The sequence below is a fragment of the Kogia breviceps genome, chromosome X (genome assembly GCF_026419965.1).
Source record: "Kogia breviceps isolate mKogBre1 chromosome X, mKogBre1 haplotype 1, whole genome shotgun sequence".
Lineage (NCBI taxonomy): Eukaryota > Metazoa > Chordata > Mammalia > Artiodactyla > Physeteridae > Kogia > Kogia breviceps.
Window position 1 is genome coordinate 71,885,716 of NC_081330.1, and position 72,089 is coordinate 71,957,804.

The window sequence follows — 72,089 nt, forward strand, 5'->3', positions numbered from 1 at the left end:
CGCGCTCCACCTCCCGTCTAAGCCCCTCCACCTCTCCACCTCTTCCCTGCCTCCACCCTCCCCCCCCGCCCCCCAACTTTGCACCAGTCAAGCCTAGACCCCTCCCCCCTCTTGCACATCAGACCTCGACACCCCCACTCAGCCCCCCACACACACACTCCTCCAACCCCTTGCTCCCATCTCCTCTCCCCAGGAGGTCTTACACCAACAGGCCTAGACCCTTCCCCCACTCCCGCCTGGAGCCAGTTTTGCACCATCAGGCCTAGGCCCCTCTGCCATCTCAGGGCCCCCAGCCAGCCTTGCACCAATCAAGTCTCTACTCCTCCACTCCCCCCCTCCCCCCACTCTTGCCTTCTCTCCCCAGGAGGTCTTACACCAACAGGCCTAGACCCCTCCCCGCTCCTGGCAGCTTTGCACTGTCCTAGACCCATCCCCCCATCTCGCCTCCCCAGCCAGCCTTGCACCAATCGGGCCTTGACTCCTCTGCTCCCCCCTCCCACGCCTGTCTCTCGCCCCTAGCTGATCAGGCACCGACCCCCCACGCACACCCCTACCCACCCTCCACCTGAACGTTACTCAGCCTGCTGCCCTTCCACCATTCAGGTCTAGAGCACCCCCTACAACTGTAGGCCACCTCCCAGGCCTCTACTCCCTCATACACCAACTGGTATCTGCCCCCCATCCCCCATCTTTGCTTTAGCGGAGTTAATATCACTAACACACATAAAAAATTCCTTCTTCCAAAAGCTTTAAGTGGAAACGGGCAAAATATTTTGAAAATCTGTCTCAAGGCTCATGGACAGTGTCCAGGGCTTATGGTGGTCCTGACTTTAAGTCAGCTCAACTAGGAAGAGCGTGAAGATTGGTTCCGCTTCGGTACTCTCCCTTCACCTACCTGCTTCTGCTGCCTCTGGCCCAACCGAATCGCCACCGCTCTCCTCTGACTGGGAGTGTAAGGTGTGCAACGTCCCGAGCAACTGTGAAGCAGGCCAAGCGCGCACTTTTATAGAGCCCAGGCTCAGTGGGCGGTAGGAACTTACTTATTCCCGCCCTCCCTGTACCCACCTATCACAGTGCGGTAACCAGGCAATTTTGAGGCTATGAACTCAAATTTGGCGCCCAGTTATAGTGCTTCCGGAATCAAGCTTATCACTTCCACGAGGTATCGCTAATTTTACCGGAACGTACCATTTCACGCACAGGGTACAAGCCCATTTCTGTAGTTTGGCAATCCCTAAATTAATTTGTGGGGCGACAGGGAAAAACCAAGTCAAATCCTCCCGAACAAAGTTTCATCCTTGTGAGGACTTGGATAAGCGAGCCCCATTCCTTGCTTGAATTGCCCAACTAAGTCCGTTAGCCTCCCTCCAAACAACTCGGAGGCGCGGGGAGGGGGGAGGGGGGTGGGAGTGGGGGGAGGGGGGGAGGGGGGGTGGGAGTGGGGGGAGGGGGGGTGGGAGTGGGGGGAGGGGTCAGATCCCTTGATAAGAGGGAGGCAGCAACCCAAAAGTGCCAAGCAACACTGAACTATGATGTTTGCTTCCAGACCCCTCCGAACTCCGGAGATTAAGAGAAATTAGTTACTTGAAGCTTTCTGGGACTCACTCCCAACACACCAAGAAAAACAAACGGGCGGGGGGCTTCCCTGGTGGCACAGTGGTTGAGAATACGCCTGCCAATGCAGGGGACACGGGTTCGTGCCCCGGTCCGGGAAGATCCCACATGCCAAGGAGCGGCTGGGCCCGTGAGCCATGGCCACTGAGCCTGTGCGTCCGGAGCCTGTGCCCCGCAACGGGAGAAGCCACCAGTGAGAGACCCACGTACCACAAAAAAAAAATACCAAAACAAACAAACAAAAAACAAACGGGGGCAGCAAAGGCTTCCTAGATTGTACCCGTTTCTCTGGCAAAAACCCATACATCTCATAATTTAAGCATTTGGCCAACAGAATACATATAAAACATCCCTGAATTTAAAACCATTAATGACATTGAGCTTATTTCATGCTAGACTCTGTTCCAAGCGTTTTTATTTTTTATTATTTTTTGCAGTATGCGGGCCTCTCACTGTTGTGGCCTCTCCCATTGCGGAGCACAGGCTCTGGACACGCAGGTTCAGCGGCCATGGCTCACAGGCCCAGCCGCTCCACGGCATGTGGGATCCTCCCGGACCGGGGAACGAACCCGTGTCCCCTGCATCGGCAGGTGGACTCTCAACCACTGCGCCACCAGGGAAGCCCCCAAGTGTTTTTATGTGGATTTAATCCTTATGACACTTTTTTAAAAAGTAGGCAGTGTTAGCACTCTCATTTTACAGAGATCACATGGCTAAAAAGTGGCAGGGAGCTAGAATGCAAGTTCCAGCAGCACTAGTTAGTCTTAAGCACCAAACTGCCTACATATAAAAAGGTACTTTCTGAGTTGATAGGGAATGGGATAAGAAGGGCTTATCATTACAACCTTATCACTTACAACAAACTTGCAAGTTTACCTCTACAAGCCTATTCCATAATAATGGGGCTTACATAACTGTGTGCCTCAGAGGTTTGGGCAAAGAATCTGAACATTAGCTGTAGTTAATATTAAGAGGCATATGCTTCAAGTAAAGAGTGGGTTTAGGATTGGAATCAAATGGTAAGTTACATAAGTTTATTCAAGGTGCACAGCAACTCCTTTAGACTGAAGGCAGTCAGGAGCTGAAATAGACTGGAAATAACTGATGCAGATTCCTAATAAATAGAAGAGGGTGGTGGTAAGAACTTATTTATGGGGACTTCCCTGGTGGTCCAGTGGTTAAGAATCCACCTTCCAATGAAGAGGACACATGTTTGATCCCTGGTAGGGGAACTAACATCCCACATGCCATGGGGCAACTAAACCTGCATGCCGCAAGTACTGAGCCCACGCACTCTAGAGCCCGCACGCCACAACTAGAGAAGCCCATGCACCACAACAAAAAGACCCTGCGTGCCACAACGAAAAGACCCCACATGCCGCAACTAACACCCGATGCAGTCAAATAAACAAACAGATATAGAAAAAAAAGAACTTATGACTAATCTACTGGACATCTTTCTTGCCCCATCTTCCAAGAAACAAACACTAACCCACATTAGGGCTTTGAGGGTCTCAATCCACAGAACTTGGGAGGTAAATTACCTAACATTTTATTGAAAAAAAAAATTGGTTATATCTCTGAGAAAACAGGCAGCTAAACAGCCTGTTCTGGTCCCTGATGCATGGATATCCTCCTCCCTCATACTGGTGGTTGAGTTCAATCACCATACAGAGTGGGAAGGAATAGTTCACATAAAGAATGAGACTACAAGGGTAGATGAAGAAGCCAGAATGGTTACAAGCTGAACAGGAACAAACACAAATCCATGTGCTGGGAGTCTCAGGCTTTGTTAAGTCTTAATGTTCAAATACAGATTTCATCACTGGAGGACCCTATTATTCCATCCAATGCTCAATTTAACAGAACACAAAATACATCAGCCATATTAAGGGCAAATCATTCATTTATTGTTTAAAGATTGCAAGACAACATCTGAATTTCTGTAGCACAATTTAAATGTTTTACTTTTTTGATAAAGCAGAGTATAATAGAAAAAACAATTAGTTTCCAGTAATATCTATATCTCTATTCAGAATTAAGTCTTCCACAGACATGTTACCTGGAAACAAAAGCCTGTTACAATAAGCAAAGCTTCAACCAGAGCGGCTACTTTTCGGGCCAGGGAAAGGTTCATCCCTATAGGAGGATGATGTGCTATGTAAAATGGCTGCAAGGTCACAGCCTTGAGGGCATTGGAAGTCTACTATCCTATTCCACATTAAGTAGTTTGGTGAACTTCAAACGTCTGTTCATCTGCAACCAAGCTGGCAACCTTTAACTGATATTTCAAGCAGGTAAAAATAAATTAAAAGAAATCCCTACACTGATGTTCCTTGATTTACACTGTTAAATGGTTCATTAACATGTAATTCTGGCTAAGAATTACATTTGAGACTCCTTGCTCAGATTTTGGTTAACAGTACAAATCTTTCAGAAATTCAAGTTCTTATTAATCAATAATTTGTCAGCTAGGATACATTCAGGCATCAGCTGCAACTACAGAATAGGTGCACTGCCTCAGCGCTTTGGAAAGACATAATCTAACACTACTAGCAGACAAAATATCTGTTACTAGACAGCATATGTGCAGTAGTACAGCAAGACAAAAACATATATTCATATGTTGGCTTGTTTAAGCCTCAAGCCCTCGATCCTTTGTTGAAATACAATTTCATTCCTATGGTTTTCAATACCAAAAACTCAACCTCCAGGAGGGCTAAAGTCTAATTTGTACTCCAAACCAAGTAGCAGTGCAGTTCACTACTACTGAGGCTGAATCCATAAAGACTTCAAGACCACGTCCAGAAGACAAGTTATTATATATAATACCCTAGAAGGTCTGAAATATAATTATCATATACATAGCTGGTCCTTCAGAGCTTTTTACCTATAACATGTTTTTTGATGAAACTTATTTAATGTACTGGAGATAACTGTGACTTACTGATCAAATATTTGAATACTTATACTTACCTGGGATTTCATTTCTGCTGTAAGAAAAAGGAAGAACAGGACTCACTTAAAAAAAACAAACTTTAGAAATGAAAGTAAAAATCTTATCACACACTATCACTTTTGGAAGCAGCATAGAGGGGCAGTCAACGGTAAAACACTGGTGAAATAGGTCAAAACTCTAGGCCAAAAATCCATTATTATTATGATCAGTGACAGTACCACAACTGTGCCCTTCATAATTAATCATCACTCCTAAGAATCTTCATTTGGCACCAGATGATGTGTTTAAGAGAAACACTCTGGGAGGTTTTGAATCAGACTTGGTTTTTTGTTAGCCAAGTTACAGGAGAATTTTTAAAGTGGGGGGAAGGGAAGAAGGAAACGGACCAGAGAAAGAATGTAAGCCATCATCTATAAACCAACAAAGCACTGATAGTTCCAAACATTATGTCAGACACTAAAATGACTGATATAGGCTCAAGTGGTTTATAAAACCTATAAAAAGACTACACCAGCAAAGTCCCCATTTATCTGTAGAGTTCAGAAACTAAAACAAGGAATATTTTAGCTTAAAACCTTATCTCAAGAGAATCATATACACTTCACATGAATAAAAATACCTGAAACCAAACATTTTTAAAAGCTCCAATACCCAAAATATAAAGAAAAAAATTAATTCAGAAGACTCAATCAATCCATGATAATCACATAATGGCTGGGCAATCTCTATCTCCCTTCCACACTAACCATCCATCCCATGGAAGACCAAGGGAGATCAGACCTTCCAGACTTATGCAACACCTGGCTGCTGCAAAATTCTATGGAGACTCCTTGTGGAACAGCAGTTTCCCATCTCTTGTGTCTCTCCCTATCATGGTCATGCAGGAAGCAAGTCTGGCTGTGCTATTTCTTATCATTGTTTGTCACCCATCTGCAACATGATATTGTACAGATAAGTAAAAAGTAGTTCCCTTTCCCCCAGAAGGTTGAGGCTCAGGTACAGGGGTAATTCTCCTGTGCACACAGTCATTATTTAGGCCGACTCAGTGACTTCAACAGGCTTAATCATGTGATCAGGTTTGTTGCCAGCTGCATAATGCTCCCACATCTGTAGATAGAGCCGCTCTAGTTCCATTGTGTATTGTTTGGTGTTGAACAGAGGGCTAGATATTCTCTGCTTCCAGACTTTGCCACGAATTTTCTTCAGGCTGAATAAGAAAAAGAGATCCAAGATTACAAATCAGAGCAGAAATTCAGAACTAACCCCCATAAACACCTAGACACCTGTATGGTAAATTACATGACCAAACTTTCTCTTCTGATTGGCCCTCCCTTACCTCAATGCTAAAAAAGTGAAAGGTCACAGCTAACAAAATGTTAAACACTTAAAATGGAGTTCACCTCCACGTCCCCTGAAAAGACTGTTCTTTCCTAAATAAGCATATCCAAGAGACACCATGCATTCTCCACTTCACCTTATTTCTACCTTTAAAATAAAAATAAGACTTGGCAATGACATGTCTATTCCTACGTACTACTGGTTAGAACGTAAACTGTTTACCCTTTTAATATGCAACTTAGCAATGTGTCTATTAGAACTATAAATGTTCATAAACCTATGACCTATCAATAACACTTTTAAATGTATTCAACAGAAATAATCAGAGATGCAGACATACCTGACCATGCAAAGATGTTCACTGAAGCATCATTTACAATAGCTAAGGCACAAACATAAGATGGAAGTATTCATTTTATGAATGTTTTAATGAAATAGGAAAACACTCAAGGGGAAAAAATGCAGTACATCTACTGCTTTAATTTTCCCCTTGTACATGAACTGAGTTCTTTTATTTAGATATAAAAAAAAGTGTTCCTAATATCACCAAGATTATGGTTCTGTTCAGAAACAGGAAAAAAAAGCAATCAATTCTTCTGGGGAAAGAGGATAGAATTCTCTCTCTCCTCCTGTTGTGAATATATCATTTGTCATGAGACTATTATTATACAGAGAGAGTTATTACTTTAGAGCCAGAAGCTGGAATACTCTTGTACATTTTTAAAAAACAATAAAAGGGTTATTTTAATGTTTTTTTGTGCCAGAACTAGTAAAACAGCTATGCATATCTGTTGGCCTCAACCAAACCATGACCATATTAATGTTATCTTCCAAATAAAAATACCTTTGTGTTTTTTTTAAAGTTCTGTATGTCGGCTTCCCTGGTGGTGCAGTGGTTAAGAATCCGCCTGCCAATGCAGGGGACATGGGTTCAAGCCCTGGTCCAGGAAGATCCCACATGCTGTGGAGCAACTAAGCCTGTGTGCCACAACTACTGAGCCTGCGCTCCAGGGCCTACAAGCCACAACTACTAAGCCCGCATGCCACAACTACTGAAGCCCGTGCACCGACAGCCCGTGCTCCGCAACAAGAGAAGCCACCTTAATGAGGAGCCCACGCACCGCAATGAAGAGTAGCCCCCGCTCGCCGCAACTAAAGAAAGCCCGCACGCAGCAATGAAGACCCAAAGCGGCCAAAAATAAATAAATAAATAATTTAATTTAATTTAAAAGTAAATAAATAAAGTTCTGTACGTCAATAGAATGGTTAAACTGTGGTGCATCCACACACTGAAATACTACTCAGCAATAAAAGGGAATGAACTACTGATACGAGCCAACAACATGGATGAATCTCAAAACATTATCCTGAGTGAAAGAAGCCTTCAGAGTACATACTGTATGATTCCATTTGTATAAGGTTTTAGAAAGGCAAGACTACATAAATTATGGTGGAAAAAAAAATCAGAACAGTGGTTGTCTCTGAGGGTTGGTGAGGAGGACCAACTGAGAAGGGGTGTGAAGGAACTTTCTGGAGTGATGGTAATGTTCTACATGCTGTTGGACGCCTGGGTTATAAAGGTATTTCTCAAAACTCACTTAAGATTTGTGTATTCCAGTTTGGGATTAGCAGGTACAAACTACTGTAGATAAAGTAAACAACAAGGTCCTACTGCACATCAGAGAGAACTATATTCAATATCCTATAATAAACCATAATGGAAAATAATATGAAAAAGAATATACACATGTATATAATGTATATATAACTGAATCAACTTTGCTGTACACCAGAAACAACACTGTAAATCAACTATGCTTCAACTAAAAAAGTAAAATTAAATTAAATTTTTAAAAGATTTGTGTATACACTATATGCAAATTCTGCCTCAAAAGACATAAGAAACAAGTATTAAACTCTAGTTAATGATGGCCATTCTGAAGTATTTAGGGAGAATACTGATATCTGCAACTTACTTCAAATAAGACAGATTTCTAAATGGATATAGGAATAAACAGATGGAATAAATGTGATAAAAATACAGTAAAATTATCAGTGGCGGAAGCTAGGTGCTAGGTATATAAGTGTTTATTATAAAATTGAACTTTTTCATAACAAAATGTTGGGGAAAAAGTATTGTATGAAATCAACTAAGTTCCAAAAAATACACGAAATTATTTACTGTAGTTATCTCTGGGATGATGGACATGAATCTTAATTTTTTAATGCCTGGGCTCAAAGTTTTCACTAGTTTTTCTTAGCTGTATATGATGTTCAGGGGAGAAAATTTTGAAAATGATAAATAAATGCTTAACATACATCTGTTTGAATGCTTACTATGTACCAAGAACTGTTGTTAAGTGCTTCATGTGGAACACTTTTTTTCTTTTTATTGGAGTATAATTGCTTTACAATGTTGTGTTAGTTTCTGCTGTATAACAAAGTGAATCAGCTATATGTATACATATATCCCCATATCCCCTCCCTCTTGCGTTTCCCTTCCACCCTCCCTATCCCACCCCTCTAGGTGGTCACAAAGCATCGAGCTGATCTCCCCCTGTGCTATGGGGCTGCTTCCCACTAGCTATCTATCTTACATTTGGTAGTGTATCTATGTCAATGCTACTCTCTCACTTCATCCCAGCTTACCCTTCCTTCCCCTTCCCCGTGTCCTCAAGTCCACTCTACGTCTGCATCTTTATTCCTGTCCTGTCCCCTAGGTTCTTCAGAACTTTTTTTTTTAGATTCCATATGTGTGCTAGCATACGGTATTTATTTTTTCTCTTTCTGACTTCACTCCGTATGACAGTCTCTAGGTCTATCCACCTCACTACAAATAACTCAGTTTCATTTCTTTTTATGGCTGAGTAATATTCCATTGTATATATGTGCCACATCTTCTTTACCCATTCATCTGTCAATGGACACTTAGGTTGCTTCCATGTCCTGGCTATTGTACATAGAGCTGCAGTGAACATTGTGGTACATGACTCTTTTTGAATTATGGTTTTCTCAGGGTATATGCCCAGGAGTGGGATTGCTGGGTCGTATGGTAGCTCTATTGGTAGTTTTTTAAGGAACCACCATACTGTTCTCCATAGTGGCTGTATCAATTTACATTCCCACCAACAGTGCAAGAGGGTTCCCTTTTGTCCACACCCTCTCCAGCATTTACTGTTTGTAGATTTTTTGATGATGGCCATTCTGACCGGGAACACTTTTAATCCTCACATCTCTGCAAGGTAGGTACTATCATTCATCCCCATTCTGCAGATGGAAAAACCAAGGCACATAGAGACTAACTTGTCCAAAGACACAAAGCTTGTGAGAGAGCCTGGATTCAAACCAAGGAAGTCTGACTCAAAGAGGGTGCTTCTTTAAACTTCTACATAATATGCTACTTGTCAGAAAACACAAAGAAAAAAAAAAATCGCACGTAATACCCACAGAAAAATCTCATTTAAGAGAGAAACACTATTTTATTGTATGGATAAAGCATCATTTATCTAAGCATCATCTCTCGAATTCCCACCCATTTGGGGGCATTTAAGTCGTGTCCAAATATTATTACAAGGATATTCTTAGGTTCAAAGGTCTAGCTTTTTTTTTTCCTTAGGGCTGTGAAAAGACTACCAATTTACTCACCAATGTATGAAAAGGTCAGCACCTCAATGCTCCCTCATCATTGGTATCATATTAAAAATCTTTTATTTTATAGGTAAATAATGGGTATACCTCAATGTTATTTTAATTTATTTCAACTAGGGAATTCCCTGGTGGTCCAGTGGTTAGGACTGCACTCTTTCACTGCCGAGGGCATGGGTTCAATCCCTGATCAGGGAACTAAAATCCCACATGGCAGGTGGCAAGGCCAATAAATTTAAAAATAAATATTTATTTCTACTACAGAGGTTGAACTTTCTTGTTAACCATTTGTATTTCTACTTTAGTCAGTTGTCATTTCTTTGCTTACTTTCCTATTAAGGGATTTAAAATGTAAATATTCTTCAGTCTTTATATAGCCAGGCTATTAATATTTGACATTAAGGAACAGATTTTTTTCCCTCGTTTGCCTTTTAATTTTCTTTTTTTATTGAAGTATAGCTAGTTTACATCTTTTAAGTATCTTGACTTACTTTTATTCAGCCATTTACTCTTTACATAGTGAAACCTAATGATCACTTCATTTATGAAAATTTAAAAAGTTCTTCTCAGGACTCCCCTGGCGGTCCAGTGGTTAAGACTCCATGCTTCCACTGCAGGGAGCACAGGTTTGATCCCTGGCCAGGGAAGTAAGATCCCGCATGCCATGTGGCACGGCCATAAAAATAAATAATAAGTTAAATTAAATTTTAAAATAAAATAATAAAAAGTCCTTCTCCCATCCAGAGAGCATACAACTAATTCATTTATTTTATGTTACCCTTATTTTATGATTTCACTTCATAACACCTATATTCTCTCTAAATTTTTCGTGTTTCCTTCACCTCACCATATAATTTGTTCATGGAAAAGTTTACTTACTATTCTAGATCAGTTCCCAGTTTCACAGCTATGTCTTCATATTCTTGTCTATTTTTAGCAATAAGCTCAAGACAGCCTAAACAAGTGAGCTGGGAAGCTGCAACTCGGGAAGCAAGAGTCTCTCCTGCAATAAGAAAGATAACAACTGCACATCTGAGAATGCAAATAGCACACAGTTATTAATGTTATTTATGTTAAATATCCACACGATGCAGATGAGGAGTGTTCAACTTGAACAAGTCTCATTTTCTATCATCTTGCCCTAAATGCTGCTTCTAGTACATATGATTTCACCTGGAAGTGTCTCTCCCAAGGAGATTTTTAAAAGAACAAGGAAGCAACTCACCTGGCATAGTCACCATGGGTGTCCCTGCCCAAAGGACATCCATCCCTGTGGTGTGTCCATTACAGAGTGGAGTGTCCAAGCAGACATCAGCCAGCTGGCCTCTCCGAACATGTTCCTCTTTAGGAGCAACAGGTGAAAAAATGATACGGTTCTGGGGAAGGCCCATATTTTGTGCATATTGTTGAATATTAGGTTCTCCTACTGCTGGAAAACGCAACAGCCACAGTACACTATTGGGAACACGCTTCAGAATCTAAAATAGGGAAAACAAGAGCAAGTATTAATAGCAGCTCTGCCCTTCTCAAGAAAGGCTCCCATAAATGTCTAGTAATTCTACCATACTCTATTCTTTTCACCCAGATAGCAGCCTACCGTGAACTTAAGTCTTTCGTTCACATAGATGAATTAGATCAACTGAATTATAGGTTCCTGTTCTGCTTAGCGGTCCCCAAAGACAGTTCAAAGAAAGAGGAGATTGATGCAAGAAGACACAAAACAAGTTACTAATTGGCTAAATCTGAGGCAGCTATGTCCTGTGGGAACTGATACTAGGAGTGGTTTTTGTCCATGAGATAGGAATTTTCCATTTCAAATTTTAAATCAATCCCCCACCATGGTACAACAAATAAAGTTAGTTCACACTTGCCAAACTTTATGTGCCTAATCTAGATCAGGGGTCAGCAGACATTTTCTATAAAGGACCAGAGAGCAAATACTTTTGCCTTTGATGCCAACGTGGACTGTGTCATAACTATTCAATTCTGCCCTTGTCACTGGAAAGTAGCCATAGACAATATGTAAGTAAGTAGGCATGGCTGTGTGTCAATAAAATTTTATTTACAAAAACAAGCAGCTGGGACTTCCCTGGTGGTCCAGTGGTTAGAACTCCGTGCTTCCACTGCAGGGGGCTCAGGTTCAATCCCTGGTCAGGGAACTAAGAGATTCCGCATGCCACGCTGCCAAAATTTAAAAAAAAAAAAAAAACAAGCAGTGGACTGGATTTGGCTCATCAGCCATAGTTTGCCAACCCGATTTAGACCTACATCTACTCAACGTATCATACAAGTTCACCACCCTGTCTCTGAAAGCCATGAGAACAGATGGATTTCAGAATTTAGAATTATTTCAGATTTTTTAAAAGTAGTACAGTATATATAAATTACATAACACTCTCAGCAGCAACTCCCTGCAAACCAACATATTAGTATCTCTGCATCAAGATGTAGGAATATTCATACTAAATGGAATAAATAAAGAACCATAAATAGCCTAACATCAGTTCAGGCAGTGTGGCTGCCAACCAAATAAATTTACCACAAACTTATGAAGATGCTTTTGATTTTCAGGTTTTTTGAAATGAGGAAGTAAAGATTCAGGGATAGTAAACCAGTACTCATCTGTTTCCTCTTCTCCACCCTCCCTCCTCCTTTAAAAAGAGAAAACAGACCAAAAAACCCAGATATTAATCAGAAAAAAAGTCAACCAAGAATTATCTCCATTTTACCTCTATGGAAAAAGAGGCAGATATGGATCGTGAAGTTTAGAACCTGCAGAGGTCCTGCTTATGCAAACTGGTATGATGAAATGACTGAGAAGTAATGGCATGAGCCAATTCCTTCCTGGTTCTAACTCTACAATATTGCAAGAATGATGTAAAATGTGGATGAGTATACATAACAGCTTTGCTATCAGCTTAGACCATGGGTTGGCAAACTATAGCCTATGAGCCAAATCTGGCATATTGCCTGTTTTTGTAAATAAAAACTTATTGGAACATACCTATACTCATTCACTTATATAACGAGTATGGTGTTTTCTTGCTACAATGGCAGAATTGAGTAGGTGTGACAGAGAATATGGACTGCAAAACCAAAAATATTTACCACCTGGGCTTTTAAGAAAAAGTTTGCTGATCCCTGCATTTGAACACATACATTTTAAAAGTTCATAAAATGATATTTAGACACTTGAAGGACAAATCAAAAATTGCTGAAATCTACAGATCTTTTGAAGACTATCACAATAGTCTAGCAAAATAGCTCCTGAATGGGAGGATGGGAGGGCAGCCTCAGCAAGACGACCTATATACAGAATCTTTACTAGAATCTCTAGACATTAATAATGAATCTACACACACTCACATTTGCCCACATCTGCAAAGTAGATGGGTCAATTTTATATAACTGATTAAAATTACAGTACACAATGGCATCTTCCGGTAACCCGTACTGAGAACGTGTGGTTACAATAATGGTACGGGGAACCTCCTCTCCAGTGGCAGCCTTATTGTTGATCTAGAACAAGAAAAAATATATGATTATATTTAAAGTAAACATGGTCCGATATCTTTCTTTTCAATATTTAGTTATTTATTTATTTGGCTGCTTCAGGTCTTAGTTGCGGCACACAGGATCTTCGTTGCACCATTGCAGCATGCAGGGTCTTTATAGCTGTAGCATGCGGGGTCTTTAGTTGCAGCATGCGGGATCTAGTTCCCTGACCAGGGATCGAACCCAGGTCCCCTGCATTGGGAGCGCAAAGTCTTTTCTTTTTTTAATTTATTTTTGGCTGTGTTGGGTCTTTGCTGCTGCACGCGGGCTTTCTCTAGTTGCGGCGAGCAGGGGCTGCTCTTCGTTGCAGTGCGTGTGCTTCTCATTGCAGTGGCTTCTCTTGTTGCAGAGCACGGGCTCTAGGCGCAAGGGCTTCAGTAGTTGTGGCACACGGGCTTAGTTGCTCCGCGGCATGTGGGATCTTCCCAGACCAGGGCTTAAACCCGTGTCCCCTGCATTGGCAGGTGGATTCTTAACCATTGCACCACCAGGGAAGTCCAGGAGCATGGAGTCTTAACCACTGGACCACCAGGGAAGTCCCCAATCTGGTATTTTTCAATCAATAAATAATCCTTATGATGCAAAGTGGTATAACCATTAAAAGTCATATCGCTGAACTATAATGAGAATATATTCATGACACATTAAAGGAAAAAAAGTTAGAGCATTATCTTAATTTGGGGGGGACTGCACTATGAAACATCTCACTCTAGCCAAAAAGTTCTCTTCAAAACCCTATTAGTCCAACAGCCAAGCTTTTGCTCACTCTTTTCTCCATGTATGAAATATCCTTTTCTAAATCACACCCACCTTTCAAGACTAAACTTAAATTACTGAACAATCTCTACTAAGACTGCCTCTCCTCACATTGCTCAGCACTATTTCTGAGCATCTACATACACAATTACAGTCTTATCTTGCAATTCCCACACATCTGGGTACTGCCTTACCTTGTTATTGTAAGTATTCCAGGTGTGACAGACATCTCATACATTATGGGCATTGTGTTCTACACTCAAAATTCTTTGTACCTGTGCACTTCAAGAAGTATACTTGTTTTCCCTTAAGTCAAGCATGTCTGCCCTATTATTTCAAAGGACAGTTCAGGCCCAACACATATTACAGGTGATTAATTCCTTTACCTTAATTCATTTCAAGCATTCTTTGTATAAACTGCTATACCACTAAAACTGTTAATTCCTAAAGAGGTCAGAGATCCTTGCCTTATGATCTCTTGACAGAGCTACATATTCACTTATTCAGGTATGCAATATATAATATTGGGTTGGCCAAAAAGTTCATTCAATTTTTCATATGAGCTTACAAAAACCTGAACGAACTTTTTGGCCAACCCAATATTTACTCAGCACGTACTTCATTATCGTGGCTAAGACACGGACCCTAAAGTAATTCAATTCAGTGGAGAATACATACAAACCCAGGGAATTATAATGTGTTGTGCTGGATGTAAAGATATATCCCAAATACTACAAGAACAGAGAATACAGGTACCAATGCAGCAGGGAAGGAGAGGTCAGGGATATGGACAGAAAGAGATTCTTGGTGGAGTTGTCTGAACTCAAAGTCTTAAAGATGAGTAAGATTTAACTGGGGAAAGGATGAGTTACAGAAGCAAGACACTGTATGATGCCTATAGACAGTTCACTGTTGGTAAGAGTAAAGCCACAGGCAGGAAATAACAAGTTATTAACACAGAAGACTCTCATTAAGTAACCTGCTGGCTGAATCCAAGAGACTTTTAAAATCAAACAAACCTATACAAGATGCCAGTTTCCACTGAATTCATTTCCTCATCTATAAAACAGGAATAATGATGCTTACCTCCTAGAGTTATGAGATGTAAAGAAGATAAATGTATACTTGGTAGTAGATAGTATGTTCTATTATTCTCTTCTCACCTGGGTAGTTGCCAGTCCATTGCTAATACTGAATCCATTAATTGTTATCTGAATTTGTCCTCTGTTAATCATTTCAATAACTGCTTCTGCAATGGTATTCATAGGAATGACAGGCATATTAAGAGCTGTATTACTGCTGTCTGCATTGTCTCCTCCGTCAGGACATTTCATCTTAAAATAATTATACAAAATACATCATTAGGGAAAATATCCCAAATGCAGGTAACTTAATTTCAATGACAGTATTGACCAGGTTCTGACCTTGACAATTTTCACATCTGGCAGACTATCAAGAAATGCTTTGAGGTCGATGCCATTCAGTACAATCCGATTGTCATAAATGTGCCCATTGGACTTAAAATCGATGACTGCTTTCTTCTAATCGAAAGAAGTTTCAGACATATCTTTTAGGATGCACAGGGACAGCAGCAAGGAAATAAATGACTACAGTTATCTGCAATTCCCCTATAGCACTGTTTTTCTACCTACCTTCAGGTGAGGAAACATATTAGCATGATCACCAATAAAGAAAGTATGGGGCATATAAGCCAGTTTCTCAGAATACTGCTCAGCAACTTCAGCAGGTGAAGTTTCCTGATCAGTGATGATATAATCCATGAAAAGGGCGCCACTAGTCCCAGGGTACCCCAGCCACATTGCCTAAAAGAAAAATAAAATCAGATCAAAAACTGACTAAGAGGGGCTTCCCTGGTGGCGCAGTGGTTGAGGGTCCGCCTGCCAATGCAGGGGACGCGGGTTCATGCCCCGGTCCGGGAAGATCCCACTAAAAAAAAAAAAAAAAAAAAAAAAAAACTGACTAAGAACCTTCAGCAAAATGGTCTAAAATTAAATAAGTACCTAAACAACCAAGGAGGGTGGACTTCTTTAGCCAAGAACAATCAATATTTTAGACTAACCTTCTAGGTGCTAAACCGTTTTTCCAATTTACAAGACAGAACAACTGTTTACATTGAACTACGAATTGCACATCTCCATATACATGTTCCTGTGGGCACTGTGTTCTCACTCAAAATTCTTTGTCCCTGTTCATTTTCAAGAACTACACTTTTTTTTTTCGTAAGTCAAGCATGTCTGCCTACTGTTTCAAAGGACAGTTAACCAGAGGGAAAAAAACCTATCACTGTCTTCTTAGCCCAATAAACACTGAATAATTATCATTATTTCCTTTACCTGAATAGGAGCTGGCCTGAGAGCAAAGAGTTCATTTCGAGCACCCTTGGTATAACCATTCATATTTACAAGGATGTGTATACCATCTTGATGGATGCGATCAGCTGCTTTTCCATTGCATGGAATCTATGGAATAAAAAAATAAGAACATATACTATGTATAATCTAAGACTGATTCAATTAGTCTTAATGGCATTGAACAGAATTCAAATTCCCAGATGCAAAAGTGGTAACAACACAAATTACATTAACACGGGGTAAAAATATGGTTAAGTACCATTAAAATGGGCCCACAGCATTACACAAACAGGAGACAGAGGAAGGAGAGTTTACCTCTAGACCGAATGTATGAACAACTAGGCTTGGGACTTCCCTGGTGGCTCAGTGGTTAAGAAACCGCCTGCCAATGCAGGGGACACGGGTTCGAGCCCTGGTCCAGGAAGATCCCACACACTGCGGGGCAACTAAGCCCATGTGCCACAACTACTGGAGCCTACATGCCTACAGCCCGTGTTTTGCAACAAGAGAAGCCACCGCAATGATAAGCCCGCGCACCACAATGAAGAGTAGCCCCCGCTCGCCACAACTAGAGAAAGCCCACACACAGCAACAAAGACCCAACACAGCCATAAATAAATAAATGAATGAATGAATAAATAAACTTTTTAAAAAGATGGATAGGAGGAGTTTGAGGGAGCTGAACAGAATACAATCTCAACAGAGAACTGTATAAATAAAGAACCAGAGTAATGTAAGTGCATGGTAGGTTTAAAAAATGGGTAGATCACTTCTACTTGGTATAGGGTGTAACTGAGGGCTAACAATGGGTGAAAAGCACTGGCAAACAAGGTTGTTTGTTTATAAAGGTTGTGAAGGCCACACTGAAGAGCTTGGACTTCATATAGGCACACCAATGTTCACTGCAGCACTATTTACAACTGCCAAGAAATGGAAGTAACCTAAGTGTCCATCAATGGATGAATGGATAAAGAAGATGTGGTATATATGCACAATGGAATATTCCTCAGCCATTTAAAAGTTGCCAGAGGGAAGGGACGGAGGGGGGCAAAACAGGTGAATAGGATTAAGTAGTACAAACCTCCAGATATAAAAACAAGCAAGCCACAGGGATATAACATACAACATGAGGAATATGGTCTATAATACTGTAATAACTTTGTATGGGGACAGATGGTTACTAGACTTATCATGGTGATTTCATAATGTATGCAAATGTCAATTAACTATGTAGTACATCTGAAACTAACACAACATTGTATGTCAACTACATTTCAATTTATATATATGTATATATATATATATAAAATTAATAAATATATATTTTAAAGTGTTTAGACTTCAGTCAATAAGCAGTGATTCCTAAAAGGTCTCAGAGGTGGAGGGCCATATACCTCTTGGTCACAGAGAGTCCAACCCTACATCAAAAATGGTCAGGTATATTTCCAAAGCAACAGCTATAACGCAAAAGATGTTGGTAGAAATTATTTATGAAATGACAAGAGTCTCACAATCCTTCTGCTAGGACTTCAATGATTCAAATATATGAATTACTGGATATACCATACATACCTCTGTTAGTCACCAAAGTGGCCAATAGTGTCTATAAGAAAAAACTCTAGTCCATATCTTCAGCAAATTCATTCCCTCACAGGTTTAAATCTTAAACTATCATAAAACTTTTGCTCCTAGAGGAAACAGCAATGGAGCAAATATAGAAATAAAGAAAACCAAAGGCAAAGGCCCCTTAAATGACCTATTTGTTCTTCTTCCAAGCCACCATTTTGTTCAATTTATTCAGTAATATTAGGTATCTACTGTCACAAGTGCTAGCTCAATCCCCAGAGAAGTTCTATGTCCAAGCACAAATACACCATATTTCTATTTCATTTGCAAACTCAGCAAAAACCCATGCTGATTATAAATGCAATGTAATAAATGTAAACAATCAAGGAAATAAGATCAAAGCAATTACCCACAGGTATGTAGTAGCTGATGTTAAATATCTGTCATGAAAAATATTGAGGATATGGGCTTCCCTGGTGGTGCAGTGATTAAGAATCCGCCTGTCAATGCAGGGGACACAGGTTTGAGCCCTGGTCCAGGAAGATCCCACATGCCATGGAGCAACTAAGCCCGTGTGCCACAACTACTGAGCCTGCGCACTAGAGCTCACGAGCCACAACTACTGAGCCCACATGCCACAACTACTGAAGCCCATGCACCTAGAGCCCGTGCTCCACAACAAGAGAAGCCACCGTAATGAGAAGCCTGCTCGCCCGAACTACAGAAAGCCCACGGGCAGCAATGAAGACCCAAAGTGGGCAAAAATAAATTAATTAATTAAATTTAAAAAAGAAAATTGAGGGCTTCCCTGGTGGCTCAGTGGTTGAGAGTCCGCCTGCCGATGCAGGGGACGCGGGTTCGTGCCCCGGTCTGGGAAGATCCCACATGCCGCGGAGCGGCTGGGCCCGTGAGCCGTGGCCGCTGAGCCTGCGCGTCTGGAGCCTGTGCTCCGCAATGGGAGAGGCCGCAACGGTGGGAGGCCCGCGTATCACAAAAAAAAAAAAAAAAAAAAAAAAAAAAAAAAAAAAAAAAAAAAAAAGAAAATTGAGGATACAAGCTACACACCAACAGTTTTATTCACTATTTGCTCAAAATAAAGTTGGAAGTACAAGCCTCTTAGAAAGCCTCATCCACCAGAGGGCAGACAGCAGAAGAAAGAATCCTGCAGCCTGTGGAAAAACAACCACATTCACAGAAAGATAGACAAGATGAAAAGGCAGAGGGCTATGTACCAGATGAAGGAACAAGATAAAACCCCAGAAAAACAACTAAATGAAGTGGAAATAGACAACCTTCCAGAAAAAGAATTCAGAATAATGATACTGAACATGATCCAGGACCTCGGCAAAAGAATGGAGGCAAAGATCGAGAAGATGCAAGAAATGTTTAACCGAAGACCTAGAAGAATTAAAGAACAAACAAACAGAGATGAACAATACAATAACTGAAATGAAAACTACACTAGAAGGAATCAGCAGCAGAATAACTGAGGCAGAAGAACGGATAAGTGACCTGGAAAACAGAACGGTGGAATTCACTGCTGCGGAAGAGAATAAAGAAAAAAGAATGAAAACAAATGACAGCCTAAGAGACGTCTGGGACAACATTAAACGCAACAACATTCGCATGATAGGGGTCCCAGAAGGAGGAGAGAGAGAGAAAGGACCCGAGAAAATATTTGAAGAGATTATAGTCAAAAACTTCCCTAACATGGGAAAAGAAATAACCACCCAAGTCCAGGAAGTGGAGAGTCCCATACAGGATAAACCCAAGGAGAAACATGCTGAGACACATAGTAATCAAACTGGCAAAAATTAAAGACAAAGAAAAATCATACAAGGGAACTCCCAAAGGTTAACAGCTGCTTTCTCAGCAGAAACTCTATAAGCCAGAAGGGAGTGGCCTGACATATTTAAAGTGATGAAAGGGAAGAACCAAGATTACTCTACCTGGCAAGGATCTCATTCAGATGCGATGGAGAAATCAAAAGCTTTACAAGCAAAAGCTAAGAGAATTCAGCACCACCAAACCAGCTCTACAACAAATGCTAAAGGAACTTCTCTAAGTGGAAACACAAGAGGAAAAAAGGACCTACACAAACAAACTCAAGGGCCTCCCTGGTGGTGCAGTGGTTGAGAATATGCCTGCCGATGCAGGGGACACGGGTTTGTGCCCCTGTCTGGGAAGATCCCACATGCCGCGGAGCGGCTAGGCCCGTGGGCCATGGCCGCTGAGCCTGCACGTCTGAAGCCTGTGCTCCACAACGGGAGAGGCCACAACAGTGAGAGGCACGCGTATCACACACAAAAAAATAATAATAATTAAAAAGATGGTCACAGGAACATACATATCGATAATTACCTTAAACATGAATGGATTAAATGCTCCAACCAAAAGACACAGCTCGCTGAGTGGATACAAAAACAAGACCCATATATATGCTGTCTAGAAGAGACCCACTTCAGACCTAGGGACACATACAGACTGAAAGTGAGGGGATGGAAAAAGATATTCCATGCAAATGGAAATCAAAAGAAAGCTGGAGTACCAATACTCATATCAGATAAAATAGACTTTAAAATGAAGAATGTTACAAGAGATAAGGAAGGACACTACAAAATGATCAAGGGACCAATCCAAGAAAAAGATATAACAATTATAAATATATATGCATCCAACACAGGAGCACCTCAACACATAAGGCAACTGCTAACAGCTATAAAAGAGAAAATCGACAGTAACACAATAATGGTGGGGGATTTTAACACCTCACTTACACCAATGGACACATCATCCAAACAGAAAATTGATAAAGAAACACAAGCTTTAAATGACACAACAGACCAGATAGATTTAATTGATAGTTATAGGACATTCCATCCAAAAACAGCAGATTACACTTTCTTCTCAAGTACGCATGGAACATTCTCCAGGATAGATCATATCTTGGGTCACAAATCAAGCCTCAGTAAATTTAAGAAAATTGAAATCATATCAAGCATCTTTTCCGACCTCAACGCTATGAGATTAGAAAACAATCACAGGGAAAAAAATGTAAAAAACACAAACACATGGAGGCTAAACACTATGTTACTAAATAACCAAGAGATCACTGAAGAAATCAAAAAATACCTAGAGACAAATGATAATGAAAACACGATAATCCAAATCCTATGGTATGCAGCAAAAGCAGTTCTAAGAGGGAAGTTTATAGCTAAAACCCTACCTCAAGAAACAATAAAAACCTCAAATAAATAATCTAACCTTACACCTAAAGGAACTAGAGAAAGAAGAACAAACAAAACCCGAAGTTAGTAGAAGGAAAGAAATCATAAAGATCAGAGCAGAAAAAATGAAATAGAAACAAAGAAAACAATAGCAAAGATCAATAAAACTAAAAGCTGGTTCTTGAAGAAGATAAACAAAATTGATAAACCATTAGCCAGACTCATCAAGAAAAAGAGGGAGAGGACTCAAAAAAAAGTTTGGAAGTATAAGAGTTTCACCTACCTGAGAAAGATCAATGAAATGATTGGCTTCTGCCATCACCTTCACTCGGAAGTTTGTGCCATCATCTGGGCTCAGGGCATAACAGAATACCTGAAAGGCAGCACATAGTATATTTAATAACCTTGGCTCAAATCTTTCCAAAAGACACTGGGCTTAACACCTAAAGGTGACTTATAAAGCTACCACTGTGGGTTTGTTTGGATTTATAAATAGTGACTCCAGAGCAACACTAGTCTTACCTCAAATTTATCAGGATTGTGCATGCCTGGAATAGACTGCATAAGATGAGAAGTAGGATGATTCCCAAAGTCAGAACTCACATATCCTACACGCAGTCGACCATCACTGAGCTTCAAGTCTTTTGGATGTTCATACGGTGGTTTATGAAGAACATTTATCTACCAATGGAATTCAGTGCTTGTTAGTAAAGTTGAGTCTATATGTAAATTTTCATCTAGGAAAACTGACTAGAAAGCATACCTGTTAGGAATGGTATGCCCAGAATACTTCTTTAATCCATATAACCAGTCTAATACAACCTTAGCAATTTGTATAATATGCTTCATACTTTGACCTGTTCCTGAGGCCTATGAAGCAGCCCAAGCAAGTTAAAGTTGTAGGAAGGAAGCAGAGTGGAAAGAGCATGACAAACCCTGCATTTTAGAAAATTCTGTAGGGAAGCATTTTTTTAAAAACAGAATTACATTTTAAGACACTGATGAAAGAAATTAAAGATGATACAAATAGATGGACAGATATATCATGTTCTTGGATTGGAAGAATCAACATAGTGAAAATGACTCTACTACACAAAGCAATCAACAGATTCAGTGCAATCCTTATCAAACTACCACTGGCATTTTTCACAGAACTAGAACAAAAAATTTCACAATTTGTATGGAAACACAAAAGACCCCGAATAGTCAAAGCAATCTTGAGAACGAAAAATGGAGCTGGAGGAATCAGGCTCCCTGACTTCAGACTATACTACAAAGCTACAGTAATCAAGACAGTATGGTATTGGCACAAAAACAGAAATATAGCTCAATGGAACAGGATAGAAAGCCCAGAGATAAACCCATGCACATATGGTCACCTTATCTTTGATAAAGGAGGCAAGAATATACAATGGAGAAAAGACAGCCTCTTCAATAAGTGGTGCTGGGAAAACTGGACAGGTACATGTAAAAGTATGAGATTAGAACACTCCCTAACACCATACACAAAAAATAAGCTCAAAATGGATTAAAGACCTAAATGTACGGCCAGAAATTATCAAACTCTTAGAGGAAAACATAGGCAGAACACTCTATGACATAAATCACAGCAAGATCCTTTTTGATCCACCTCCTAGAGAAATGGAAATATAAACAAAAATAAACGAATGGGACCTAATGAAACTTAAAAGCTTTTGCACAGCAAAGGAAACCACAAACAAGACCAAAAGACAACCCTCAGAATGGGAGAAAATATTTGCAAATGAAGCAACTGACAAAGGATTAATCTCCAAAATTTACAAGCAGCTCATGCAGCTCAATAACAAAAAAACAAACAACCCAATCCAAAAATGGGCAGAAGACCTAAACAGACATTCCTCCAGAGAAGATATACAGATTGCCAAGAAACACATGAAAGAATGCTCAACATCATTAATCATTAGAGAAATGCAAATCAAAACTACAATGAGATATCCTCTCACACCAGTCAGAATGGCCATCATCAAAAAATCTAGAAACAATAAATGCTGGAGAGGGTGTGGAGAAAAGGAAACACTCCTGCACTGCTGGTGGGAATGTAAATTGATACAGCCACTATGGAGAACAGTATGGAGGTTCCTTAAAAAACTACAAATAGAACTACCATACGACCCAGCAATCCCACTCCTGGGCATATACCTTGAGAAAATCATAATTCAAAAAGAGTCATGTACCAAAATGTTTGTTGCAGCTTTATCTACAATAGCCAGGAGATGGAAGCAACCTAAGTGTCCATCATCGGATGAATGGATAAAGAAGATGTGGCATATATATACAATGGAATATTACCCAGCCATAAAAAGAAACAAAATTGAGTTATTTGTAGTGAGGTGGATGGACCTAGAGTCTGTCATACAGAGTGAAGCAAGTCAGAAAGAGAAAGACAAATACCATATGCTAACACATATATATGGAATCTAAGAAAAAAAAAGTCATGAAGAACCTAAGGGCAAGACGGGAATAAAGACACAGACCTACTAGAGAATGGACTTGAGGATATGGGGAGGGGGAAGGGTAAGCTGTGACAAAGTGAGAGAGTGGCATGGACATATATACACTACCAAACGTAAAATAGATAGCTAGTGGGAAGCAGCCACATAGCACAGGGAGATCAGCTCGGTGCTTTGTGACCACCTAGAGGGTGGGAGGGAGGGAGACGCAAGAGGGAAGAGATATGGGAACATATGTATAACTGATTCACTTTGTTATAAAGCAGAAACTAACACATCATTGTAAAGCAATTATACTCCAATAAAGATGTAAAGAAAAAAAAACAAAACAGAATTACACCTAGCACTCTGCTCTATTCTGCTGAGAAAATTCCCACCTTTGATCAAGTACTGCTCTAATTCTCAAAGGTGAGTAGAAAATACCAAACATTTTATTAAAAACTATGGTTTCAAAATTAAAGGAAAACACCATCAGCCTACTGTTAAGTATTTCAATTAAGGATTTCCCCTTATAGAATGGAAGGGGTTATGATCAAGACAGGACACAATGGGAGGGGGGCTTCTGGGCTGGCTCATGAAGCTTCATTTCTCAACTTGGGTGGTAAACACCTTATGATAACTCATTAAGCCATAAATTTGACTCATGTAGTTTTCTGTATCTGTGTTTTACTTCACAACAAAAAAATTAAAACGAAAGACTCGCACCTTATCCAAGCAGAGGTTCCCATGCCTCTCAGCAATAGCCTTCCTGAAGCCATGAGAAAGAGGATATAGCATACTATGATGAGGATGCACAGAAGGCAACCTATTTTTCTCTAACTGGTCAGCGACAATGCTGACCAACTTCTTCATTCGCTCATCATAGTCTGTCCAATCACAGACAATCTAGAGGAGGCAAAAAGAAGTTATTATCCAGAAAACCTTACTCCAAGACTTAACATCTTATGTGTCTTTGGCCTAAAGTGATGTCAAATAACCCATTAAAAAACACTGTCTCCAGCCAAGCTTGGATTAATATGGCACATACAATTAAAAAGTGATTACAACCCTGAAAGCCAATTACTGTCCTGTTATTCTTTACCTGCAGGCAATGAGCCAAATTACAATAAGCGTCAGGAAAATCAGGTTTAAGCTTCAGAGCAGTGCGATAAGAAGCAATTGCTTCTGGAATATTCCCTGAATCCTGGAAATAAATAAAGTGGGATGGTTAAATTTTTTCCTAAAATTAAGAACATTAGGTGCTAAGATGCATATATTGTAATAAAATATATATAAAAAATAGTACCTTGTGAATGGAAGCCAGATTGCTGTGGGCATCCGCAAATGCAGGGTTAATCTGAATGGCACGAGTATAACACTGCAAGGCTCCCTGAACATCCTGCATCTCCTTTAGAGTGTTTCCCATATTAGAGTAGGCATCAGCAAAGGTAGGACTGATTCTAAAGGAGAGGACAAAGATTTTATTTCTCTAGTACAAAAACCTTTAACCCCCTGTAATTTCAATTTAGTCTATTATTAAAAGTCCCACATACCAAATGTGCCAAATGCCAAATATTTAAAAACTTTGAAGAAAAAAATAAGGCTGTGAGTCTCTTACCGAATAGCCTCCTTATAATGCATCAGAGCTTCCTGCAGTTTTCCCTGCTGCTGCAATACACTTGCTAAATTTGAATGGGCAGCAGCAAACTCTGGGAAGACCTATAAAGATTCAAGATGATAACTGAGGTTTAAAAAAAATAACTGCTAAAACAGCAGTAATAACTTACCACAACAAGAACTTCGCTCAAGCACCTTTATATCCCTACACTTCTCTCCACCTTCTCCAAGTCTACTCATTCTTCAAAGCCAAGTAGTTCAAATTCTACCTCTTCCTTTATTTTATACCTCTCCGTGTTTCAAAACATAATGAGGTAGACCCTCTCCTCATCTTAGTTTATGCTGGTTAACTCTAGCATCTCTCTCTTCAAAACTCCTACCACACCTACCAACCAACATTACAGCCATCAGGTACTGAAATTATATATTTACTGGTAACTCTTCTTGAACTCTAGCTTACTGTTTAAATTTTTGTGACGATCTTATCTACCCATAAAATAACAAACTCAATGTTAAGGATTTTCTTGAATGTCACACAGGACCTCACTCATACCTTAGGTACTCAATTACTGGTTCAATGAATGATTCACCCACTATGTACTTTTACAAAAGAGGTGGATGACATGGCAAACTTAACTGCCTTCCCTCTACTATCACACAGACAAAATACCCAGCCACACCACCCTCAACATACTTCTAATGCTTTACGATACAAGCGAACTGCCTCTTCAATGTTTCCCTGTTCTCGTTTGATATTGGCTAGGTTATTCAGAGAGTCTGCATGGGTGGGACACAGCCGGAGAGCTGTATTATAACAATCTTCTGCTTCGGCAACCTAAAAAACAAAACAAACTATTCAAAAACCTATACAGAGGAATCACAGAGTCACCACTGATATTATTCTAACAATTGCTTAGTTAAGCCTAATGTCTGGTAATATTCCAGAAAACAGGTATTTTTGCTATTCTTCCTCTCATCTACAACTCCGAAATAAACAATTTACCACCTCAATATTTAATTACAACATGTACAAAAATGACTTTTTTTAATGCCATCAGGTAACAAAATAAGAGACAATAAAAATCCTTACACTGCCCTTCTCTTTGAGAGCGTTGGCTAGGTTGCAGTAAGCATCAGGGAAATGTGGTTGCAATTCAATAGCTCGCCTGTAGGTGTCTATTGCCAGATCTATCAGGCCTTGCTCATAGTATACACAAGCCAGGTTACCATGTACCACTGCATGATTTGGACTCAAGCTTAGGGCACGAAGGTAAGCTGCCACAGCTCTATAAACAGAAACACACACACACACACACACACACACAATGCAATTAACTTTTAATGGATGCTTTGTTACAATTATTTCATTCTATACTATATCAAAGTATATCAATTATAACTAGTTACAATTAATTCATGCCATACTACACTTAACCTCAAAAATCAAAATTGCACCTTTATAAAATGTATTTTTACACTGAAAAATTTTCTATACCCCCATAAGAAATAGACTTTCCTATGACAACAGCAACAAAAAGTTAAAAGTCAGGATTCACCTGGCTTTCTGAATCAGATAGAAGGAATAATTTAGTCTAAAAGATAACCATTGCAATAGTTTTACAATAAAGGAAATTTCAACTAAACTCCTAGTGAGAAGGATAATGGCTTTGTGAAAAGCCAACAATGAAGTCAGGCAGCAATAAACCTATAATAAAAGGTAATACAGCAGACCTGAGCAGGGGAAAGCAACATAGTAGAAAATAAAAGTGTATTTCAATGACCCACTGTGATAATTTCAGTCCAAACTCTCAAGTGTTGATACAACAAAAATTCCAAATAGAACATTCCCTCACCTGTCAAAAATCCGTGCCTCTTTCAAGACATTTCCTAAATTGATATAAGCATCCAGAAAATTGGGGTCAAGGGTGACAGCCTAAAAATTGCAAGACAGTTACTTAGAGCAAGTTAGGATTTCAGATTAACTTCCCAATTACAATTTTTTAGTCTGAGATAATTTTAGACCTCCAATTACATTTTCTAGTATAATTAAATCTTATTTCTTTCATTTTTAAAACCCAATTATTTTAGTACCCACTCATTATTCACAAATCTCAATGTTACCAAAATATCTTCCTATGTAATACAAGAGCAAAATGTGTCCTGAAGGGAAAAATTTTAAATTGGGTCTGCTCCAATTTTATTGAGCTGAACACTTCTCATGGTTGGCCCCATTTTATTCTCAATTAATCAGCCTAGCTCTTCTAAAAAATAATGGCAGGAAGAAGCAGCAAGCTCTAACTGAATAGGAAATACATACCTCAGTAACTACAACTGTATACTCAGCCCTTAGATGTGTAATTAGAGCTGTATACTCAGTAAGATACATTACTTCAAGGGGATACTAACCATTAAATGGTTCATTCAAATAGTTCTGAAGCTGTCTTAAAATATGACCAGATATATCTACAGCAGTAATTCTCAACCCTGGCAGTATATTAGAATTCACCTCCTAAATGGAGCCTGGGTTCCATCACAGGCCAGTTAAATCAGACCCTCTGAAAACGGGGCCAGGATATCCATCTTTTACAAGCTCCTCATGTGCAACCAAGGAGAACCACAGAGCAAGAGAGTAGGTACTCCTATAGTGTAATGAATGGAAACCTGAACTGAAATACTGAAAAGGTAAAGGTAATGAGTAACTGCGAATATATTTAACATTCATTAAGAACATTCCAAAAAAAAAAAAGAACATTCCTCTTCACTTAGATGGCAACTCTGCTGCACTTAACTTACTTAGATTGTCTATAGCAATAGATGTCCACCCCCAAAATTTAACTTTTTATTATGGAAAATTTCAAATATATACAAAAGCAGAGGAATAGAACAAACCCCCAAGTCTCCATTACCCAGCTTAAACAATTAAAAAATCATATTCAATTTTATTTAATCTATATTCCAACCTAATTCACCCTCTTCCCAGATCATTCTGAAGCTAATCCCAGACATATCAGTTCATTCGAAAATATTTCAAAATATATTTTAGGGACAATACAGGAATATTTTTTCCTCCTAACATAACCACAATACCAATATCATACATAAAAAAGTGACAGCAATTCCTTAATATCAAATATCCATTCAGTGGTCCAATTTCTGATTAACTTTGATTGAGGATCCAAATAAGACCCATACAATTAACATGTCTTTGTGAGTTTCTTTAAATCTTTTAAATTAAAAGTTTAATTTAAATCTCCGTTTTTATTCCTGTAATTGTTGAAGAAATCAGATCAGTGTCCTATACAGCTTCCCATAGTTTAAATTTGCTGACTGCACCCCATGGTGTCCTTTAACGTGCTTATTATGTTTTCCTGTCCCATGTATTTCCTGTAAATTGGTAGAACTACAAGCGTAATCAGATTTGGGTTCTTTTCTCTTTTTGCAAGGCTACTTCACTGGTGGAAGTATTTACTTCTATCACAAGGTACAAAATGTCTGTTTATGTCTCTTTTTTTGCCACTGATAAATGCCTAAATTTATTATTGGTGATACTCTGATTCTATCATTCCTACTTCATTTATTAGCTGGAACATTTGTATAAAGAGAAACTTCCCCCATCAACTACTGGGTTACCCTGATGTCCAGTTCATACAGGAGAGAAAGGACAATTGTTTAACCAGTTCTCAAAATGAGTTGCTCCTTATCTTCCAAAGATGATCCATGAATTTCTTCTTAGTATAATTATACTCATGAATTTAAATGTATTTGATAAGTTTCAATATATTTCAGCTATTATTCCCACTGATGCTCAACTCCCATCTTTAGCCAGTAGGAGCCTCTTCCAGTTGCCTCCTGAGTCCTTTTGACATAAATATATCAAAATGTCCTCGCTTTCTGGCACAACAAGGCACTCCAGATTATTTTTGTACATTTCCTGCCCCAGATCTGGAATCAGTCTTTTCACCAAGAAACCCTGCTTCTTTACAGTAAAGCTGCCCATTTAAAAAAAGAATTTTTAATTACTAAAGTACATTTTCAATGCTAAACTGGAAACTGCCATATAACATCCAGCAAATGCTGCAATACTGTCAGAAAAACAAAGATATTATGTGACTGATTAAGTAAAGGCCTATTATTTAGTTCTAGTAGAAACACCCTGCATACATAAGCACTTCAAAAATACCAATTATTAATTTAACGACTAACCTTTTCAAAGTGATGAATTGCAAGCCAAATCTCCCCTTGTGCATTGAAAACACAGCCAAGATTACTCCAAGCTACTGCAAAGTTCGGTTGCGTCTCAATTGCTTTCAAATAACATGCCTTAGGAGGGGTTAATGAAAGAAGATGGGAGGGGAAGGAGGTAAAGGGAAAGGGGAAAATTTATACAGGGGAAAAAAAAAGATTGGGGGAGGGGGGAAGAAGGTGATATCATTATTCCTTCTCTGACCAGCCAAAAGTGACCCTGCAGCATAGGCTCGCTTGCGCCAAAACTAATGCGCTGCCACAGCTGGCTGCTCCTGCGCCTGCGCCACCAGAACCCAGGTGCAAACCACCATGTTCAGTTCTGCCAACCAATGACCAACCCTTACACTGGCACTTAACCGGGAAGTCAGTTGCCTTAAGACTCTATGCTGGACTTCTCTTATCTGAACACCTAAGGGCTCTTGCTACGTTTTCAAGTGGTATCTGGAAGGCGCCACTTAAGGCTAAGTTCGTCCCCTGCCCCCCAACCCAAGTTTCCCAAAGTCTGTTCTACGATGTGTTAATAGTTATCACTGGGAAAAAGGATTTCACAATCAAATAAATTAGGAAAACAGAAAACAGGTTTCTTGACTACAGGACTTCCCTAAGCCTTTAATAGTATATACATGGCTCCCTGAACTTAGTTGACCACGGAACTCTTCTTTCATTGGACATTTTATCAGAATACCTATAAAACACATTTTGGGAAATGCTGCTCTAAATAAACAATAATGTTCCTCACTAACATCAAAACTATGCTCTAAATAAACAATAATGTTCCTCACTAACATCAAAACTATGCTACTGAGGAGGAAAATGTTTTTCTGACAAGCCAGATATCATAAGGCCAGGCTATAAGTCACATCCTCACAATGCCCGTCTCCCAAGGGGGACTGAAGCTGAAACCTCGTATGACAGGACTGCACCTAGGTTGAGGTCCCTGTAATGCGAGCGCAAACATCGCTTGCGCAACCTAACAGCATCGCACTGCGCAATCGCTGCGAACTGCTGCGCTACATAGAACACCCCTAGACGCAGCAAACGGCCAACCAGATCCATTAATCTACTAGACAGGCCCATAGAGAATATTTGTTTAATGAGATTAGTTGGACTCGAGGTATGCTAAAACCCAATTTTATCCAAAAAGGCTACAAAATAGGACTGAGGGAGCCAGTCAATCAGATTACTCATCTAGTCAACCGTTCACAGGGGCTCATTCGTACGCATTGCGCATTAACGCTGCGCAGCCTTTGCGCTACTGCAGGGTCACAGCGCATCATCAGAAGAGCAGAATGCTGCAATCCAAACAAAGAAGAAAAAAGGAAAAAATGAACAACAAGAAGAGTTAGAAGCTTTTACTAGTAAATTATCTCTAATAATTTTTAATATCAATTAACTTTTACTTATCTTTGACAGAATTGTGGCTATAGTATAAAACATTCTCTTACATAACTTGCTTGTAAACAAAATTATTTTAAGCTGTTTCTGAAGCCACAAGACAGAAGATTCAGGCATGGAGGCAAATTGTTTTGCTGTGGCAGTTACAAACCCGTTACCATATTTCTCATCATGTGACTTTTCGGTGCGTTCCTTGCTGGAAGAGGAGGAGGTGTGTGTCTGCCCTAGATCCAGGCCTCGAGCTCCCTTCAGCGAGGCACCTTACGCATGGAATAGGAGGTTTCACCCACCTGAAACCTTCTAAATACAATATCAATGGTGAAAAACCAAAAACAAGAGAGAAAATAAAAACAAGATCATTAGTAAAAGTTCAACAAAGCAATTGAAATTCTTTGGATGTCTATTACATATGGGAATGAGGACAGTCTCAAGTCTGTAATATGGGAAACATGCAGAAGGGAGAGGGTTAATCAGGGCTATTGCATACAGCAGGGATTTTTGCTGGAAGAAAGGCTCTTCATTTTCTACAAAGACAACTTAATTTTGCTTCCATCTACTAGGAATATGCTGGCTTGAATTTTCAAATGCACTGATTACAAAAGAAATACATTGCATTTCACTCGAGTATTTTCTTGTTCACTAAGTTCTCACAAAAACAGAATAACATTTTTCAAACTAGGTGTCTCCAGAGCTCTGAAATAAAGAAGTCAGCAACCTAAGGCAGGCGCAATGTCTCAGCCTAAACCGATCTCTAAAGCTGCAGTGAAGTGCAATTCATGTTAGCTGTCCGCTTGGTGGGGTGACAATTAATAGAAGCTTATCAAATATTTGTTCTATAAATTACCAATTAGATTTATCAGCTAAGATTGAAATCAATTACAATTCATTAGCTGGAAACCTACATAAGGTTAATCCAAAGTGTCAGCAGAATTTATGAGCTATGCACTTAAAACTAGTGCCTTTTAACATCAGATGGTGCTGAAAAGCCTTCTCCCTCCCTGGATGAAGCAGTCAAACAGACAGCTACGCTGCGCATACACTCCACGTATTAGCATGCGCGTGGGGCTCAGAGCAACATGTGGGAGTTTCAGAAGCATTCTGGTTTCTCCCCACTCCTCACCCCTGCAGCGCGATTGCGTAAGGTGGCTTGTAACAAGACAATTTCATTTATAAATTTAATTTAAAATTATACCAAAAGCTTTAATAACCCAACCTGGTGTTCAAATTCATTATTTGGAAACACAGAATGCTAAAAGCCACCTTTCCACTTGGGCAAGTTTTCTTTCGATCAGTCCATTTCCCAAACAAACCAGCTGTGTCCTTCTGACTTTTTTTTTTAAAGGAGGTGGGATGGGGAGGAATAAAAGAAGGAAGTAAGAAGAAAAGAAGGTAGACAACTAGGATTGGAAAAGAGGAAAAGGAACTTGGGGAAGGGAGTGAGGACAAGAAGGGGCAGGATGTTCCAATTATTAATTTGCAATCATTTAATAGCCTTTCTTCCACTGTAAAAAGGGTGAGGAAGATGAAGGGAGGAAGGTTAAATAAGAATTTTAAATGCCAGTATTACAGGGTAACATTTGGATGAAATTCTTCTCCACTTACAAGCCACAAAGGACTTAGAAGAGCAGCATTTTCAATGGCACCTGCATCATATAGGAGTCTTGAGCCAAATCACAGGCGCTCTGCTTGTCACCAGCAGGCAAGCCTCAGATTTGAAGGAATGTTATTTATTCCCACATAAGATCATGACGGAGCCCATTGTTATAAAGATGATCTAGCTCAGCAGAAAGGCTCCAAAATGTTCAGGTTCTTGCTTTACCCCCAGATTTAGAACAGATATGCCAAATCCTGGCCCTGCTCTAGTCTGAGGCGATTCATGCCGTCAGTTTTCCTCAGTTTCATAGGACTGTTTTGTGAAGATAGCTCAATGAAGAGTTGAAAACTTGGCAAAAAGTACAAGTATCCATAACACTGATGTTTAAATGTATTCTATCAAACACTTACCTTGGCTTCTTCCAAGCGACCCAGGGCTTTGAGCAGGTTCCCCAGGTCACTGCGAACACAGTACAAATCCTAGAAGCCCAGAGATACTCTGTCATTAATTATACTCTGCTTTGTCAACCAAAGATATCTTGAAATTACTTTTACGTATCTAGCTCCATCATTTTATTGGCAACTACAGAGACTGCTTGACAAATTTAAGAACAGGAACACAATCCCCTCATCCTCAATTCCAAATTCCAAAAAATTTAAAAAACTCATTTGATGATTAAATCTGACTTGAACTGGCATTAAGTTATTTACAGAATTTATTGATCCCACTTAACGTGAATATGCATACCTTTTGCTGCAGAAATATAAATGTGTTTTACTAGAAGGTGCTGCTCCAGACACACCTGGGAGTCATATATGGTATTATCATCTTTCTAAAATCCTAAAAACTCTGAATTTTAAGATGCGTTTGATCCCACCAGTTTCAGATAAAAGACTATGGGACTGGGCTTCCCTGGTGGCGCAGTGGTTGGGAATCCGCCTGCCGATGCAGGGGACACGGGTTCGTGCCCCGGTCTGGGAGGATCCCACATGCCGCGGAGCGGCTGGGCCCGTGAGCCATGGCCGCTGAGCCTGCGCGTCCGGAGCCTGTGCTCCGCAAGGGAGAGGCCACAACAGTGAGGCCCGCATACCACAAAAAAAAAAAAAAAAAAAAGACTATGGGACTTGCTATAGCTTCTCTTGTCCCCAAATGTTAGTCACGTTAAAAAAAAAAAAGCATCAAATGTTTGTTCAACTATTTTGTTCAAGGTTATGATGAACCACTACTATATCGAGGGTCAAAAATTTCCCATAGTGGTAAAAAGGATTTAGCTGTGATTAGTTACTGGCAAACCTACTCTTAGGCTGTCAGACGTATGTAGAAAATTTGACTTCATTTCACTATTAGACAAAAGGATTACCATCCAACCAAAGTTTTAATCCTGGCACCTGGCACTAGATTACTCATTAGTATTAACTGCCATTAGAGTTGAGTGGGCAAATAATGAAAAGCAGTCGACTCGGCTTTTTATTAGCAGCACAGTTGTGTTGCTAGTCATCTGACTCACCAGTCCGTTCATCAGTATGAAAGACACATCAGAACAGTGAGCTTAAACTTTTATTTGTCCTTGGTTTGCCTTGTCAGTCAACAAGCAAAGACAATGGCAATAAGGAGTAAGCCTATCATTCCAAACTGTTCCACGTGTAGAAGCACCTTACACTAAGTCCTAGAAAGTGAATTTTGTCAACTGTGCCAAAGTATCATCATATATACTATTCTATGTGCAACTGTATTATGGTTTCCATAATCAGGTGATTAATTTTACTGATAAACAGCTTTTGTGATTGTATATTATCATCCATTAAGTGAACAAAAAGTCAGCCAGCAAAGAATAGGCTGACACAGAACACCCTTATGGTTGGCCATACTGAGTCAGTTCCATGAGCTACCTGATCTGTCTGTCCATGGAGCAATGACTAGTGTTTTGGGAGAAAATGGTGGTCTCTCATGACCTCAAGCACAAAAGGCTAATACTAATCCTCATAGGTATCATGAATTTTATTACAGACTTAGCATCCTCTAATGAGTCTAAGTATTTTTCAACCCTATTTATACTCAGAAGTAATGAATTCTATAATCTTGCTATCTACTTTGTATGATTTTTTTTCCCTAAACTTTAAGGGCTACCGTTATGTTTTGGCAGACCATGACTGAACAATCCAATCTGTTCAAACAAACTCCTTCTACTATATCTCATTATCGTGGTTATACATCTTTGGATTTTTACCAATTCCTATGCCTTTTCTGAGCCATAATAATCAGAAGTCTTGCAATAATTCTCCAACAATGACCCTAATGGGCTATACATCTTAGCCAACTGTTGCATAATTTTACCCTGCAGTTTCTATAAACTCTTGGATGCATGCTATCCAAGTACTGACAGTGTATGTATCTATATTTAGTTATATCATCTAGACCCATTACAGCATACTAAATCAAGTTAACACAATGCCCACAGTTAAAAATAGATTATCTTCAAGATCACTATAAAATAATCAATAAGGCAGTTTTAGAAAAAGGTAAAACATATCATATTAAATATAATAGTGAAATCCAATTCTCCCATTGGAAATCCAAACCTTCATGCATGAATAACTAATTTCCAGAAAATTCAAGGATACCACTATTCTCCCCAAAGTTCAAAACCTAAGACATCGGGGCTTCCCTGGTGGTGCAGTGGTTGAGAGTCCGCCTGCTGATACAGGGGACATGGGTTCGTGCCCCGATCCGGGAAGATCCCGCGTGCCGCAGAGCGGCTGGGCCGGTGAGCCATGGCTGCCGAGCCTGCGCGTCCGGAGCCTGTGCTCCGCAACGGGAGAGGCCACAGCAGTGAGAGGCCAGTGTACAGCAAAAAAAAAAAAAAAAAACCTAAGACATCAGTTCCACTTCATTAGTCACATTGAAACAATATCTGCTAAGAGAATCACAATTCTCAAATCCGGCCCATTGTATCCATTCCTAGGTTAATATCTTCTATGCAAACCTTTATTCAATTCAACAATATGCCTGGAACTGTAGGGAAATAAATTAATATAATCCTTATCTTCAAAGGGCTTACAATCTATGTGGAAAGACAAAACACATACATATTAAACAGCCACACAGTGGTAAAGAAATGAACTCAAAGAAGAAATTTTAAGCTGGGCCTTAAAGGATGAGTACGGTTTTAACAGACGAAGGAGGACATTGCAGACAAGGGAAAACAGTATGAATAAAGGTAAGGAGATGGAAATGAGTAAGAATCTGCTGTATAACAACCCTTCCTGAGATAGCATTTATTTCCTGCCTTTCCTCCTAGAGCATCCCCACCCCCACCCACAACATCTATATACACACGAAATAAAATCAGGTTGATTAAAGCCTACAGTAGTTCTCAATTGCCTCTCAAATTAAATTCAAACTCCTCAGCCTCTATTCTTTCTCAATCTTCCAATTGACTCTCCTCTACTACACTCACTTCTCATTACTACTTGACTCACCACTTCAGCCAAGGAAGTCTACCCGCTATTTACCTTCCTACAGAATGCTTAGGTTATAAGCATCCACTTGAGAAAATCTTCTGATTAATACTCCCTAAGAATAATCATCTGAGGAGCTTACACCTTTTTTTCCTTTATGGGTCAGGTCCTGTCTCATATTATAATCCACAACTCCCCCCACAACCCATCTCCCGAATTCCTAACAAAGCACTGTACACACAAAAAGCACTCAAGTATTTAAATGTGACATTTGCACAGCAAACTTACAAAAAGCTGAGCAGAGAGGGACAGAAATACAGTTGACCCTCTGCATCTGCAGATACAGAAACTGTGGACTCTGAGGGCCAACTGTACTAAACCACTTGTTAAAAGGGGCTTGAGCACCCACAGATTTTGGTATCTGTGAGGGGTCCTAGAACCAATCCCCCATGGATACCTAGGGATGACTATATAAGGTTTTCTACAGTTTAGCTGTATGACTGAGACTCACAACAGTAACAAATAACATGACAGTAACACGTGATGGTCAGGATGCCAGTAGCTCTCAGTGCTATGCATCCACAATCAAAACAGAAGCAATGGTTCAAAAACCTATAGACTCAGAAACAGAGTTCCTTAGAGCAACTCAGTATTATAGCCATCTTACAAAGAACATTTTATACATAATTCATAAAAGGGATTGCCAAGCATGGGCAACTCTAGTGAGTTATCATGTGAAAGATTACCAGCTGCAACAGCACCTTCAAATACAATGGACTAGTATTTTAGTGAAATTATTAAATCACCCAACATTACAGAAGCCAATTCAGAATGTAAAAATATGAAACAGCTCTACTACTTTTTTTTTTTTTTTTTTTTTTTTTGTGGTACGCGGGCCTCTCACTGTTGTGGCCTCTCCTGTTGCGGAGCACAGGCTCTGGACATGCAGGCTCAGCAGCCATGGCTCACGGGACCAGCCGCTCCTCGGCATGTGGGATCTTCCCGGACCGGGGCACGAACCGGTGTGCCCTGCATGGGCAGGCGGATTCTCAACCACTGCGCCACCAGGGAAGCCCACAGTTCTACTTCTTAAAAGTAATTTCTATAATCAAGTCACAGAATAACTTCTAAACTGACATACCATTAACTTAAAAAGACAAACACTATTGAAAACAGGTTGCCAAGACTACCACCTTAACATTTTACTTTTTCACTACTGCAAAACCAAAATAATCTGAGTTTCTTTAACTATTTTTCATAGAATGCCAACTACATCTGTGATTCAGGCCAGCAATGCACTGCCAACAAGAGCACAATCTAGGAACAGACTCAAGATTCTCTGTCAGTACTGAGACACAGGCATTTGACAGTAAGTTTAAATCTAGTTAAGACTAGATACCCTGAAATGAATTAAAACATGATCACTACGGTATACTTAGGTGAAATCAAGGCAGTAGGCACAGTCCCTTTTCATTCTTACTGGTAAAGACAGAGAAATAAAGCAGCACCTTCCACTAGAAGAAACAGAACCAGATGGGAATGCACAGCCATTCAATGCCTTCAAGGGGTAGTCCCACGATTTATTTTAGTACTATCTTACTTCTTTGGTAGGGCACAATGATAAGCTTCCTGTTAACAGGTTAGATATTGAAAAGCATGGTTCTGTCTCCCACTTTAGCTTTCCCTTCTCATCATACTCCTACAGTTTGGTATACTGTCAGCAGCAATGACTGCTCTGCGATACATGTAGGCAACTGGAAACCTGAGCAAAGGGGATCAGAGTTCCAAGATGTTTGGGCCCACGGCTGTATAAGAGGGCACAAGTGAATGTATATGCAATCAACAAGTGAAGGATGGACCCAACCTTAATTAATAAAGGGAAAGAATTTACTGTGACAATTAGGTACACAAGTGAGCCCTGAGCCTTGGCAAGAACAAGGTCCAAGCCCCAGTGGCAGCACATACAGGGTTCCCTAAAACTTTCTGTAACTAGCTAGATGGTACTGCAATAAAAATTACAAAAAGTCACTCAAATTTACATATATATGCATTGAGTATCTCCAAAAGGATACATAAGAAATTAGTTTCATCAGCTACCTCCAAGGGCAGCTGGGAGACTTTTCACTGTATCCATACAAAAAGCAATTAAATTTTACAATCAAAATTAACGGAAAAAACAACTGTTAATAGATATGATAAAAAGTGATTTCAGGGCTTCCCTGGTGGCGCAGTGGTTGGGAGTCCACCTGCCGATGCAGGGGACATGGGTTCGTGCCCCGGCCCGGGAAGATCCCACATGCCGCGGAGCGGCTAGGCCCGTGAGCCATGGCTGCTGAGCCTGTGCGTCCGGAGCCTGTGCTCCGCAACAGGAGAGGCCACAGCAGTGAGAGGCCCGCGTACCGCAAAAAAAAAAAGGGGGGGGGGATTTCAGATCTTTGCATAAACTACTATATTAAGCTTCAGTTTCCCACCTGTAAAATAAGGATTAAGGGACAGCAGAATGGTTTTCAAACTGTGCTCAAGGGCTGCCTTGAGGGGTGGGTGCCCTCTGGGTACCCAGATAAAAAAGGCTTCCTTTATTTCTTCTTTCTACAATGTTTGCTTTCAAGATATTCAGACTCAGGTTTTAATATCCACTTCACCATTACTAGCTGTTTGATCCCAAGAAAGTTAACATAACCCCTGAGTCTGTTTTTAAGTGGTAAAACTGGAACAGATACATCTACTTTGAAGGATCATTGTGAGCATTAAGAAAGACCAACGTCTGATTGGCACAATGTCTGAGCACATAGTAGACTTTCAATAAATGGTAGCTATAATAGTTAATTATTAACCACTTCAAGGGTTGGTGCAAAGCTAAATGTTGACGATGTAGCTCAGAAACATATTCTTAAATTTCTTCTGGATTCCTATAATCTCCCTCTTTATCACTTTCCTGTTATGTCTATCTTATTTCCCTAACTACATCAAAAGTTCTAAGGGCAAGTCTTACTTTTTCTGTGTACCCTTCAGAAACCCTAACACATTATGAACTTAATGTCTGCCAACTGGGCCTCACTTGTTCCCCAGAAAACATCTGCAATTTAGACAAAAAAAAATTTTAGAACTAATCAAAAGCCTGGTGTGCATACTATCACCTCTATTCTACCACTTCTAATTATGTAGAAAGAAAAGAGAATAGGATATTGAGAAAAAAATTTGCAGCCTAGTTTTCATGTCACAGATCCATATATTGCCATCTTAACTATTCTATATTACAGATTAAGGCCCTTCTTCCACTATTCTTTGAAAATCAATTAACTTGCAAACATGTTATAGCAGAAGTTATCCAAATTTAATCAAAAGAGCCCAAATCAAAAGAAACAATGTCATGTGTTCTATACTTTTATGGGCATTATAAAGATAGATGTAGAGTTTCTTACAATAAGGATAATTTTTATGCTCTCCAAATTTAATCAAAAGAGCCCAAATCAAAAGAAACAATGTCATGTGTTCTATACTTTTATGGGCATTATAAAGATAGATGTAGAGTTTCTTGCAATAAGGATAATTTTTATGCTCTCAAATAACTTGCTAGATAAAATAAATTTTTTTAAAACATAACACAAACCTGAGTCAAAGCAATTTCACCATTTTAAGTAGACAAAACATTTCCAAACTCTTGACTTTTTTCCATGCAAAAACCTATTTTAGTGTCTAAAGTATCAAACTGTTTCTTTCTAGGCTTTTGTGAAGGGAAAATAATAACCATTAAAATTATACTCACAGGATTGTACTGAAGAGCAGAGACGTAAGCTTGTACTGCCCCTTCCATGTCACCTGCTGCTACCAAAGCGGCTGCCAGGTTAATATAACCATCGATGAAATCTGGTTTGAGACGCAATGCATGCCGGTAATGCTCAATTGCTTCCTGCAACTGCCCTCTTTCCTTGTACACATTCCCCAAATTCGAATAGGCTTCTGCCAGAAGAGGGTTCTGTTTAATTGCCAGAGTACTAAAGTGGGCAGATCTGGAAAAGGGGAAAAGTATTCATGCATGGGTATGCATGTTACAGAAAGAAGGTATGGCCCATATGCAACTCAAACAGTTTCTGAAGATCCTGTGTATTGCTCATTATATAATAATACATTATCTTTTAACTAGCACATAGTAGGAAAAGTTTTGGAAATCAAAGTTTTTCAGAAGTGGAGGCATTCCAGATTTCAAATTGGAACACACTTTTTTCTTATGAGATAAAATTCTTAACTAGAGTCTCATTACCAAACTGCCTCATTGTAAACCATGATCGTTATGATCAAGAATAAAAATGCTATGTGCATGAGTCTCATTTTCCATTTCTTGAAAAGATTCAACGATGCACACCTTTAAATGTCTAAATAAGCCAAAATGACAATTTATTAAAAGGATAAGAACACAGATTCTTCCCTTTTGATTAATTCAACTGATTAGCTAAAAGTAGCACATCATAATGACTTGATGGCATCTGCAACTTGAACCACATATGCACCTCCTACCACAGCATATACACCATCATCTCTGAGCATTTCTGTCCCTCAAGCTGACACATCTTACAGAGGTGAGAGTGGATGCTCAGATGTATACTAAGAATAATTACCTGAACAGAGTTTTAAAAAGCAGCAGACGTAGGTGGAAAGAACTAGAAAAGGTCCCTAGTCATACTGATAATATAACCACCACCACAAAAGGAGGGAGGAAAAACTGGCAGCTGGGCATGTCACAAGTGGGCAAGAGAGCAGATGTGCGTTGGTGGCTCCAGGTGAAACCCAGTACTGGAAAAATTTCAAGTTCAAACATTTAAGTATCATTTTTCAAGCTTAGCACCCAGAGGCAGCAATCACCAGCATCACCCCCACATCTCCTACCTGTCCAGCCTTCGACACTGGAAGTGTATAGATGAAAGTAATAAAAGTACACCAGTATTGTCTGGCTCTTGTCTCCAGAGCTGCATGCAGTGTCTCTCAGCTGCCTCAAAATCTCCTGCCTGATATTCTCGATGTGCCAACTCAGCTAACCCTTGGAAGGAAAGCATACGTTTCGTTGGTTCTGGAGAATCATCAAAACATTTGAGGGAAGGGGGGGGAAAACAAAAAGTTAGAAATGCAAACAAAAAAATGTAAAAATATGGTATATTAAACTTAAAGATGAAAATGCTTGAAACTATGTAAAGCACTAGAGTGTTCTGCACGTTACTGATACCCCCAAGTTAATATCAAGTGCAGAATTGGCATTTTTAGAGTTCGCCCATTAACTTTCTTTCCCAGACCCGACAGAAATATTTACTTCCAAAGAAGGTTACATAATGACAAAAAATACTTTGTACTTTTAAATTACAAATCAGAAGTAGCATCTAAAGATTTACGAAACATTATTCCTCATACCTTAGTTAACACAGAAAAAACAAAATATAAAACATGTGATTTGCAAGGTCACATAGATTTAATAATGTCAGAATAACCTACTGGGAAACTTAATACTTTGTCCCGTGTTCTAGGTTGGATCTGTGGGGGGTGGGGTACTGGTAACTATCTCTTAACCTGGGTTGGGGGCACCAGATGCTTAGTGAACTCAATTATATTGCTGCTTTTGTATACTTCACAACTTAATTTTTTAATTACTTTAAGGGCAACACTAGAAACAAGCATACCGGAAACAAAACTAAAAGTCAAGGTGCTATTTTTAAAACAGCTGATAAACTCAAGAGCCAAAATATTTAAAGGGATCATCAAACATTTTAAATAAAGAACCAAGATTACATTGCTCCTCTACCATCCCAAACTCACATTGAGACCAAATTAGCTAAATCCCACCCACGCTGGTTTAACACTAGCATTTTCCAAAGACCTCGGATACTGACTAAAGGATTAAGACATTGCAAACAGCCCTGTGTAAACCAAGCAGTTACCTACAACTGCAATGATTTTTTAAAAGAATGGGAAAACACTAAAATATAAAACCATTCGATAAAGCACAACAGAATAACAAACGAAAGCACTTTGCTGTGTGTAAGTGACTTCGTTCAGATACATAAAGATAAAGGGTATACATCTAAAGCTCAGAGAGGGAAAACAACAACAAGCTACCTAAGTATCAACTGTAAATACTTACTTAATAATACATTACTGGGAATTTGACCACATCACTTTAACTAGATAGCGTGGGAAGCCTTGTACAAATTACTTAAATTCTACCAAGGCAGAGTGACAAGCTCAAATGTGAGCCTAGACCCCCAATCATTAGAGCTGGCGAGTGAACTGTATTCACAGGAACGCAAAGTACATTTCCTAACAGAATGCACAGCTAGCTGACCACTAACATAACAGCAGAGAGACCTGCATCCAACTCTGGGGACGGTTATATCTTTGAGAGAAACTAGAAAATCACATTTTAGACAAGCCTCTAGAATTTCCTAGCGCCTTATTTTAAGACATTATTAACTTTTCAGGGCCGCCTGCTATTTTAACGCTCGAAATGACAACTTCCTCAAATAAAATAACACGTAGAAAAGGGCAAGCTAGTACAGGATAATCTAGGGCAGAATCTTAAATCTTAAAAATCCCTAAGAGGGAGAGGAACACTGACTAATAACTAATCCCACTACCTACAATCATGGATAAGACAAATGAAGATTCACTTCTTAGTGCGCAATGTTCAAAAACAATAAAACCTTTGACACATCTCAACTGAGAAATCAACAAAAAAATCCCTCGTGGGAAACCTTAGAGCCGCAGCCCAATCTCCCCTCCCTCCCGCCCCAAACAGCCTCAATATGGAAAGGCAGCTGAAGGACACTCCTATAATTTGGTTGTTTCCTTATTTTTAGTACCAAATACTCTCGACTAATTGTCTAAAAGGGCAACCGCCTTGCACTTGTGCAGCTACACTCCAGTTGCTTTACAAACTCTTCAAGCAGGGATGAAAACTTAAAAAAAAATACACCCCCTATGAATAAAGAGATACCGGGCTAAAGAATGGGGATGGAAGACCCAGAGGCGGCGGCGGAGGAATACAGGGTGAAAGTAACACAAAGCGAGAAACTGGCGGGCAGGATGGTCAACGCCAAAGCCCCAGCACCAGGGTGGTTTCTCCCCAAGGGTAGGAAGTGGACCGCAGGGCTGGCAACCTCGCGAAGGAAAGGGTGTGGCTCCCTGCGGGAGGGGAGGGAGGAGGACAGGGTGGGAAATCCAGGCTGGGGGCAGCGGGTGGAATTGAGCGATGGCAAAAGGAACCCCTGGAAATTTCCAATCGAAACCGGGGCCACTCAACCGAAGACACAGCAGAAAGGCGCTGCCCGGCGGGGTGCTGCTTCAAAAATCCTCTCTTGTCGAGGTTACTCGAAGCACACCCAGGAGCTTGTGCTCGTCCTTGGGGTGATACAAAGTGAGGATACGATTACCTCGAAACGGCACCCCCGCCCTCGATTGACAGAGGACCACCAAATCGGGCTAAGGGGAGCAGGGTGGAGGGAGACGTGGAGGGGGACGTGGAGGGGGACGAGGAGGGGGCGGTGAGCCGAATTAGGGAGAGAATACGGCGGCGAAGGCAAGTGAAAGGCAGCGAGAAGGGCAGGGACTCCAATGCAGTCCATTCCGAGACATCCTAAGCGCGCACGTGTGGAAGAAGCGTCCCGAGAGAGTAGAAGGCTAGAAAACGCATAGGATTACAAAGCAAGAAAGGAATCAAAAAACAAGCAAGCGAGAGGAAATGTTTAAGGAACAGACGACAGCAGAAACCCCGATCGGATGCCAGTAGACGACGAAAAGCTCAGCGATGCCACTGATGTAATGGGGATGGCTAGAGGGAAGGGAGTGATGAGAGGCAGAGGACGGCGCGAGACCCCAACGGGGCGTCTGCCAAGGTAGAACAGACACCGGTACCTGTGCTGTCGGCCACGTTGCCCACGGAAGACGCCATCTGGAGCTTCTGGAGGGAGTGCGAAAAGGGGGTAATTGAGTCCCGCTGCCGCCACTACTGGCAAGAATGTTTCTAGAGGTAGAAAATACGAGGGCAGCAGCCGTACCACTGCTTTGGCAGGCTTAAGCGGCGGCAACAGTTACAGGAACCGAACCTTAGGAACTCTGGTTGGCCATCTACCTCTCACGGTCTTGAAATGGCGGCGACGGCTCCTCGGCCGAGACAACACGGACCGGAACTACTTTCTGTTACAATCAAGTACCAGCGCGGAAGTAGCGCGGTAACCACTTACGAGATCAAAATGACTATAATCAAAGTCAATCTTTCCTATGTAGCCTTCCGCACAGGGCCCATTGCGACAAACACGATTTGTGTCGAGAGCGCATGCGAGCAACCCTGTCAACCCGACTCGCGGCTAGGGCACTGTCTGGGGCAGGACCGTCCAAGTTTTCTACTAGCGAAGCGGAAGGTGAAAAAGAAACATACACATGATGGCTACATTTTTGCCAGAGTGGTAAAGTATAGTCCACTACCTAGCCAAGAACGAAGATTTTAATAGAAATGCCAAAGGCATCTACAAAAGTTTCATCAACTTTATTCGTACAAAAAAGGATAGTTACAAGGTTGATGAATCAATTCTGAGCAAGTAAATTTAAATGGTTATATTTCAAAGGCTGGGATTCAAAACGATGGCGGAGAGGGTTCCAATTAGATCACGTCTTAATTCTGATTCCAGCCATTGATTTAAGCACTTTGATGAAAAAGATTGAGAGTTTCACAGGGCCAAGTGAACCCAAGCAACTCAGATTTGGGCCATATAGCCCGAAATTTCCAAATCCTTTTAGGGTTCAAGATAGTTTTGCCCACAGTATTATGGCAAATGCTTCATAACTCGGGGACATGCTGAGAGTTTGCACTCCAAAGGCAGCAGTCATAAAAATGTTAAAGACGATTCATATTCGTCAAAATCCATGACTCTTCTGAGTTGTGACTTCATTTCCACCACGTAGCTCTGCAGAACGTTACAATCGGTGATATTTAACTCAAGGCAGCTCAACAATGATAAATGGATTCATTTGCCATCTACCTAAACCACACGTCGAGATTGAAACTAAATTGCCTCCACTTATTGAACAAATCAGTTATTTATGATCTCCTGCAGTTTCAAGTCCACTGTTCAGACATTTTGTCACATTGGTATTAATTTATATCTCATCTCTTGTTCCAGGAAGGATTTAAGGTAGCTTGCCACATCAGCAAGAAATTATAAACCAATGGAGGCAACAAGTTGTGTCTCTCGGAGCCTTCTTTTTTCCAAAAAAAAGTCCTTGATCTAAGAAAACAAGTCGGTGAATTTCTTCAAAATGTTTCTACTACTTAGCCAACTGACTACACACACACACACACACACACACACACACACACACACACACACACCCTTAAGTCCTCAAATTTTGCTTCAATTTCTTTGAGACAGTTCACATACTGTTAATTATGGATATGGGCACAGAGGAAATTTGTAATATTGATCATTTCTTCTAGCACATCCATAATTAAGAGTCAGATGCAGTGAAAAAGACAAAGTTCACTACACAAACTCTCCTGGAAATTGGGCACCAACCTCTTCTCTTTTTTTTTTTTTTTTTTCCAACCTCTTCTCTTAATTCTTAATTTGATTTAACTGGTAAAACCTTTTTCTCCCCGCTCTCCCCCCCCCTCCGCAACCCCGCCCTGGCAGAAGTGCTCCATCTGTGGTGAATAAAATCAGCTTTTCAACTTTTAGAAAGGACTTCTCAGATTCCACTGGCAGATGTTTAGGCCTTACTGATTAGTGGGTGCTAGTAAAACTCTTCTTGTTGTTAAATGCCAGATTATGTTCCCAGCCAGGCAGGCTATTTGGCCCATCCATACTTGTGGTCTAAGTTTCCTTATCCTGGGAGGAGTCAAAGGACGCTGCTGTGGAAAGCTGGGTGGTGGGGCTCACAGTGATTCAATAAGGAAAAACTGTTGGAGTCTCAAGAACCCCTTCCAGGTACCTTCCAGCAGTAGCACCTGGAGGGTTTAGTTGGAAGGACTTATCAGATAAATGCATCTTCTTTGGCCAATCAAGTACCATTTACTAGAGTGCAAGGCACTGTGGGAGACACAAAAATCAGCAAAACAAGATCTTTGCCCTCAAGGAAATTGAAGCCCAGTTAGGTAGACACAAAAAGCCACTAGAGCATAAAACAGAAGAGTATTATTAAGGTGATAAAATACATCACTGTCTATAAATATCTGAGAAGGGAACAGTCACTTCAGGCTGCAGGAGTGACCAAGAAGGCCTGACCTGGGCATTGATGGGGGTGCTTTTGTGTGTTCTCTTTCACACTGATTTCTGTTTGTTTGTTTTTCTCCCTTTTATGGGCAGCAATTCTAAATTCAGAATCACCTAAAATAAACCAGCCGCTTCTTCCACCGCAATCCCAAACTTTGCCACCGTAATAATACCGCTAATGGTGTATTCGTTTTCTATTACTGTCTCGCAAATTGCCCACCAATTTAGCGGCTTGAAACAACGCATACTTCAGAGCAGTCGCGCCAGCGCTTGGCGAGGGAGCCGGAGACACGCTCTGGCCGCCGCCGCCACCGCCGCGCAGTTGCCGCTGGAAAATGGCTCCAAAGGTTCAGTGAAGCTGGAAAAATACATAGATGTAGCGCTGCAGGCTCTCCAGATGTTTGGGGATAATATTCCAGAGAGAGACCGACCCCTACCCCCTGGAGTAGCTAACCACTCATAACGAAGAAAATTCGTTTTAAAACCTTCCGGAAATCTTTGAGCTCGAATAAAAGTAAAGAAACTGATTTCATGGTAGCACAGCAACCATCACTAGCCAGTGAGTTTGGAAAAAATGATTCCTTATTTGGTAGCTGCTATGGTAAAGACATGGCCAGCTGTGATATCAACAGGGAAGATGAAAAAGGTAGAACAAAATAGATCAAAGACTGAAAGCCTAATGGGTACATTAAAAAGGCGGCTTTCTGCAGAACAAAAGCAGAAAAGCTAGGGGAGCACACCCTCTGGGAGCTCTGCCAGATGAGGATACGTTTTCCTCTCCTCAGCACCAATAGTCTTTAAAGATGCTAGAGCTCAAAAGACCAATAAGGTCCACTTTCCTCGTCAATCATCACTATAGTCCTACCCCTTAGTCTCTTGACCTACAAACTCTGAGGAGCGGTGTATCAAAATGGAGGAAGTGAGATTCAAAGCCCTGGTTCATTCTTCCAATCCAAATCCAACACGGAAGGATGTCTGAAAAAATTTTCAGTCTTCAGCCTGAAACTGTGTGTCGAGAACAAAATAATTCATTAAAGAGTTTGGAATCTCAGAATGGAGATTTGCGTCTTCACCAAAATGAACACGTGCCTGTAGTTATTGCACTTACCCGTCAAGACTGCGTTTGGTACTCTGTGCCTAGAAATGAGGGGGTGTATGCTTTGGAAGGATCGCCTATTGTCTGGACAGTTTTCCCATGGAAGTTTCTGCAGTTCCTTCTCAAGCGGGAAAGAACTCTTTCTGCAAAAATGAAAACTAGGACCTAGTCGTTGCCCCAGAGATCTTTGTGGACAAGTCTGTGTATGGTTTGTTCATTGGCACCTCAGGTGTCACATTGCAAAGCCCAAGAGTGAGTCATGATGATGTCCCTCCACACTCACCATTGCCACTTCCAATGCAGAAAAATCAAATCCAAAGGAACGTCAGTGGACTTACCAGCACAGATGTCTATATGTCTGAAAGTATATGTGCTATCATTTGAATTTTGATCCTGACTCTGCTCCTGTGGTTGCAAGAGTTTATTTCTTTTTTAAATTTATTTCTTTTTAAAATTTATTTATTTTGGGCTGCATTGGGTCTTCGTTGCTGCGTGCAGGCTTTCTCTAGTTGCGGCGAGCAGGGGCTACTCTTTGTTGTGGAGCACGGGCTTCTCATTGCAGTGGCTTCTCTTGTTGCAGAGCACAGGCTCTAGGTGCACGGGCCTCAGCAGTTGTGGCTCACAGGTCAGTAGTTGTGGCTCATGGGCTCTAGCTCTAGAGCGCAGGCTCAGTAGTTGTGGCACACAGGCTTAGTTGCTCCGTGGCATGTGGGATCTTCCTGGACCAGGGCTCAAACCCATTTCCCCTGCATTGGCAGGTGGATTCTCAGCCACTGCGCCACCAGGGAAGCCCAAGAGTTTGTGACTCAGTGGAAAGTAGTGGTCTTATGGTTGTGACAAGCTTCAGAGAAGCTGAGAAAACCTGTGAAATAAGGATAGTGCTGGGGACAAATCACATGCTGGGAGACAGAAGGAAATCTAGCAAATGTGCCAGATGGTTCTTTTCTTGCTCCGGCTAGTTCTGATGACTGTTATCTTTTAAGCTCCAGCTTTCGCTTCCATGGTAAACACTTCACACTAGAATTGAGCACTCAAATGTTAGGTTTTGCTTTTATGAACAACCAGATGTGGATGGACAATTTGCTGATCTAATTAAACATTCAACCAGGGACTCTGAAAATGGAGCTTTTTGTTATTCAAGGTCTCGGTTGCCTGGATATGCAATTTACCCTGTCAGACTGACCAACCAAGTATCACGATTCCTGCAGGTGCTATTTTGTTATATGTCAGTATATCAGAATAGACTTATTTCAAAAACTGCCTTTGCCAAACAAAATGAAGAATTATTGACAGGAGAAGCATTACTGAAGATTAGGAGAACCCTGCATCGTGCACTTGGGGTTCCAGAAAAAGAGAGTGAAATATAATTTACAAACTTTCATTACTATCAAAATCTTTTGCTGCCATAACTGTTAAAGATTTAGGTGAAAAGAGTAATCAATTTGTTTAGGGGTGGGGCAGAGTAATCAATTTGTTTAGGGGTGGGGCAGTATTGCAATGTGTCTTGAGTTTATTTTTGGTTCTTTATTTATTTTTGTTTTTTTTGCGGTAAACGGGCCTCTCACTGTCGTGGCCTCTCCCGTGGCGGAGCACAAGCTCCGGACGCGCAGGCTCAGCCGCTCCGCAGCATGTGGGATCTTCTCGGACCAGGGCACGAACTCGTGTCCCCTGCATCGGTAGGCAGACTCTCAACCACTGCGCCACCAGGGAAGCCCTATTTTTGGTTCTTTAAAAAGGGAAGGGCTTCCCTGGTGGCGCAGTGGTTGAGAATCCGCCTGCCGATGCAGGGGACACGGGTTCGTGCCCTGGTCCGGGAAGATCCCACATGCCGCGGAGCAACTAAGCCCGTGGACCATGGCCGCTGGGCCTGCGCGTCCGGAGCCTGTGCTCCGCAATGGGAGAGGCCACAACAGTGAGAGGCCCGCATACCGCAAAAAAAAAAAAAAAAAAAAAAAAAAAAAAAAGGGAAGTCTTGAGCTTGCCTAGTCGCGCAGTGCTTGAGAGTCTGCCTGCCGATGCAGGGGACACGGGTTCGTGTCCCGGTCCAGGAAGATCCCACATGCCACGGAGCGGCTGGGCCCGTTGAGCCATGGCCGCTGAGCCTGTGCATCCGGAGCCTGTGCTCCGCAACGGGAGAGGCCACAACAGTGAGAGGCCCACGTACTGCCAAAAAAAAAAAAAAAAAAAAAAAAAAAGGTAAGTCTTGAGGTTTGAGAAGTGTGAATTGTCTTCCATTGTATGCAAAATAATCACAATGTAATCAAATTCTCCTTAATCTGTGCCTCCCCCCAAGTCCTTTGCTGCTATCCATTGTGATTTTTAGACATTAAGAACACATTTCACATGTATGCAACCCAAGGTAAAGTTGAATGAAACTTTTAGAATAAAAATGGTGGTCTCTTTAAATGGCCTATTTTTAAAAGATAGTGTTGAAGAAACATACCCATGTGATAAAATGCAGAATTTATATATACACTAAAAATGATTTTTAATCTCATACTTTAGATTTAGAATTATGAATTGACATAGCTTGGGTAATAGAATGCAGATCTGCAGTATATCTTTTACAACATTCTTTTCTAAATTATTTTTAAGGTTGTGCTATTTTTTTGGTTATGAAAAGTTGAATTTTTCTGTTGCCTTCATTTTCATCTAGTGGTTTGTATATTTTGTAGAAATGTCCTTAGAGGCCAGACACTATAAAACTCTTAGAGGAAAACATAGGCAGAACACTCTGTGACGTAAATCACAGCAAGATCCTTTCTGACCCACCTCCTAGAGAAATGGAAATAAAAACAAAAATAGGGCTTCCCCGGTGGCGCAGTGGTTGAGTACACCTGCCGATGCAGGGGACACGGGTTCGTGCCCCAGTCCGTGAAGATCCCACATGCCGTGGAGCGGCTGGTCCCGTGAGCCATGGCTGCTGAGCCGGCGCGTCCGGAGCCTGCGCTCAGCAATGGGAGAGGCCACAACAGTGAGAGGCCTGCGTAGCGCTAAAAAAAAAAAAGGGGGTCATGTACCACAATGTTCACTGCAGCTCTATGTACAATAGCCAGGACATGGAAGCAACCTAAGTGTCCATCGACAGATGAATGGATAAAGAAGATGTGGCACATATATACAATGGAATATTACCCAGCCATCAAAAGAAACGAAATTGAGTTATTTGTAGTGAGGTGGATGGACCTAGAGTCTGTCATACAGCGTGAAGTAAGTAAGAAAGAGAAAAACAAATACCGTATGCTAACACATATATATGGATCTAAAAAAAAAATGGTTCTGAAGAACCTAGGGGCAGGACAGGAATAAAGATGCAGACGTAGAGAATGGACTTGAGGACACGGGGAAGGGGAAGGGGAAGCTGGGATGAAGTGAGAGAGTGGCATGGACATATATACACTACCAAATGTAAAACAGATAGCTAGTGGGAAGCAGCCCCATAGCACAGGGGGAGATCAGCTCGATGCTTTGTGACCACCTAGAGGGGTGGGGTAGGGAGGGTGGGAGGGAGATGCAAGAGGGAGGGGATATGGGGATATATGTATACGTATAGCTGATTCACTTTGTTATACAGCATAAACTAAAACACCATTGTAAAGCAATTATACTCCAATAAAGATGTTAAAAGAAAATGGCCTTACATTTAAAAATCTTGAAGAAACGTAGCCCACCAATTTAGAAATTGTTGCCTTTTCTGCCTTTAAACTCTGATACAAATTGGCATAATATATAAAGACCTATGGAACTAGAACTGTTATTAAAGAAATATTACATGAACTTAGATTCCTATGATAGCAATTTTCTGCATCTATACTTTCCTCTGGCAAATGCTTTACCTCAATTTCTTCAGTTTAGTCACATTTTCTTGGGTAGAACTTGACTGTACCACTAATTTGCATAAATGGATTGGTGGATTCTCTTGCAACATTCAAATTTACATTAGGTTTTGAGTTGACTTAGATAAAAAGAAAACATTGTTCTGCAGTTGGATTTATATTTTTCTTTAATGTAGTCACTAGTAAAATGTGCTAGATTTGACCCCTGCCCCCACCAAAGACTCTAGCTGGAAAAAAATGTGGAAATTGTGAAGCATTATGTGAGAAAAATATTAAACCATATCAGATATATGGAAGTCTTATTGCCTACCATATGTACTGCCATTTTTTAAAGTTTTTTATTTGTTTATTTTAAATTTAGCTAAGTCTTGAGTAATTTGGAATCATTAGTTCAGCATTTTATGTCTGATTCAGTAGTCATGGGGGTGGTTATCCCTAATATTTTTTAGTTATTTTGAAATGCAGAGTGTTTATTCATTGCACAATGCTGTAATGTAGTGTTTTGAGATTGCCCTGACCAGAGGTGTTTCCAGTTACACAAGAAAACTCTTTCTATCTAAGATGAAACCTGTAATTCGAGATGTTTCTTCCTTTGTCACTTAGTTTTCCCTACCCTCATTTAAACACAAAGGTAAAAGTCCTAAGTAAGTCAAACTTAATGGCTTTGTCATTCAAACGTAACTGTATCCCCACTTTTTTCTCTATTTGTTTTTTAGGGTCAGAATTGAGGTATTACCAAGAAAAGGCACAAAGCCATAATATCATGGCACTATTTCTTTTGACTTAAAGGGGAAAAAGTACTGAATTCTGGCTGATGTTGATCTTACCTTGTGGAGACTACTCTCATTTTCTGATATGTTTTCACCTAATAAGAAGATGGAGAATATGGAGAATATTGTAATAATATCATTTGTGTTCACTATAAGCTATTTGGATTTAGAATTACTACAGAGTTGTAAGCTTGTTATAAAATTAATGTAATACATTTAAACTACTCTTTTGCAAAGTTATTTATTTTTAAACAATTTAAAATATATCTAGGTGAGTTAAAAGTCTTGTGCATCTATATTAGATGGCAGGTATTGTCAGAGAGCCACTGTATATTAATAATAACTGTTGAAATGACTGTTCCATGTTTCTAGAAACATTTACAAGTGCTTTGTGTGAAACCATGGTGCACAGAGGTCTTTGGACTGCCCTGAAACCCATTTTATCACGTGTGCGTAGCTTGTTCCCCATGTTTTCCTCATGTGATACTATGTGTATAAGATCTAACTATTCAGTGTCAAGTTCAGATTATTCTGATTTTCATCTAAATGTTTTAAAACTTTAAAAAATTTTCACCCAGTGAGCTTCTATTTTTATTTTATTTTACTATTTTTATTGAGGTATAGTTGATGTACAATATTATATAGGGTTTCAGGTGTACAATATAGTGATGCACAATTTTTAAAAGTTACATTCCATTTATAGTTATTATAAAATATTGGCTATATTCTCTTGCTGTACAATATATCCTTGTAGCTTATTTTATACACAGTACTTTGTACCTCTTAATCCCCCACCTGTATCTTGCCTCTCCCCCGTCCCTCTCCCCAGTAGTAACCACTAGTTTGTTCTCTATATATGTGAGTCTGTTTTGTTATGTTCATTTATTTGTTTTATTTTTAAGATCTCACATATAAATGATAACATGCAGTATTTGTCTTTCTATCTCTGACTTATTTCACAAAGCATAATAGCCTCCAGGTCCATCCATGTTGTCACAAACAGCAAAATTTCATTCTTTTTTTATGGCTGAGTAGTATTCCATTGTATATCTATATACCACATCTTCTTTTTTTTTTTTTAACATCTTTATTTGAGTATAACTGTTTTACAATAGTGTGTTAGTTTCTCTTTTACAACAAAGTGAATCAGTTATACATATACATATGTTCCCATAACTCTTCCCTCTTTTGTCACCCTCCCTCCCACCCTCCCTATCCCACCCCTCTAGGTGGTCACTAAGTACAGAGGTGAACTCCCTGTGCTATGCTGTAGCTTCCCACTAGCTATCTAATTTACATTTGGTAGTGTGTATATGTCCCTGCCACTCTCTCACATCGTCACAGCTTACCCTTCCCCCTCCCCATATCCTCAAGTCCATGCTCTAGTAGGTCTGTGTTTTATTCCCATCCTACCACTAATCTCTTCATGACTTTTTTTTTTTTTTTAGATTCCATATATATGTGTTAGCATATGGTATTTGTTTTTATCCTTCTGACTTACTTCACTCTGTATGACAGATTCCAGGTCTATCCACCTCATTACAAATAACTCGGTTTCATTTCTTTTTATGGCTGAGTAATATTCCATTGTATATATGTGCCACATCTTCCTTATCCATTCATCTGTTGATGGACACTTAGGTTGCTTCCATGTCCTGGCTATCGTAAATAGAGCTGCAATAAACATTTTGAATATACCACATCTTCTTTATCCATTCCTCTGTAGATGGACACTTAGATTGCTTCCATATCTTGGCAATTGTAAATAGTGCTGCTATGAACATTGGGTGCATGTATCTTTTTGAATTGGTGTTTTCATTGTCCTCAGATATCTACCCAGGATTGGAATTGCTGGATCATATAGTATTTCTGTTTTTAGTTTTTTGAGAAACCTCCATACTATTTTCCACAGTGGCTTCACCAATTTACATTCCCACCAACAGTGTAACATTCCCTTTTCTCCACATCCTTGCCAACATTTATTTGTGTTCTTTTTGATGACAGCCATCCTGACAGGTGTGAGGTGATATCTCATTGTGGTTTTAATTTGCATTTCCCTGATGATTAACGATGTTGAGCGTCTTTTCATGTGCCTGTTAGCCATCCGTTTGTCTTCTTTGGAAAAATGTCTATTCAGGTCTTCTGCCCATTTTTTAAATGGTTTGTTTGTTTAAATGTTTAAAAATTTTATTTTGTGTCATTTTACAGGGCAAATGTTAATACTGTTCTATTCAGAAAGACAATTTTAATGTGCCTTTGTGTAGCCATATTATAAAATACCTTAAAGAAATATGCCCTGTTATAATGCAGTCTGAAATTAAGTTCTGATTCTATATCAATAAAAATTAAAGTATTTGCCCAAAATTAAAATGTATAAACAGAAAGAAGGAGGTATTGCAATATTTCCTATTTTTGTATATAAAGAGCCATTAGACATAGGTAGCACAACCTAATGTGAAAGGTTAATTTTATATGATACTCAAAGAGTCTAGTCAAAAATGGAAGGTAGGGAATTCCCTGGAGGTCCAGTGGTTGGGACACTGCACTCTCACTGCCGAGGGCCCAGATTCAATCCCTGGTTGGGGAACTAAGATCCCACAAGCTGTGCAGGGCGCAGCCAAGAAAAAAAAATGGAAGGGAAAAAAGAGAGATAAAACTTTAACCCCTAGTTTGGCCCAAATAATTTTGATCATATTTTTGGATTCTATTAAATGGTAACTTAAATGACATTTGGAAAAACCTGTACTTGATTTTTAAAATACGTGCTTCTAAAAATCTGAGCTCAAGTCAAAAAAAGGAAAACAGGAAAGCTGTGTCCATTTGCCATACTAAATGGATCAAAGTGGTTTTTGTCAAATGTTTCATCACAAAACGTGATGAAGGCCAGAACTATTGTCAGGCTTATTAGGACTCTACTATGAATTTTTACAAATAATAAGAAAGCTATAGAAAGAATTTGGAAATTTTCTGTGTGTTCCTGATTCTGTCTCTCAATCTAAGAAAAACTGTTCTCTTTCTACTTGGAGCCATAATCTGAAAATGTGGAAGGTCAAAATATTTATTGCAGGAAATCATCATAGAACTAAAAATTAGGTTTTAAGGAAACCAGCTACACAGGGCAACCATCTTGCTCTTAAAGAAAATCATGTGCCAAAAGCCACATGGCCAAACAAACAAAAAAACAGTATACATTATAATTTGAGCCAGCATTCAAAACTGGATAAAAAGATAAAAGTTACTAAAATCTTAAATAGCTTATGTGCAATGTCTCTGCTAAAGCTGTAAGTCTAAACATTTTGTTTAAAATGCCTTCAGAAATTATGATTTTAATTATTTACATTTCATGTGAGAGATATTGCTTTATGCATGATTCAAAATACCTATTATATATATTTAAATCAAAATGGCTTTTCATCAAATGTGAATTTTTTTTCTTTATTGGCCTTACCAGGTGGCTTGCAGGATCTCAGTTTCCTGACCAGGGATTGAACGCAGGCCCTCGTCAATGAAAGCCCAGAATCCTAACCACTAGGCCATCAGGGGACTCCCTGAATTCTTTTTTTTTTTAATTGAAGTATAGTTGATTTACAATGTTGTGTTAGTTAGTTTCAGCTGTACAGCAAAATGATTCAGTTATACATATATATACATATATATATTCTTTTTCAGATTCTTTCCCATTATAGGTTATTACAAGATATCGAATATAGTTCCCTGTGCTATACAGTAAGTCCTTGTTTTTCAAATGTGAATTCTTAATTTGAAAATGAAATCATACTATCAGCAATAGACAGTTTTGTTGAATAGTCTAATAAGGACCAATTGCCACAGTTCCATAAATAACTTTATATTTCTAAAATAAAGTGTTGGTAAACTAGTAATCAAAAATTTAGTTTCTTTTAATACTTTTTTAATCCCGTAAAGAAAGTTTTTTTTATAATCATCCTTTTCATTAATCAATCATGACATGGCAAAATGTTTAGTTGCTGTTTCTGGAAAGTGTTACAAACTCTACATCTAGACATGATGAAAAATTCTTATAGAATTTGTGATAAGTATATATGTTGGGTTAGAAATTTTATAGTCATGTTGGAGTGTCATGAGATTAATACTTGCAATCCAGACTGCTGTAGTTTATACTTTTTCTGTACGTTTCAATTAGGTATGTAAAACCATTTGTACTTAGAAGTTCACTTGAATCATCCCAAGTCCACTGATTGTAATATGTGGTTTGGTTTGTAAACAAATAATAACAATGTCCTGCATATTTCTGGAAATAAATTGTACAAGAATTTATGTATCTACTTCTATATACAGTGTATAAATAAAATTTTCATTTAAAAACACATACCCCCCCACACACTTTTATTTTCTCACCGTTTCCATGGACCAGAAATCCAGGCACAGGTTACCTGGGTCCTCTGCTCAGGGTCTCACCAGCTGAAATGAAGGCGTCAGGCTGCAGACTCACCTGAGGCTTAGGATACTCTTCCAAACTCATGTGGTTGTGGCAGAATTTAGTTCCTCATGGTCATAGGACTGAGATTCCCACATCTTTGATGTCAGTCAGCTGGAGGCCACTCTCAGCTCATAGAGGCAACCCACATTACTTGCCACATGGCCCCCTCCATCTATAAAGTCAGTGACGGAGAATCTCCCTTGTGTCAAATTCCTCTCACACTTTGAATCTCACCAGAAAGAGCCCAGTCCCTCCCACTTTTTAAAAATTGTGATAAAAAATAACATAAAATGTACCATCTTAACCATTTTAAGTGTACGGTTTGGTACTGTTAAGTATATTCACACTGTTGTGCAACAGATCTCCAGAACTTTTTCATCTTGCAAAACTGAAACTCTAGGGACTTCCCTGGTGGCGCAGTGGTTAAGAATCCACCTGGCAATGCAGGTGACACAGGTTCGAGCCCTGGTCTGGGAAGATCCCACATGCCGCAGAGCAACTAAGTCCATGCGCCACAACTACTGAGCCTGCGTCCTAGATCCCGTGAGCCACAACTATTGAGCCCACATGCCACAACTGCTGAAGCCCGTGTGCCTAGAGCCTGTGCTCCGCAATAAGAGACGCCACCGCAATGAGCCACAACAAAGAGTAGCCCCACTCACCACAACTAGAGAAAGCCCATGAGCAGCAATGAAGACCCAACACAGCCAAATTTATAAATAAATAAATTAATTAATGTTAAAAAACATTGAAACTCTAGATTCATTAAACAACTCCCCATTTCCCCCTCCCACAGCCCCTGGTAACCACCATTTTACTTTCTGTCTCTATGAATTTGACTATTTTTTAAAATAAATTTATTTATTTATTATTTTATTTTATTTTTGGCTGTGTTGGGTCTTTGTTGCTGTGCACATGCTTTCTCTAGTTGTGGTGAGCAAGGGCTACTCTTCGTTGTGGTGTGTGGGCTTCTCATTGTGGTGGCTTCTCCTGTTGCGGTGTATGGGCTCTAGGCACATGGGCTTCAGTAGTTGTGGCTCCTGGCCTCCAGGGCACAGGCTCAGTAGTTACAGTGCACAGGCCCAGCCGCCCCACAGCATGTGGGATCTTCCCAGACCAGGGTTCAAACCCGTGTCCCCTGAATTAGCAGGTGGATCCTTAACCACTGCGTCACCAGGGAAGCCCTTGACTACTTTAGATATGAGTGAAATCATACAGCATTTGTCTTTTTGTGACTGAAGAGCCCAATCCCTTTTAAGAGCCCAGCTGTTTAGGTCAGCTCCCTTAGGATAATCTCTATTTTTTAAAGGTAGCTGATTTGGGATCTGAATTACATCTGCACAATCCCTTCACAGCAGCACCTAGATTAGTTTTTGAGTAAAGAACTGGGAGAAGGTGTGTATTCACCAGGTGGGCAGGAATCCTGGGGGCCATGTTAGAATTCTGCCTACCAGGGGCCATGTTAGAATTCTGCCTACCACAAATGGCAGAGTAACCCTGAAAAGGAGGCAGAATACTAACTAGGGCCTGTCAGCCAGCTTCACATACTGAGTTCAACTCTCGTATACCGTACTAGCCCTTCCAATTTGCCATATGTGTGCTCCAGGCAATAGAGCACTGAAAAAGAGTGAAACAGCCTGATCCCATAATATTCAAGATATCAAACTCTTGCCTCAGACTAACTGAAGAATTTGGTAGAGGGGGAAAAAAGCAAGTAAAGACAAGTAAATTAGCTGAGACCAAAAGCCTTTGATAAGTGCATCCCCTGCCCTATCCAGTGGGCAAAGTGGAGATATAACTGATAAGGATCCCATTCTCAAAGGTTCTGACAGCTGCTTCTGGGGTGAAGAGCTGGGCCATAAAAACATAAGTGAAAGGATAAAGCTACCAGGCTTCATACTGCATATGCTGAAAATAGGTGAAACGGTATAGAGCTGCAAAAACACGTGTGATATCAAAATAGCTCTGGAATTCATCTTCCACCTCCTCTGCCAGTGCCACTTCCCTGGTATTGGCCCAGGCAACTGCGAGAGCCCTCTAAGTGGTTTCTAACCCTACCTGACTGTAGTTTTCCACAGTTAACCTTAGAAAATCTAAAATACAAATCAGAACGATGTCTATGCTCTGCTTAAGACCTCTAAGTGGCTGTGCCTCCGATGTCAGTTCCACCTGCTAATCCAGCCTCATCTGCTGGCACATCCCTGTGCTCACACTCATATTGGTTTCAGTTCCCTGAAAAGATCAGGCTGTTTCACACATCCAACCATGCCTTTCCCCAATCTGTTCTATCTTGAATGGTCATCCCTCCATCCCAGTCTGCCTAGAAAATTCTTATATATCCTTCACTCCTCCCTCCTTAAGTAAGGATACTGGCACCCAGCCCATGACTTCCCACTCCACCCTAATTCCTGGTGCTCATACTAGGGGATCTCATTGTCCATGGAGATGACACAACCAGCAACTTCTGGGTCCCATGACTCTCTCAATTACCTTCTTCATTCCATTTCAGCCACCTGCACTCAAAGTACCACATCTTGAACTTTACTGAGGAATTGCTTATCTCTAACATTGAACCCTTCGGTATTCCATTTTGAGACAAGCTCCTCTCCTACCTGCTTCCTCGGGAGTAAGGGCCTCACAGGACACTGGTTCTTTTACCTCATATGGACCCCTTCAGTCCTTTGAGCCCTCCATTTTCTCCCAGTCTCCTAGCCCTTCCTGGCTTCTTTTCCTTCCCTTCCCAACCTTTCTTAATGCCATGCTTGATCACCAGAACTACTCTCTCACCAGCAGCCTCAATTCCCTTTGTGTTCCTGCCTGCCAAATCAGCCCCACAAACCTCTCACCCGGTGTTAGTACTACCAACCACCCTTCTCCCCTCCTTCACCTGGTTGTTTCCACCAGGTGTCTAATCTCTTCTACAAACAAAGCTACATTCACACTCATCCTTGTCTCCATTCCATCTTCCTGTTCAAGATCCACCCATCCACTTGGGCTCTATGTGCCATCTTTTTCAATCATCTCCTTTAGAAACTTGCTCCATCAGTTAACGCTTATCTCTTTGATTCCAATCTGTGGTGCCTCTTCTGCTTAAACATGCTTTGGTCTCTCCTGTTTAAAGAAACAGAAAACAAAACAAAACGAAAACCTCTCTCTTGACCCTGAATCTTCATCAGGTGCCAGTTTCTCTCCTTACTTTCTCAGCTTAAGCTTCTCCAAATAGTAGTAGTCTATGTTTGTTGCCTCTACTTCCTCAAATCCATTCATGCCTCAAACTACTGAAAAATATTTCCATTGAAATTTCTTTTGGCAAAAGTCACCAGTGACTTCCAAACTGCCAAAGCTTTTTGGTCTTGATGTTATTGGACTTCCCTATGCATTTTAAAAAAATTTTTTTATTTATTTTATTTATTTATTTTTGGCTGTGTTGGGTCTTCGTTGCTGTGCATGGGCTTTCTCTAGTTGTGGCGAGTGGGGGCTACTCTTCGTTGTGGTGCATGGGCTGTTCATTGTGGTGGCTTCTCTTGTTGCGGAGCACGGGCTCTAGGTGCACGGGCTTCAGTAGTTGCAGCAAGCAGGCTCAGTAATTGTGGCTCATTGGCTCTAGAGCACAGGCTCAGTAGTTGTGGCGCATGGGCTTAGTTGCTCCGCGGCATGTGGGGTCTTCCTGGACCAGGGCTCAAACCCATATCCCCTGCATTGGCAGGTGGATTCTTAACCACTGCACCACCAGGGAAGCCCCCTATGCATTTTTAAAAATACTTATTTATTAGGTTGCACCGGGTCTTAGTTGCCGCACGGGGGCTCCTTATTTGCGGCTCTCTGGCTCCTCAGTTGTGGCTTGCTGGCTCCTCAGTTGCAGCACGTGGGCTCCTTAGTTTGGCATGCGAACTCTTAGTTGCAGCGTGCATGTGGGATCTAGTTCCCTGACCAAGGATTGAACCTGGGCCCCCTGAATTGGGAGTGTGGAGTCTTACCCACTGCACCACCAGGGAACTCCCAGACTCCCCTCTGCATTTGACACTGCAGATAATTGCCACCCCCTTGAAACGTTCCTGTTCCTAGGTTTCCATCACATTGAATTCATTCCGTTTCCTGGTTATTCTGTACTTCTTTGAGCATTCCTTTTTTCCTCTTTTTTAAAAAAATCAGTTTACTGTTATTAATTAATTTATTTTAATTAATTAATTTTTTGGCTGTGTTGGTCTTCATTGCTGCATGAGCACTTTCTCTAGTTGTGGCGAGCAGGGGGCTACTCTTCATTGCAGTGCACGAGCTTATTGCGGTGGCTTCTCTTGTTGTGGAGCATGGGCTTCTAGGCATGTGGGCTTCAGTAGCTGTGGCACACGGGCTTCAGTAGTTGTGGCGCATGGGCTCTAGAGCGCAGGCTCAGTAGTTGTGGCGCACGGTCTTAGTTGCTCCGCAGCATGTGGGATCTTCCCGGACCAGGGCTCGAACCCATGTCTCCTGCATTGGCAGGCGGATTCTTAACCACTGTGCCACCAAGGAAGTCCCTCTCTGAGCGTTCCTGTTTGTTCTTTTTATTTTATATTTTTGTAGGCAATTTTATTTGTTCTCTTTCTTTGCTTAAATTTTAAATTTATTTTTATTTTTACTTTTAAATTGAAGTATAGTTGATTTACAAATATCATGTTAGTTTCAAGCATACAGCACAGTGATTCAGTTATAAGTATAAATATATGTATATATATATATATATATATATATATATATATATATATTCCTTTTCAGATTCTTTTCCCTTATAGGCTAGTAAAAAATATTGAGTGTAGTTCCCTGTGCTATACAGTCGGTCCTTGGTGTTTTTGTAGGTAATTTTCATTTTATTTTCATGCATTTTCTTTTATTTACATTTTTTTTGAAGTACAGTTGAGTTAGTGTTGTGATAGTTTCAGGTGTACAGCAAAGTGATTCAGTTATACATACATATATATACATGTTCTTTTTTAGATTCTTTTCCATTACAGATTATTACAAGATATTAAATATATTGCCATGTGCTATACAGTAAGTCCTCATTGTTTATTTTATATATAGTAGTGTGTATCTGTTAATCTCAAACTCCTAATTTATTCCCCCCTCCTTTCCCTTTTGGTGACCATAAATTTGTTTTCTGTGTCTGTGAGTCTATTTCTCTTTTGTAAATAAGTTGTTCATTTGTATCATTTTTAAGGTTCTACCTATAAGTGATATCATATGATATTTGTCTTTCTCTAACCTCACTTAGTATAATCATCTCTAGGTCCATCCATATTTCTGCAAATGGCATTATTTCATTTGTTCTTTTTATTTTTTAAAATTTTTGGCCACACTGCCTGGCACGCGGGATCTTAGTTCCCCAACCAGGGATCAAACCCGTGCCCCCTGCAGTGGAAGCGTGGAGTCTGAATCACTGGAACACCAGGGAAGTCCCCTGTTCTCTCTTTTTAAAATCTCTTCCTCCTTCCACCATTTAAATGTTCATGTTTCCCAATGTTTTGTCAAGAGCTGAAAGGGGTCTGAGATGTTACCCCACTTTCACAGTTATGTACATTATATGTATGGATACTAAAGAAACATGAGACACCTGGCTCAGGGAAAAGAGGTTTTTTAAAAAATTAATACTCACAACCAGATCAACAGCCAGAGTAATATCGCCATGTTGGTCCCCCACACCCAGACCCACAGGTGACAGGGTGAGAACTGATGGAAACTTTCTATGTGAGTGGAGAGTTTTACCCCAAAGATGAGAGATAGAGAACAGTGGCTTTTCTCCATTTATATCTGGGAGACAGCCATCCTGCTCCCCTCCGAAAGGAGAGAGAAAAAGTTTTGCTCCTCGGAGAGGGGCTGGAAAGGATCCCGGTTCTTACACCAACCTTTTGTAATGTTAACATGTCCTTCCAAGAGCCAGATAAATCCTGTGTCTCCAGCTTTTACAGCCTAGAGATGTCTCCAAAGTCTGGGCTTTATCCCTTTTGAAGTGTTAATACTTAGGGAAATAGTGCTCAGTCTTCCTGGAATCTCGGGCGCTTCACCTGGGGACCTGGTCTCGGCTGTAACCATTTGGAGCTCTTGGAGAGATAAGAAGTTTTATTATCCCTTTGGATCAGAGCATTGAGCTAGACAAATGACTGGAGATATCCTCATGGTATGTGAAAAGTGAAATGCAGGGGAAGTGAAAGCAAACATTCTCCATCTTTATATTGTGTACATCCCCGTGTCCCAGGTGGCTGGGGTTTTTACAGGAGCGCTGAGAAATTCAGCGAAGTTTTATTTTCCACACCAGGATTCTACCTTCTGTCTTCTGATCTCACTCTACATGCTCTCCCTGGACCATCCCACCTCCTCTTGTTGTTTTAACTGCTACCTCTACGCTAGGACCTTCAAATATCCCACCACCTTCCAGACATCTATATGTGAGTGTTCTAACCCCACATGTTCGAAATGGAACTCATCACCCTTCCCCCGAACTCTTGTATCCTCTACGTCAGTTGGCAGCAGCACCATCTGGGTCATACTTGCGGCTGCCCTCATTATTGGAATAACCTTTCTATACATGGAAGATTTTCCACGTTATGAGCTCCGCCCCCCTCGTGTAAGAGTCAGAACTATCTGCCGGCCTCCCTCGTAGCTCGAACATGGTCCCAGTACTTAGGCTCCTCCACTCAGACACACCTGCATGAGACTGATTCGGAACTGAGCACCATGAGGAAACCAGCTCTACGCAGAGCTTCCATTTTTTGCTATCAGGGAATTCCCAGTGTTTTCAAGGTTGACTTCTTGCAGCAGCAGCGGTAGCAGTTTCCTCTTGGGCTCTGGTTGGGGGCACCTGTAATATCCGGCCGCTTCTGCAAGGGTTTGGGGCATTGTTCCCGGAAACAGCTTTCAAGGTCTTTCTCCAGCCTTCCCAACAATTGTGGCAGCTCCTCAATACCCTTTTCTTCTTTTTATGTAAATTTATTTATTTTATTTTTGGCTGCATTTGGTCTTTGTTGCTGCGTGCCGGCTTTCTCCAGTTGCGACGAGGGGCTACTCTTTGCCGTGGTGTGCCGGCTCCTCATTGCAGTTGTCGCTCCTGTTGTGGAGCACGGGCTCCAGGCGCGGGGGCTCCAGGCGCGCGGGCTTCAACTACACAGGCTCAGTAGTTGTGGCACACGGGCGCTAGAGCGCAGGCTCAGTAATGGTGGCGCACAGGCTCAGCTACTCTGCAGCACGTGGGATCTTCCCGGACTAGGGCTCGAACCCGTGTCTCCTGCATTTGCAGGGGGATTCCTAACCACTGCACCACCAGGGAAGTCCCTCAATACCCTTTTGTAAAAAATGACTTTTCTGTTTAGTCAACTGGAGTCAGCCTCTATTGCTATCAACTGATATCTCTGACAAATACACACCCCATCACACAAAACAGAAGTCTGGTGTCGTTCTTGACTCTCCCTTACCACCAACATCCACTCAATCCTCGAGTCTTGTTAATTTTATCTACTAAGCACTTCTTGATTCTGACCCTTCCTCTTTATCCCAGTTACCTCTTCTCTGGCTCAGGCCCTGGTAATATTTCATCCAGACTATGGCAACAGCCTCCTACTAGTCTGCCTGCCTCCAGTCTCATCCCCTTCAAATCCCAGCCTCCACACTGTAAATAGAGTGAAGGCTGGTATCTAAAACATAAGGTTGGCTGTCATTCTCTTGCTTTAAATTTCATTACCTGCCACTTCCTATTTTGAAAAATGTTGCTATTACAACACGGAACCACTTGTAATTACTCCCCAGGCATGCATGTGTGTACACACACACACACACACACACACACACACACACACACACCTTCTATCTCTTGGTTCCATGCCTTTGCTTGTGCTGTTCTCTCTAAAATGATTTTGTTTCCCCCTCTTCACTTGGCAACTACCTGCCTGCCTATCCTTTCAAATATGCCAAGGGTGTGATAGGTGGTCTCATCCTTGTTTCCATAATACCTTGTGCACACATCTATCACTGCATTTATGACAAGGCACTGTAATTGATACACACACACACACACATCCTCAATGCCTACCTTAGTGCTTGGCATTTGCATGCACACAAATGTTTGATAGCTGATTCATAAATTGATTGACTTAATTCAATTCAAACAACACTTCTTTGAAAATTGCTTTAAACCTTCCCATCTCCCTTCAGACTTCTCCTAAAGCAGTTAGTGGTTCCTTTCTCTATGCACTTTGTACATTCCTCATTTAAAAAATCTAGGTAAAATTCACATAACACAAAATTAACCACTTTAAAGTGCACAACTCAGTGGCATATAGTATATTCAAAATGTTGTGTAACCATCACCTCTATCTAGTTCCAAAACATTTTCATCATCCCAGTGGGAAACCCCACACCCATCAAGCTGTCACTTCCCGGTCCTCCCGCCCCCCCCTACCCTCCAGCCTCTGGAAACCACTAATCTTCTTTCCATCTCTATGGATTCATCTATTCTGGATATTTAATAAAAATGAAATCATACAATATATGACCTTTTATGCCTGTCTTTTTTCACATAGAATAATGTTTTCAACTTCATCCATGTACCATGTAGCAGTACTTAATTCCTTTTTATGATTAAGTAAAATTTAATTGTATGGCTATATCACATTTTATTTATCTGTTCATCCATTGATGGACAGTTCAGTTGTTTCTACTTTTTGGCTACTGTGAATAGTGCTGCTATGAACAATTGTGTACAAGTTTTGGTTTAAATACCTGTTTTCAATTATTTTGAGTATATACCTAGGAGTGGAATTGCGGATCATACAGTAAATCTATTTCAAAAGCTTTTTGAGGAACTGTCAAACTGTCTTCCATAGTAGCTGCACCATTTTACATTCCCACCAGCACTGCATGAGGGTTCCAATTTTCCCACATTCTTACCAGCACTTGTTATTTTCCTTTAAAAAAAGTATAGCCATCTTAGTGGGTGTAAAGTTGTATCTCATTGTGGGTTTGAGCTGCATTTCCCTAGTGACCAGTGATGTTGAACATCTTTTAATGTGTTTGTTGCCCATTTGTGTATCTTCTTTGGAGAGATGTCTAGTCAAGTCCTTTCTTCATTTATTTTAGTAGACAGTTTTTTTAGTACAGTTTCAGGTTTACAGAATAATTAGGCAGATATTACATAGAGTTCCATATACCCATCCCACCCTCCTCTCCACTCCCATCCAGTCCTACTCCTGCATGCAGTTTTCCCAATTATGAACATCCTGCAATAGTGTGATACATTTGTTACAATTAATGAACCAATATTGATACATTGTTATAAGATCTAATAGTTTATAGTTTACAGTAGGGTTCACTCTTTGTGTTGCATGTTCTATGGGCTTTGACAAATGTATATGACACATCCACCATTACAGTATCATACAGTATTGTTTCACTGCCCTAAACCCCCCTGTGCTCCACCGATTCAACCCTCTCTCCCTTCTTCCCCAGAACCTCTGGCAACCACTGATATTTGTATTGTCTCCAGAGATACACTTTACTTTTTAGAGCAGTTTTACATTTGTAGAAAAACTAAGATGATAGTACAGAGAGTTCTCATATACCCACATCCATCCCTATTATTAACATTCTACATTAGTGTGATACATTTGTTACAATTAATGGACCAATATTGATATGTCATCATTAACCAAAGTCCACACTTTATTCAGACTTCCTTAGGTTTTTTTTGGTTTATTTATCTATTTATTTATTTATTTATGGCATCATTGGGTCTTCATTGCTGCGCGCAGGCTTTCTCTAGTTGTGGCGGCAAGCAGGGGCTACTCTTCGTTGCAGCAGGCGGGCTTTTCATTGTGGTGGCTTCTCTTGTTGTGGAGCATGGGCTCTAGGCACGCAGGCTTCAGTAGTTGTAGCACGTGGGCTCAGTAGTTGTGGCTTGCAGGCTCTAGAGCATAGGCTCAGTAGTTGTGGTGCACGGGCTTAGGTGCTCTGCAGCATGTGGGATCTTCCCAGACCAGGGCTCAAACCTGTGTCCCCTGCATTGGCAGGCGGATTCTTAGCCACTGTGCCAACCAGGGAAGTCCCCAGACTTCTTAGTCTTTACCTAATGTCCTTTTTCTGTTCCAGAATCCCATCCAGGATGCCACATCACATTTAGTCATCATGTCTTATCTTAGGCTCTTCTTGGTCGTGATAGTTTCTCAGACTTTTCTTGTTTTTGATGACCTTGATGGTTCTGAGAAGTGCTGGTCAACTATTTTGCAGAATGTCCCTCAACTGGTATTTTTCTGATGTTTTTCTCGTGGTTAGACTAGGATTATAGGTTTTGGGGAGAAGACTACAGAGGTAAAGTGCCATTTTCATTGTATCATAGCTGTGATACATAATATCAACACTATTTTCACTGTTGATTTTGAACTTGATTGCCTGACTGAGGTAGCATTTGTCAGATTTCTCCACTATAAAGTTACTCCTTTCCCCCCTTTGCACATTGTACTCTTTGAAAGGAAGTCACTATGCATACCCAATCTTAAGAAATAGAGAGTAATGCTCCACCTCCTTGAGGGCAGAGTACCTACATAAGTTATTTGAAATTCTTCTGCATGGGAGATTTGCCTCTTCTCTTCCACTTGTTTATCTATTTATTCAGTCAATCGCTTATTTATGTCAGCATGGACATATAGATATATATTTTATACTCTGCCCACTCTCACTTTTATGTTCAATCATTTTTACTTTCTTTTTATGCAATTAACAGCAGTCTGGCATCAACCAACCAATCAACCAATAACAGTTCACTTGACAACACTAGCACACTGTTCCTGACACTGGGAACCTTTCCTGGGACCTGAAGAATGGTTTCCTTCCAATCAGAGGCAATGATGGCCCTCTGTAAGTATTTACTGAAGTCGATCTTCCCCCTTGAGGAACAGATAAACGAGTTTTGGGAGTGCCTCCCTACACTTGTCAATGAAATGAGGACTTCCCAGACTGGATGGAGAAAATACTTTGAAGGATGTATCAGTCAGAGTTCAACCAGAGAAGCAGTAGAAGATACATATTAAGAGATTTTTTGCAAGAAATAGGCTTACACAGTTGTGGGGGCTGGTTAGGCAAGTCCAAAACCTGTAGGTCAGTCCATCAAGAAGGGCAGGCCAGAACTCCTGAACAGGCTGGAGCTGCTGTTCACAGGAGGAATTTCTTCTTCATCAGGGAAGCCTCAGTTTAAGGCCTTTGAACTGACTGAATCAGACCCACCCAGATTATCCAGGATAATCTCCCTTACTTAAAGCTAACTGCTTATGGACTTCAATCACATCTACAAAATACTTTCTCAGCGATACCAAGATTAGTTTGATTCAATAACTGGGGACTGTAGCCTAGCCAACTTGACACATCAAAAACCATCACAGGGCTTCCCTGGTGGCACAGTGGTTGAGAGTCCGCCTGCCGTGTGATGCAGGGGACATGGGTTCATGCCCCGGTCCGGGAGGATCCTACATACTGTGGAGCGGCTGGGCCCGTGAGCCATGGCCACTGGGCCTGTGCATCCGGAGCCTGTGCTCCGTGATGGGAGAGGCCACGACGGTGAGAGGCCCGTGTACCACAAAAACAAAACAACAAAAAAACCAAAAAAAAAAACATCACAAAGGAGAAAGAGGAAGAAGGGAGAAGTGGAAGAGAAAAAGAAGAAGGGAAAGGAGAACAAGGAGGAGGGAGAGAAAGGGGGAGGGGAGAAAGGGGTGTAGGAAAAAGAGGAAAAGGAGAAGGAACATGTCAGCAGGTCAGCAGAGGGTTTCCATAACCAAGGTTATGATGATAAGTAGAAAAATGTAAAAAGAAAAACAAGTTGAACCAGCCACATTACACCACAGATATGAAGCATTCTCCATGAAGGCTTTGCACAGACCCACTAGACAAGATGTTTTATCACATACTCCACAGAAGAAGAGGGAGGATTCTGTAAGTGGAAACAAAAGGAAGTGGAAACAGTTGCCCTTGGCAGTAGTAGCAGAGACTGTGGAAGTGGATGGCTTGCTGCCACAGTGTTCAAGAGATCACTGGAAAAAGCCTCCTCACGGCCAATCAAAAGTGATAGTGCCATAGTCTGATCTAGAAATTCCACTTTAAGAGATGCATTCTATATCTACTTATTCTATATATAGTCTATATATTTATTCTACATATATTCATAAATATATGTTTGAAATGACACATGTAGAAAAATATTCACTGAAACATTGTTTGCAAGAGCAAAAAGTTGGAAGTAGCCGAAAAGTCTGCCAGTGGGAAACTGGTTAAATAAACTCTGGTATAGCTAGCAGTGCAATACTACACATTTGCAAAAACAATGAGCAAAAAAAAAAAAATGAGCAGCTCTCTATGGACTGACTTAGAAAGATCTTCAGGATATAGCGTGAAGTGAAAAAGGCAAGGTGCAAAACTGTGGGCATATTATGCCACAATTTGTGGTTTTTAAAAAGGAATATATGGATATAAGTGGATAAATGTATAGAATCTTTCCGGAAGAATATACAAGAAACTGATAACTGTAGTTGTCTCTAGGGAGAGCAAATGAATTGGGGATAGAGGAAGAAGGGAAACTTACTCTTTATCACATACATTTTTGGAGATTTTAATTCTTGTACTATACATTATATATACAAAAATTAAATATTGTATGCCAAGTAATGTTGAAAGGGTATGAGGTGCTGTCTTCCCACTGTGGATCTGGAGTATGTCATAGAATCTATCAAACTTTCTGAACTCTATCTTCTCAGAGGAGGCAAGTCACTTGCAAAGCAATTCTCTGCAATGATGCTTGGGCAAAAGCTGAAGACCTTGGGAGCAAAAGGGGGCATTTCCATTTCTTCATCCAACTGAAAGAAGGGCTCTGGGAAGAGTGGGGAGGAGTTGACAGTGTCAGAGAAAGCAATTTGGGCTTTTGGACCAAGGCTTAAGATATTAGAATAACATGGTGTTTGCTACAGAGAGAGCACATTTCATGAAGGTTCGAGAGAGTATTTCCTTGGAGACATGCCCATCTGACCACATGAATTTTAAACAGAAAGCAAGGTAAGCGTTAGAAATATGTTCAAGTGAAACGAAAATCGGTTGTAATGGGGCACATTAAGAATGGTATTAAAAGAGAATGACAGGACTTCTCTGGTGGCGCAGTGGTTAAGAATCTGCCTGCCAGTGCAGGGGATAGGGGTTCGAGCCCTGGTCCAGGAAGATCCCACATACCGCGGAGCAACTAAGCCCGTGCACCACAACTACTGAGCCTGCGCTCTAGAGCCCATGTTCTGCAGCAAGAGAAGCCACCGCAACGAAGAGCAGCCCCCACTCACCCCAACTAGAGAAAGCCTGCGTGGAGCAATGAAGACCCAACGCAGCCAAAGCAAAAGAAAAAAAAAAAAGAATGACAGCAGAGGAGGTGTCACCACCTTTCTAAGACTGGAAAAGAGGTGAAAACTGGTATTAGAGCCCCAGATGCTCTGTTTCCTCCACATACACCTGCAACCTGTTTTTGCCATTTGCTTTTCTCAGAGCCCTTTGTACTGTGCCTTCTGGAGCTCCTGTTCCAGGAGAAACTAACCGCCCTATGCACTGGCTTTCTTTGCTGAGCTTTTCCTTCCAGCCCTTGTCTTAACTGATCGTGGCTTTCTCCTGAGGCTCCTGCTTTCCCGCTCCTCTCCAGAAGGAGACTGCTTCATCTCTCACACTCTGACTACCACAAAGGTGAGGAGGAGTGGAGGGAATGAGGGAAGATTTCTCCTTGCTCCCTGTTGCCAAGTCCACCACTCGTGGGTAAACCATTTCTGTTCCTTTGAGACTCGTGGCATCTGGATTTGTAACTGTCTACACAACCTTAAAACTATGATCCCAGCCTCCTTTATTCAGTAAGAATGTTTGAATCTAGCTATCAGTTTTCTTTCCTACCCCATGTCATCAGCTAGACGACTCCAGAATTAATCTGGATGACCATCTGACACCCTGTTTTCCCAATTTCTTGACTTTCTCAATTGCCTTCAAGAAAATATCCAAATTCCTTAGTATGGGGACTTCCCTAATGTTTCCCTGATGTTAAGATCCCACATACCACAACTACTGAGCCCGTGCATTCTAGTGCCGCAACTAGAGAAGCCCACAAACTGTAACGAAGAGCCTGTGTGCCGCAACGAAGACCCAGAACAGCCAAAAAAAAAAATTCCTCAGTATGACAGACAGCATCCTTCAAATATAGTCACTGGTCTACTTTATTTCCTGGCATGGCTTCTTGGGTACTTTATATTCCAGCTAGAAGAAATACTTTACGGTTCTCCAAAACCACTGTTAATTTATTCCTTCAGGCCCTTTGCCATCCTCCTCCTTCTTTCTGTAACACCAGTTCCACCCCCACCTAGTTTGCCAGTTGAGCATCCATATGAATGACTCATTTAACAATCCAGCCTTCCAGTTCCTATTCTGCCTTTACTCCAGGAACTTTGATATCCATCCCATTTCAGCTTCCACTCACAGAGCCACATCCTGGGCTTCTTCATTGCCCAGAAAAATAGGACTTCTGAAATCTCACACCCCAGTCTCACAAAAAGCCAGAGGGGACTTCCACTTGTGGCCAAGATGGAATAATTTACCATCCTGACCCAAAGAACAACAACAAATGGACAGACTCTATTAAACAATAGTTTTCAGACACTGGACATCAGGTAGCACATGATAATGATCACAGAAAGAGGAGAAACAAACAAGCTGAGTGCCCTAGCATACTGTCAGAAGAGTTTCTAGGCCACAGTGCAGAGGGGTGGAATCCAAGCAGAGCCTAGCAGCCTCTGTGAACTGAGAAGACAGAGTTGGGAGTCCAGGAAGGCCAAGGTAGCTAAAACTCACAGGACAGAATACTAGAGAGAAGAGGGCTGCACAGAGAGAAAGCTCTGGAGATATGCAGAGGATTTGCCTTGAGTCTTCCATCTGAGTACTGGTTAGTGAATACATGTAAAGAAACTACCTAAAGCTGGAGAAAGAACCACCTGAAAGGACTGGAGGGGAAAAATATTCAAAGCTCTGGATTTCCCTGGTGGTCTAGTGGGTAGGACTCCACGCTCCCAATGCAGGGGGCCCAGGTTCAACCCCTCGTCGGGGAACTAGATCCCGTGTGCATGCTACAACTAAGAGTCCACATGCCGCAAGAGTAGTCCACATGTTGCAACTAAGAAGTCCGCATGCCACAACTAGGAGCCCGCATGCTGCAACTAAGACCCAGCACAGCCTAAATAAATAAATAAATATTTTTAAAAATATATTTAAAAAAAGATTCAAAGCTCACACAGGGACCAGATAGTTTGCATTCCCACAGCCTGAGCGGGAAAACTTCATAATTCACAAGACAGTGGGTAAAATACTGAGGAGGGTTTTGCCTCAGTAGTAGAGTGAAATTAGCCTGAGACTAAAAGGCTGCTTTGATTCTGGCTTTAGAAAAAAAAAGCTGAAAAGCTAGTCTCAACAAGATCAAACTGTTTCCAAGTAACAACTTCCCAGAAAAAAAAGCTTTAAGCACATCTATAGTAGTACAAAAATATCCAGCACCCAATAACGTAAAATTCACAATGTCTGGCATCCAATATTGTTAAGATGACAATACTACCCAAGGCAATCTACAGATCAATTTAATCTGTATATTTTGCAGAAATAGAAAAACCCATCTTAAAATTCATGTGGAACCTAAAGGGGCCCCCAAAGAGCCAAAACAACCTTGAAAAAGAACAAAGCTGGAGGTCTCACACTTCCCGGTTTCAAAATTTACTACAAAGCTTTAGCAATCAAAACAGTGTGGTACTGGTATAAGGACAGACATGGACCAGTGGAACAGAATAGAGAGCCCCAAA

At 40.7% G+C, this 72,089-nt stretch overlaps 1 protein-coding gene and 1 pseudogene across 4 annotated transcripts; one reads left to right on the forward strand and one right to left on the reverse strand.

The window, feature by feature from the left end:
* Positions 1 to 3,502: 3,502 nt before the first annotated feature.
* Positions 3,503 to 43,975, reverse strand: OGT (O-linked N-acetylglucosamine (GlcNAc) transferase). Of its 4 annotated transcripts, none has more exons than XM_067023770.1 (23): positions 43,849 to 43,971; positions 43,706 to 43,751; positions 40,694 to 40,874; positions 39,576 to 39,819; positions 32,762 to 32,830; positions 29,321 to 29,437; positions 26,971 to 27,050; positions 26,208 to 26,403; positions 25,812 to 25,952; positions 25,119 to 25,219; positions 24,807 to 24,960; positions 24,603 to 24,704; positions 24,227 to 24,406; positions 21,555 to 21,713; positions 21,316 to 21,405; positions 16,222 to 16,347; positions 15,520 to 15,690; positions 15,292 to 15,408; positions 15,031 to 15,201; positions 12,923 to 13,075; positions 10,782 to 11,034; positions 10,436 to 10,559; positions 3,503 to 5,780 (listed from the first exon to the last, which is right to left on the reverse strand). In XM_067023770.1, exons 2-23 carry the CDS (start codon positions 43,740 to 43,742, stop codon positions 5,606 to 5,608), a joined length of 3,141 nt encoding a protein of 1,046 aa, XP_066879871.1. In that variant the 5' UTR covers positions 43,743 to 43,751; positions 43,849 to 43,971; the 3' UTR covers positions 3,503 to 5,605. The 4 variants fall into 4 exon arrangements, with proteins under 4 accessions (XP_066879871.1, XP_066879872.1, XP_066879873.1 ...); XM_067023771.1 differs by having other exon boundaries at positions 40,694 to 40,844; positions 43,849 to 43,940; XM_067023772.1 differs by lacking the exon at positions 10,436 to 10,559 and having other exon boundaries at positions 43,849 to 43,940.
* Positions 43,939 to 48,463, forward strand: LOC131748122 (suppressor of cytokine signaling 6-like; annotated as a pseudogene).
* The last annotated feature ends 23,626 nt before the right edge of the window (positions 48,464 to 72,089 follow it).

Excerpts from the sequence above, each read along its gene's own strand:
- OGT (XM_067023770.1), bottom strand. The coding sequence starts at position 43,742 with ATGGCGTCTTCCGTGGGCAACGTGGCCGACAGCACAG. Across the intron at positions 27,051-29,320 it reads CAATTCATCACTTTGAAAAG|GCTGTCACCCTTGACCCCAA; the intron begins GTTAGTCGTTAA and ends TGCAATTTTTAG. Across the intron at positions 15,691-16,221 it reads TCAGGCCAGCTCCTATTCAG|GCAATGTGGCTGGGGTACCC; the intron begins GTAAAGGAAATA and ends TTTTTCTTTTAG.